Source organism: Rhinolophus ferrumequinum, chromosome 6, assembly GCF_004115265.2.
Source record: "Rhinolophus ferrumequinum isolate MPI-CBG mRhiFer1 chromosome 6, mRhiFer1_v1.p, whole genome shotgun sequence".
Classification (NCBI taxonomy): Eukaryota; Metazoa; Chordata; class Mammalia; order Chiroptera; family Rhinolophidae; genus Rhinolophus; species Rhinolophus ferrumequinum.
In genome coordinates, this window is record NC_046289.1 from 8,592,337 (window position 1) to 8,661,634 (window position 69,298).

At 49.4% G+C, this 69,298-nt stretch overlaps 5 protein-coding genes across 7 annotated transcripts in view; all 5 read right to left on the minus strand.

The window, feature by feature from the left end:
* LOC117022914 (putative serpin A13) overlaps positions 1 to 2,566 on the minus strand; it is a 10,640-nt gene extending 8,074 nt beyond the window's left edge. Inside the window, exon 1 of the mRNA XM_033107136.1 lies at positions 2,286 to 2,566. The gene's annotated coding sequence lies outside the window, so the exon portion shown is untranslated. The remainder of the gene's footprint in view (positions 1 to 2,285) is intronic.
* Positions 2,567 to 6,400: 3,834 nt separating this feature from the next.
* Positions 6,401 to 14,327, minus strand: LOC117024188 (alpha-1-antichymotrypsin). The gene is made up of 5 exons (XM_033109609.1): positions 14,209 to 14,327; positions 11,688 to 12,341; positions 9,712 to 9,985; positions 7,902 to 8,052; positions 6,401 to 6,824 (listed from the first exon to the last, which is right to left on the minus strand). The coding sequence occupies exons 2-5, from the start codon at positions 12,322 to 12,324 to the stop codon at positions 6,621 to 6,623; spliced, it is 1,266 nt and encodes a 421-aa protein (XP_032965500.1). The 5' UTR covers positions 12,325 to 12,341; positions 14,209 to 14,327; the 3' UTR covers positions 6,401 to 6,620.
* An 11,753-nt stretch (positions 14,328 to 26,080) lies between these two features.
* Positions 26,081 to 41,718, minus strand: SERPINA5 (serpin family A member 5). 2 transcript variants are annotated; one of them, XM_033109133.1, is made up of 5 exons: positions 41,600 to 41,718; positions 29,852 to 30,484; positions 28,169 to 28,439; positions 27,663 to 27,810; positions 26,081 to 27,113 (listed from the first exon to the last, which is right to left on the minus strand). In XM_033109133.1, the coding sequence occupies exons 2-5, from the start codon at positions 30,465 to 30,467 to the stop codon at positions 26,925 to 26,927; spliced, it is 1,224 nt and encodes a 407-aa protein (XP_032965024.1). In that variant the 5' UTR covers positions 30,468 to 30,484; positions 41,600 to 41,718; the 3' UTR covers positions 26,081 to 26,924. The 2 variants fall into 2 exon arrangements, with proteins under 2 accessions (XP_032965024.1, XP_032965025.1); XM_033109134.1 differs by having other exon boundaries at positions 41,590 to 41,717.
* Positions 41,719 to 47,947: 6,229 nt separating this feature from the next.
* LOC117024044 (kallistatin-like) lies at positions 47,948 to 59,420 on the minus strand. Of its 2 annotated transcripts, XM_033109400.1 has the most exons (6): positions 59,342 to 59,385; positions 57,869 to 57,995; positions 56,460 to 57,104; positions 50,189 to 50,462; positions 49,188 to 49,347; positions 47,948 to 48,395 (listed from the first exon to the last, which is right to left on the minus strand). In XM_033109400.1, the coding sequence occupies exons 3-6, from the start codon at positions 57,085 to 57,087 to the stop codon at positions 48,195 to 48,197; spliced, it is 1,263 nt and encodes a 420-aa protein (XP_032965291.1). In that variant the 5' UTR covers positions 57,088 to 57,104; positions 57,869 to 57,995; positions 59,342 to 59,385; the 3' UTR covers positions 47,948 to 48,194. The 2 variants fall into 2 exon arrangements, with proteins under 2 accessions (XP_032965291.1, XP_032965290.1); XM_033109399.1 differs by lacking the exon at positions 57,869 to 57,995 and having other exon boundaries at positions 59,342 to 59,420.
* On the minus strand, positions 51,824 to 53,382 carry LOC117024046 (receptor-interacting serine/threonine-protein kinase 2-like). The gene has a single exon (XM_033109401.1). The coding sequence runs from the start codon at positions 53,190 to 53,192 to the stop codon at positions 51,852 to 51,854; it is 1,341 nt and encodes a 446-aa protein (XP_032965292.1). The 5' UTR covers positions 53,193 to 53,382; the 3' UTR covers positions 51,824 to 51,851.
* Positions 59,421 to 69,298: the final 9,878 nt, after the last annotated feature.

The following is a 69,298-nucleotide window of genomic DNA, read 5'->3' on the forward strand; positions in this document are numbered from 1 at the left end:
TCTTGTCTGACAAACTCAGAGCCTCTCCTCCAGCTGACCTTTCTTCACATCCTGCCTGCACCGTGTTCCAGGCCATGACCTTGAGCATTCGCTTAGCCCCCTGAGCCTCATCCCTGCACTTGGACTTGCAGGTGGCTCCTGAGGAGGAAAGGAGCAGGAGGCACCTCCCGGTGCTAGGAGGAGTCCTGGCAACGTGGGCTCAGCTCAGCCTCTGCCACCACATAGGAGCCCAGCGATCCTATCAAGTCACTTTACCTCTTGGGGACTCCGCTTCCTTCCTGTGGCTTGGTGCTGTGAACCCCCATGTCACAGGGTTGTAGAAATTCAAAGTGATTATGCACCAAGCTGACCCTGCTCAGGGCCCGGCATAGGACGGGCCTCCAGGAAACAGCAGACATTACCCGGGCACACTTGACACCTTCCCTCCCGTGATTGCGACTCAGCAGATCTCAGGGGAACCCTAGAATTTGTTTAGTGAGGGCCTAAGCTGACCCTTGGGTCTAAGGGAGCCACTGTGATCCTTTCACAAGGTTAAGATTTAAAGGTTTGTTCACTTTCTGCTCAAGACCTGCAGTGGCTCCCTTCACACCTAGGAGAACCCCCGTACTCCTCACCGCCCCTTAGAGGCCCCACACGACCCGGCCCTTGCCAACCTTCTGACTTCACCTCTGACATTCCTTCCCCTCCCTCTCTCTGCTCTAACCACCCTGGCCTTCTTGCTGTTCTAGAATTTAGTAAGCTCATTCCTGCCTCAGGACCTTTGCACTTGCTGTTGGCTGCCCCGAACAGCCTTTCTCTAGTCCTTTCCGTGGCTCCCTCCCTCACTTCCCTCAGTTCTCTACTCAAAGGTCACCTCCTCAGAGAGGCCAGTCCTCTGTGTTTGCCACTCCACACCCTGCGTCATTTTTCTTATGTCCATCTGGAATGATATCACATATTTGTCTGGCTTCCCCACTAGAAGGTAAGCAAAATGAGGGCAGATGTTATGTCTGTGTTATTCCCTGCTCGATTCCTAGTGCTCAGCACAGAATGGACACTCGGTCCGTGTTTGTTGAAAGGACAAATGCTCCAGGGGCTCCCAGGGCTTCGGCCTGCCCCCTGGAACACAAGCGTGTCCCTTGTCCTCTGGAACTCCCCCCACCACAGGACCATTCCTAGCTCCCCCTGCCACAATCCTCTTGAGCCCATTTGTCTACTCTGGGTTTGGGTAATTATGGACAGAACGAATCCTCATCAGGCCACCCCACCCTGCCTCTGATTTTCCATGTGATCTTGGGCAGTCCTAGACCTTTCTAGACTTCAGGTCTCTCGTCCGTAAAGGGAAGAAGCAACTGACACTCAGCCTTAATGAAAGGCTCATCAGTAAAGGTTTGTTCCATGTTGTTTGTTTATCAGCAGAGAGTGGACACATCTTCATTTCTCTATTTGCCTGGGAATTTGCTTTAGTGACTATCTTGGCTTTCATGAAAAGTTTATGGAAGTTCATTTCCTTATTACATTTAACATCCATTCATTCACTGAACAAGTATTGACAAAAAGTCTGTGTCAGGATTTGAGCTTCATGCTGGGGATACAAGATGGATGAGATCATTGTTCCCTTAGGAGTTTCAGGTTTACTGGGGACAGACATACAGAATTCATGCAGAGCAATACAAGCAGCAGAGCCAAGTCCCCAGTACCATAGCTTTTGAGCTCACAGGAGGCTGTGAACCAATTTGAGCATTGTACAGGTGGGAAAACTGAGGCCCAAAGAGAACCTTGTTCATTCACTTGCTGATTCATTCAACAAACATTCCGCAGTCAGAGCATGAGAAACTGACAGCCTGGGCCCTGTCTGGAAGGAGCTCCCCAACCATTGTGGGAAATGGAAATACAGAGAGCTAATTATAGCGCCCCCGAGCAATGGCAGTCAGAGGTAATTGCTTACACAGCTTGGATGGGAGGCCTGTAGGAGGCAGAGTTCCTGGAAGGCTTCTTGGAGGAGGTGGCCCCTGAGCTGAGACTGGAAAAATGGATCAGGAAGAGCCAGGAAAGGGGTTTCAGCAGAGGGAAGACCATGCTCAAGGTCATGGAAGCAGGGTGAGCCAGTATCACTCCAAACGGTTGTCCGTATGTGCAGCTCTTAGAGCAGGAGGGGTGCATGTGTGTATACATGTGTGTATGCATGCCCCTATGTGTGTGTATGTGCGTGCACATGTGTGTCTCATGGTGAAATAACTAGTGGCAGGTTTACCAAGCTGGCTAGGGGTCCTTAACTCTAGCCCTAGCCACAGCCCCACACTCACCTGAAATCAAATGCTTCCCATGAGTCTTCAACGGAGTTGGGGAGATTCAGCCGGTCTTCATGGCCCTTGGCACAGAAGTTTGTCCCTGCGGGGAGGATTGTGACAGGCTGGACTTCTGGAATTAACACAGACTGCCCTGAGGCTGCCCTTGGCCCAACGTCCACCTTCAGCACAACCAACAGCAAGGAAAACAACCCTCCCCGTCAATTCGGGTTGTGTGAAATCCGTGCATGGAGAAGAAAGAGAGCTGGAGCATGCTGGGACTCTGCCGCTGGGGCTGGTGTCCTGGGGTGTCTCGATTCCACTGCTTTTGCAGACGGACACTCTCCTGGGTCTCAGTTTCCTCCTTTGCCCCCATTACTGCTCAATGTGGCCATGTGGGTTAAAGCTAGTGACGTATATGGACATTCTTTAAAACTAGCGCCGGTAAAAGGCTGAGCTAATTGCAGCAGTGCTCCAGCCTCTCCTGGTTTCGTTCTTTCATCCAACACGCATCTGTGGACACTACTGCCTGTCAGACACTGTGCTCGTCGCAGGAACGCAGCCCAAGTCATAGGTTCTTGCCCCCACGGAGCTTGGGTTATGATTTTAAAATGTCACGATTGCTTATTCATTCTGCATATAGTGTTTTTCGATTGTAATCACTAGTTCTTCAGGAAGGTCAATAGAACTCTCCACTTTGAAGCAGCATAAACAGAAAAGTTAATATGTACTCAACAGAAAGAGTATTTGCAAAACTTTTGCAACTCAGATACCTTCTCTTTCCTGAGTGCCAGCAGGGAAGGCACAAATGTGGCCTACCGATGGAGTGCAGAGACAGAGTTTACATGGGTTAATCGATGTGACCCAGACTTAATTTTCTCCCAGATTTGTGTATTATTACTTTATTTTTACTCTGCTCATCCACTGTCTGGACGTAAACACCCATACAGTCACTTCTTGCTTACGTCTCAGAATCTTCAGTTCTTCTCTTGATGTTCATTCAAGGGAGAATTCAGCAGGGGTCTATCATGAAATTCATTCATTCATTCACTATAATGAAATTCATTCATTCATTCATCCATTCATTCATTCTCTTTGGCATATCCGAATTGATTAAGATGCACGAACTACTGGGGAATAAAGCACAATCCTGCCCTGGGTGATTTTTATTGTTCCAAATTCGGATTATGGAAGAATTCAAACATCTACAAAATAGAGAGAATGATATAATGAACCTCCACATACCCGTCAGCAGCTTCAGTTATTATCAGCAGGAGGTCAGTATCATTTTTTCCACCCCGTCCCTTTCCCCTTTGGATGGCTTTCAAACAAATTCCACACATCATTTAATCTATAAGAAATTTTTTAAAAACCCTAGCCACAAAAGTATGTATCACGCCTTTAAAAAAATCCGTAATTCCTTAGTACCACCAAATTTCAAGTCACAAACATTTCCTTAAATGTTTGTTTACAGTTGATTTGTTTGAGTTAGGATTCAAACAAGGTCTCCACGTGGCATTTTTAATACAGCCGTCCTCTCTTATCCACAGGCGGTATGTCCCGAGACCCTCGGTGGATGCCTGAAACCACAGGTGGCACTGAACCCTACATATATTATGCTTTCTCCTATACATCCACACCTGTGATAAAGCTTGATTGATAAAGTAAGCACAGTAAGAGATTAACAACAATAACTAATAATAAAATAGAACAATTATAACAATATGCTATTATAAAAGTTATGTGAATGTGGTCGGTCTCTCTCTCTCTCTCTCTCTCTCTCTCTCTCTCTCTTTCTCTCTCTCTCTCTCTCTCTCTCTCTCTCTCTCTCTCTCTCTCTCCTTCTCTCTCATTGTCCTGGACTCACCCTTCCCCTTTTTGTGTGATGTGAGATGATACAGGGCTTCTGTGATGAGGTGTTTGCGTTTTGAGGTGTGACCGCAGAACTAGCACACATTTCTTCTTTCCACGTCAGAATTTCACGGATAGAAGATTCATTCTTACCGTCGATCTTAGTAACCTCAGCATGTGATTTTTTTTCCTTATTACAGTTGAGAACTTTCACCTTTTCACTTAAAGGAAGGCCTTCACGGCTTCTCTTTGGTATATCCGAATTGCCAGCATCCCTGTTCTTCCGCTTGAGCGCCGTAATTAAGTGAAATAAGGGTGAACGCAGCTGCTGCGTTACTGTGAGATGCTGCTACATCCCACGGACCCACTCATTCCCTCCTTTCCCCCAAGTCCTCTCCCTGTCCCCTTGGTGACTCTCCTCTTGGTCCTGGGGTGACAACTTTCCTTCGGTTCTCCTCCCTTCTCTCTCTCTCTGGTCACTCTCCTTGCTGAGCTGCCCTTTCTTAGCCAACCCCTTCAATGGAGGATGAGACGTCCCTTCAGACTCCACGGCACTCATTTTGGGGGAAGTCCTCCGCCTCACTCACCCATCTCAGGGGGACAAATCCTGACTGCTCCCCTCCAGCCCAGGTTTCACTCCTGAACAAATCCCTTGGCAGTCTCCCAGGAACAGCAGGGTTTTGGGTGTGTCCAAATCTGAATGAGTCACCCTACCCCTCCCAGCACGAGGGTGTCCTCTCTCAGGGAATTCTTTCTTCATTACCACCAGGAGCTTAACCCAAATGCGGGTTATTCTCTCTTTGTCCCTACACCTGCTCACAAAGTCGCCTCAGTTCTCATAGCCTACGAATCATCCCCATTCTCCACCTCCAGCTGGGATCCATTTTTGCCCTAGTTTCTGCAACAGCCCCCTCAGTGCCCAGCCCCCAGCTTTGTCCTAAACCCCGAATCACTTCTACTCAGCAGCCAGAGTCATTTTTCTAGTATATAAATCTACTTCTATCAATTCTCTGTTTAAACTCCTTTAAAGCTGCCGGTGGCTCTAAGGAACCATTGGAGAATCCTTACTAAGCCTCCAGGCCCTCAGAGATCCAATGGCTCCATCACAGACTGTCCCTCTCTGCAGCCCATCCGTCTCTGCTCCAGGGCTGCCCATCTGCTTTTGGTTTCTTGAAAATGCCTCCGTCACTCTTTCTCCTGCCCAGAACATTCTCCTGTCTGTTCACTTGACCACCTTCTACTCTTCCTCTGATTGCAGCACAGAAGTCACCTCCACTGGGAAGCCTTCCCTGACTTCCCCAACTGAGTTTGGTGCTGTCCTCTCAGCTTCCTTTTTTCATCACCTATCTTGCCCATCAGATTCTAAGTCCTTTCACGGCCATCACTGTGAAAATCTTTCAGGGCAGAATCGCTTTGTGGGTTAGAAAGTTTCTCTGACATTAAGCAGGTTGTGACAATATACTGCTGTCACACCTCAAACCGCAAACGCCTCTCATCCTGTGTGGCCTTGGGGGAAATTACCAAGCCTCTGTTCCTCAGTTTCCTCATCTATATAATGGGACTCATAATAGCATCTATCTCATAGGGCCATCACATCACAAGGACTAAGTGGGTTATTCTGGGTAGAGGTCCCAGCAGCTTGCCTGGCAGAAAGATCTCAACTATGCATTCACTTGTTGACATCGTCATTATTGCCTGTGCTATTCCTGAAGATCACAGTTTCTGATGACAGCGGAATGAATGACTGAGTGATCGCTTTTATTGCCGTTGTGTGTCTATTGCTTGTTTACTCCCAGATCCTCATTCTGGTTGTTCAGGGGACCATCTGTCAGGGGGAAGACTCAGAACTGGGAACCTGGAAAGTAGCCACTCTCCCCAAACTGGAAGTGCTGGGGCGCTGACCCGGGATCTCCTAGAAGGGAGAGGGCCCAGCTCAACCGCAGGAGGGGTCCAGGGACTACGTCAGAAGGAGTCAGGGCCTGGCGCCCCTGCAAGGGTCAGCATGTGTGCAGAACCTGGGGGAAGGAAAGAGTGACACTGGAACTGGGGACCAGAGAGCCCACAGAAGTAGGACTCGGGCAGCAGGTTCCCCTCCCGGTGTTGGGCCTGAGGTCTAGGTGGGCTTGGTCCTGGCCAAGCTACTGAAGATGAAGGCAGGGGCCCAGAGCCTGGGGTGGGGCTGAACCCATGTGGGAGGTCAGGGGCTTAGCGCCCAGCACAGGTGGCTACAGGGCATGGAGTCAGGCAGATCAGGGCAGAAAGACACAAGGAAAACACCTTTCGAAGGAAGATGGTTTATTGGTGTTGGGAGGTCTCAGGGCCTCCGGTTGAACAGTTGACAGGCTTCCTGCACATATGGGAGCCACCAAGCAAAGTCACTGTCACTTTCCCAAAAATGAGGAGGCAAGGCCAGAAACGCCAACTCCTCTGTGCACAGAGGCCAGACTGCACCCAGAGACCTGGGCACCCTTAACAAGGGGTCCCACCGCTCAGTGCGGAGCTCTAGGCTTGATTGGGGTTGACAACTTTGACAAGAAACATAATGCTCTGGGTGTCTTTGGAGAGTATGGATAACAGAAAGGGCCTGTTGAAATTCACAATAGTCATTGGGCCTAGTTTTCCGGACATGAGGGTAACTTTGTTTCCCGTGGCGGCAGCTGCTTCCGTGCCCGTCTCAGCCACTTCAATCAGGGTCTTGTGGACCACCTGTGGGGACACCAGAGCATTACCCACCAGAGACAGGGTGAGCAGGAGAGAAGTAGACTGCCTCGTGCCTCTGAGGGGACTGACATTTATCAAGCATCTACCGCTAACCTGTCACTGTGCTCATCAACTTGTCCAATTTGTCTGTGCCTCCCAACAATCTGTCATCGGTTTTGCACAGTCCTGAGGTGCCGATGTGCACACTGAGGCTCCAGGCTGTGAGTGGCCTGCCCAGGTCACCCTGACCGGGATCCTTCTCTGTCTGAACCCACAGACTATGCTGCCCGCCAAATGCCCGTTGTTGTAGGGGACAGGGGTGGGAGCAAGTCGAGGCATTTTTCCTTCATCTTGAAGTAGCTGATGCAGACACCTCCGTGGATCGCACAGGGTGGGCTGGCACTGCTTTCTGCACCTCTCCTGACCCAACCCAGATGTTCTTGGGGCCCTGGACTACTTTGCATAAGATGTAGCGTCACATTCTTGGACTATACAGGCCCTTCCACACACGCCCTTCCATTGCCACACCCTTTGCAAGGTGGGGTGCAGAGGAGAGTGGACAGCTGCCCTCCTGACTCCCCCCCCCCCCCCACTTTTCAACTGCTCTGTTTCTAGGACTGCTATGCCAGGGCCCCTGGTATTCTCTCATATTCTTGGTGACCTTGATCACAAGCGTCCTATAACCATTGCTATTACCTATAACCTCTTACCCACTCTGCCAGGCCCTGCACACTAGCCAAGACCTAGCACCCCGTTTTACCTATGAAATAATTGACAGGTAGAGGACTTAAATATTTGCCCCATTGGCAGTAAATGTGGAGCCTGGGATGGGGCCCACCGTTAATTCCACTCCAGGCTCTTCCCCAGGACCGGCTCCTGTGTCACATTCTATTGCAGAAAGGTAGGGACCAGCCCCCTGGACGGTTGTTACCTAGATTTCCCGGGCTTGGTGGAGTCCCAGGGAGGGTGATTGGATAATGAGAAATGCAGGTATGCATGCAAATCTAAGATTACCCAATTGTCTGCCTGGCTTTCACCATTCAAATTCCCATACGGAGGGTGAATTGTTCCAACTTGACTCACCTGAGTAACTGCCAGATTCCTGGCCCCTGTGACTCCTGACAGGTCAGCCTGTGTGGTGAACACTTCACTCATGCCCAGCTGGGGGAGTGTGTCTTCCAGATTATAGTCGCTAGAGATGGAAAACTTTGGCAGGTAGAGCTCATCTACTTTTCTAGGAAACGAGAAAAATAAACGTGAGCATCTGCTCGACTCTGCCCACCTATCTCCTGCCTCACAGTGGGGTCCCCCCGGTTTCTCTCCAACCACCTTCTTCTCTCGGGAAGTAAATATTCCTTTCCTCACTTTCTTGAGCCTTCGTCCTTCCTCTTCTTCATTCATTCATTATCTACTCACATTAGCAAGTGCCTACATGTGCCAGGCAGTGTGCCAGGGCTGGGGCTGTGGCTGAGGCGGGGCCCAGGCCCATCCCTGCCCTTCCCCTGGAAGCTTGCAGTGCAGTGAGAAACGCCTTCATGCCAAGAGATGTCACAGCATGCTGGGAGACCATGCTGGGGCAGCTGGCTCCTTGAGTACCAGGAAGGCTTCCTGTGAGAGGTGGCATCAAGCCTGAGTCCCAGAGGAGGGGAAAGAGCTGGCTGGGCAAAAAGAGGGCACGAGGCAGATACATGAACTCACAAGAAGGTAGGAAGAGAAAGAGGGAGCCTCGGCGTCGGGACAAAGGAGAAGTGAGGGGTCGGGCAGAGGCTAGGGGAACGACGTGAAGGGCCTGGGGGCTGTACTTGAAGAGCCTGGAAGATCCTGAAACAGTTGAAGTTCCTCATCTTGCCTCCCCAGTGAGCTTCTTGAGGGCTGGGACTGCTTTTGCTTCTGAGCAGAGCTGGCAGAGAGTTCTTGGAGCAAGAGGTGATATCTCTGGCCTCCAAGTTTCCCTCTCCCTTTGTATATATCTCCCTTAAGACTCTTGTCACAGTGCGCCTGGTCGTACAGTTCCTCAATATAAGGAGGCTGTTTCTCCCATGGGAGCAGACACTGACCTATCAACGCTTCCTCTTACTCACTCTGCTCCAGCCAGTCTGGTCTCACTGATCCTCAAACATACGAGGCTTGTTCCCACCGTACAGGCTTAGCACTGGCTGTTCCCTCTTCCAGGAATGCTGTTCCCCAACATATCCATATGGCTCAGTCCCTTACTTCTGTCATGTTGATGCCGAAAGGTACTTAATAGCCACCCTATTTAAAACCACACACACAAAAAAGAAAAACTACCTCCCCGTCCCGTTTTCTTAATCCTTTTACCCTGCTCTGCTATTTCTCACCCCCTCTCATTTCTCACCCTTGAACGTACCAAATAATTCCTTTCTTTATTATATTTATCTATTGTCTCTCTCTCTCCCAATTACAAAGTAAGCTCCGTGAGACCAGAGGATTTTGCGTTTCATTGACTGATACATCCTCGGGGTCTAAATTAGTGCCCGGCACATAGTAGGTGCTCAGGTAGCCCGCGACTGACCACAATTCCGTCTGCCCCTCTCTACCTGCAAGAGGCTGAGACAAGGAGAGAACAGGCCTGAGTGTTGGGTGTAGTGTTGACGATTCCTATGACTTGTCACAGTCAGAGGCAACCTCAGCCCCTGTCCCAGCTGATGTCATCATAGAAGAAAAGACTGCAAGCCCAAAGCCACACAGGCAGCAACGGGTAAGGTAATCCCACACTCCACCTGCCCCAGTACAGGTTCTCCCACTGCTACACGCCCACCCCTGGACCTTCGTGAGGCCCTGATTTGGGGGGAGATGGGAAGCTGGGAAGAGGGGGGATGGCTGAGAAAGAAGGTGGACCAGCCGACAGCTCCGGGGGCCCGGGGATAGTCACCTCATCTGCAGTGAACCTCTCCACCTCCTCAACGTCTCAGGGAGCAACGTGGCTTCCACCTGTTCCATTTTGCCCTTGTCTGGGAGGATGAAGAGCGCGCTGTCGTTGCTGGTGTACTTGAGCTCCACCACGGTGCAGGAGAGGTCCTCGTCCCGGAAGTAAGGCATGGTCAGGTCCTCAATGCTCATCATGGACACCTTCACCGACTTTCCCTTACCCACAAAGAACTTTGCCTCGAAAGTGTCGTCGGGGTCAAAGGGCGTCTCCCACTTGGCTAGAGGCGGAGGGAGCGGTGGGAGAAGTCTGTGAAGGCCAGCGCTCCCCTGCCTCCACCCCTCTCTGCCCGGGTACCCTGAGCGGTGAAGACCCTCCACACACCAACAGCCACCCCACAGCTCCTCTCAGGGATGGCCCTGCCTTGGTTTGCAAAAATACCTTGGCAGGTGGGGAAGCCAATGGGAGTGGAATGAACCCCATGGGTTTGGATTGCAAAGGGGGGCCGTGATTCAAAGACCTGGTTAATTGTGCTAAATGAGAAACCCACAGGCATTTGGGCATGGGAGGTGCAAAAGAGAGATGGGGGCTAGGGAAGGAGCGGGGAAGGGGCCCGACAGTGCTGTAGGAGGCTGGGCCTGGGGAGAAATGGGGAACCCCAGCTGCTTCAGAGGCGTCACCAGTTGTTCAGCATTGCAGGGATGTGTACATAGACCCACAGCTTGTGAAACAAGCGAAGCAAAGAGAAACCAGGGAACCTGAGGGCAGGGTGAAGGTCAACTGAGGAGAGGGACACAGGTCTCCTCCCCCAGGAGGACTGGAGCACTCAGTGGGGTGGTGGGGACTTCCTGGGGAGATGAGACACCTGGGGGCTTCCTTGGAAATGTGAAGCCCCCTCCACTGCTTTGTGTGCCACCCCTGCTAGAGGAAAATTTGGAGGACACAGTCCTAGGATACGGCAGGCTGTCGGGAAGGGAAAACAAGAGACTCAAAGAACAAACATGACACATCAGGCCTGGATTAGTTTTACAGAAGAATCCGGTTCCACGTTTCAATTTGCAGATGAGAATGCAGGCCCAGGAGGGCTTGCCCGGGCCTCAGCCAGGAGCCATAATTCAGGGATCTCTCCATGTCTCCACACAGCTCATGTGTCTCAGGCACTTCACCCTCCCTCTGACTCAATGGTCACTCTCTGCGTCCCTATCTATTGTTTGTCCCCTTTTGGACTGCTGGCTCCATAAGGCAGAATCTATCTGCTTGCACTCTGCCCCCTCAGAACTTATGGCTGAGGTTTGCATTTGTCATATTCCTGTCTGTGAAATGGGTCGGGCACTGTCCCAAAAGGGTTCTGTCCTGGATATCGCCCTTCCCCGCGGTTCTTCCCCGACGGTGGCCACACCATTCCCTCGAGATTATAGGACAGCACAATCACAGAACCCTGGGATAGCCAGGCTCCTTAGAGGCTGTCTTCCCGTGCAGACGACCACCTGCCCTGCCAGCACCCTCCCAGAGACCGAGTGCCCCTGCTGGGCGAGGACAGAGTCCGGGTCAGAAACGCCAGTGCAGTGTGTAGGCAGAGGGCCTTCCTGGGCAGGCCCAAAAGCGACTCTCCAGGGACGGAGTTCAAGTTCTGACCACCCAGAAGTGATCTGAAAGGGGAGCGTCTTCCTTCTGGGAGCTGGACAAGTTTGAGTCAGAATGAAAAGTGCCACCCTGGCTCAGACAAAGGGTTGATGGGCTCCTCTGCAGTTATGTCCTGGATTGACAAACTAATTTGGAAAACCCCAGGAGAAGACGGTGCCTGTGGGCTGGGTGGGGGCTTGGGGTTCACGCTCACCCCCCCCTCCGCCACCCCATAAGCAGAGGGCCCCTCCTCTGTAGCAGTGTGCCCAGTAACACGGATTGCTGAGCCAGGACAGCAATAGCCCTGAGGGCTCAGAAATAAAGCCTGTTTCCTTCCGGACCCCAAGTCGGGCGCTCACCTTTAAAGAAGATATAATTCACCAGGACCATTGCTGTGTTTGGGTCAAGGTGCTTGACCAAATCCACGATGTTCCCCCGGGTTTTCTCCTTCACGTAGTCATTGATGAGCTCCTTGGCGGCGGTGGGGTCCTGGAAGTTGGTGGCGAAAGCCTCAGAGGCGTACAGTGCCTTGGCATCATCTCGGAACTTGTCCAGCAGCTTCAGCTTCTCGTTGACGAACATGGCATTGCCCAGGCTCAGCTGCAGCAGACTGTTGGGTTGGCTGAGGGAGCGCAGCATGTGCTGAAAGCCCTGGTGGATTTCTGCCTCCGAGGTCTCCGTGAGGTTGAACTTGAGGCCTGTCAGGATCTCCACCAGGGTGGTGCCACGGGCGCCCAGGGACAGGAAGGCCAGGGCCATGGAAACGCTCAGCGGGGAGAAGATGACATTCTTATTGGGGTCCGTCGAAGCCAACTGCTTGTAGAGGCTGAAGGCAAAGTCCGTGTTGCTCGAGGCTAATCTGAGGTTGTCCACAGGTGTCCTGTGGTGTTGGTCCTCCTGGGTCACGTTCTTCTGGCCAAGCATGCCCCCCGGGAGGCCGTGAACATTGTGGTAGAGCCCCGCCATCAGGAGCCCCAGAACCAGGAGGGGTGGCATTCCCTCTGCCGTCAACCCTGGAAAGCAAAGCTCCTTTCAGTCTCAGAGGGCCAGGGCGTGCCCTGCCCACCTCCCACGGCCTCCCACACGGCCTGCGTCCCGGTCTCTGCCTCTGCTAGCTTTGTGATCTCCCAGGGTTAGGTGCTCTCCTGGGCACCCGACGTGCATGATTATGCTCTAATGTGCCTTCTCTCTTTTTCAGGTAAGCACTGTAATTGTTGCCATTCCCCTCCCCCAAGTGGAGAAACTGGGCACAGAGAGGTGAAGGGGCTAGCCCAAAGTCACACAGCAAGCAAGAGGCAGAGCGGGGGTAGAAAGCCAGGTTTGCCTGGCTCCTAGATGGGGAAACTAGTGACGGGTGTGAGGTGCTGTCCAATCAGAACACATCCTCCTCCTCCTCCTGCTTGGTGAGTGGACATCACTCAGAAAGGACTAGAAAGCAGGGCCTCCTTACGCCTTACATCCTTTGTCTGCCCCTCAACTAGAATGCCGGGAAGGAGGCCAGGGCTGAGTCAGAGACCACAGCGCTGCTCCTGGCCTCTGGATGACCAGTTGTGGGCAGACGTTCTCTGTGTGATACCTGGTTGCAGTAAGTGCTCATCAAGAGAGGACACAAAAAGCAAAGCTGTAGCTAGATGGCCCTGCTAAGGGTTGGTGCAAAGACCAAAGGAAGGTAGAATGTTCTTTTTATCCCTGCCAGGTTGACAGCTGGTAGTTGTTTCTACCATAAGCCTGGAAAGGGCTGCTGGTGGGGAGAGAGCAGTGTGGGCTTCAGAGTCTCAGAGACCTGGACTAGGATTTCATTTTGGCCACTTGTGATGGCTGTGTGGTTACAAGCAAGTGACTGAACCTCTCAATACAACATGTTGAGCTCAAATGAGATAAACGACGAAGGTGCTGCCTCTTGATATGTCTTCAGAGATTATCTCCTCCCATGTTCCCCCTCTCTGAAACTATAAGCCAGAGCCAGGATTCCATGGGGACAGGGGATGGAGCTATTGCACTAAAAGAAGACCCGAGAGGTGGAGTTCAAAGCCTGTGGCTGCAGCAAACAGGATCATTCACCTTCAGCCTCAGTCCAGAATTCAGTAGAGAAAAGGGCAGCTGGGGTGGTGGGGAGGGGTGGGGAGGTGAAGTGCAGGGAGAGGGGAGAGGAAGAAGGAGGAGAGGAGGGGACAGGAGAGGAGAGGGAGCCAGGCTGATTCTCACGGGGAAGGCAGTGGAACCACCTTTGGACAAACCCAGGGACACAGGCAGTTCAATTGCCCCAAATGTTTACTCTCTGGCTCACGTAACCATTTATTTGGAAAAAGAGTTAAACTTTTTTATCCCAAAAATTATTTCTGGAGAAAAGGGCTTGTCTGTTTTGGCAAGTTGGAGGCTGGCTCTGTTTCTGAGCGGCCTGTCTTTTCCGTGGTCTGCTTGTCGGCTTGGGCCAGTGGCCTGGAGCCCCAGGACAGCCCCTACTGAGACCCTGTGGCTTCTGTCCAGAGGCACCCAGTGCAGCCATCTGTCCACACCCCGTCTGAGAGCAGCACCTTGTGCCAGGCAAGGGGAAGCGCCTCCTGTCTGTCAGGGGGGTTCTTGCCTTGAGAGTGGATACGCAGCTAAACAGGGCTGCACAGCTGGCTCAAACCAGAATCCAAGTGTCAGGGGCAGAAATGACCCTGGATGCCCTCATGGCACTTCCACCCCTTTGCAGGTGTGAAAACTCAGACCCAGAGAGAGGACTGTCTTCAGAGTGTACAGCATAATTGCCAGCCCTCTGGCACACCTCCTCTTGGCTCCCTCCTGCCACGTAGTCTATTGCTCCAGGGCAAGACCTAGAACCACCCTGGAAAAATGGATTCCTTTGCTCCCAGTACGCGCAGCGTCAAGGATTACCTGCTTCAGATGGCTGAATGTAGTCAGAGGATTCCAAAGCCACAGCCTGCCTGAGTGCTGGATTTTCATGGGTGCTAAGGCTTATTTAACCCTGCAAAGGACTCCTCCCCTTAGTTAGGAAATGCTGGCAGGGAAGACGAGCTGCCCTCTTCCCAGACTGGAAATGGCCAAGTGACCGCTTCTGGGAACATGGACTTATTAATAATCCAGTTACAGGAACAGCTAACGTTTCGTCTCTTAAAAGCAAAACTAAACCAAACCTCCCTGTTAATTTTTTCTTTTCTTTATGATGTACTTGTGGGGGAACCTGTAAATCCAGAAAATATACAAAAGGACATTGAAAAATATCCCTGATGATTGTCCTTTAAAAAAAACACAACAATTCTTGTTAGTGGTTTTTCCTGTTTATGAAATACTCATTGAAAAATGTTCCCCAGAATTTTGTCACCTGGGGAAAACCCCTGCTAGCATTTGTTGTATTTTTAAAGTCATCTTTCTTTGATGTGTGTGTGTGTGTGTGTGTGTGTGTGTGTGTGTGTGTATGTGTGTATGTGATATGAGTCTCCATATAGAAACTCAGATATATTTTTTAAAATGCAGCACTTTTTAGTTTTCTATAGCTCAGGATAGCTGTGTTAACCTGAAGCCCCCGGGCATATGGAGAGCACCAGTGTCGTGGGGGGCCCTGGTCTCCAGCCCCATCTGTCTTTGGGGGCTTTCTCTTCGTCCTGCTGCTCTTCCACGACAAGTTCACCCTAAGAGCTGGTTGGTCCTCATTCCTGACCTCGAGGTCTCTCTCAGAGCTAAAAACAGGCCTTTCTTGAGCTCATGGGTCAAACCTTCCCCTTGGTCCCTAATAATCACAACCCTCCATCTGTGACAAACTTCCGCGAAACCCTTACACAAGGCACAGTTTGGAAACCTCTGGATCAGTGGTGAGGGAATGGCTTTGGCATGAGGTAGACCTGAATATACCACTCACCGACTGAGTGACCTCAAACAATTTACTGGAAATCCCTCAGTCTTAATCTCCTCCTTCTCTAAAATGCAGCTAACATTTCCCTGACAGGGTGATTGCAAAGATTAAGTGACATTATACTACATGTTAGCTGTACTGGGAGAGGATTTTTTTGTTCATTTGTTTTGTGTAGTGCTGCATTTTAGTCCTTAATAAATATTTGTTGACTATAAAGCACTGAAGTGACCAAGAAGAGTTTGGCCCCATCCTCCCTGGGACCCTCTCTTCTCCCAGCTCCTGGACAGGTTGTCAGATTGTCGTTCATTCACCAGACCTATTGCGCTCCACAGACAGAAGGGCTCCATATCTGCTAGGTGGTCAATATCTGATATTGCCAGTACTGAGCTCCTCTCTGTATAGCTCTGGTTCCTGACTATGTTGAAAACAACCTCTGTCCTCCCTTTCATTTTAAGTATAGTCACCAAGTCTTGGGATGGACCAGCCTCCAGGAAGGAGGTTTGGGAGGAAGGAAAAATTCCAACATCTAATCTCATGACTTGCCCGGGACTCCACCAGATGTTAAGTGGTGGAGCCAGGAGAACTTGAGCAAAACCATCCCAATGCTAAATCCAGGTTCTCTCCATGCTGCCATGCTCTCTCTTTAAAAATAAAAAGAGAACAAAAAGAAAAGGAAAGGAAAGAAAAAAGAAAAAGGAAAACATTTTCATCCTTGAACCATGAGATAAAATGACAATGTCAGGAGTAAAATTCTTGTACAGATGTTGGGATCACTGGAGGGTTCTTCCCAGCTTTGGTGGGGTCAGGGCCAAGGTCTCCAGGAGCTTCTTTTTAGAGCTCAGGAAACCCGGCAGTACATGGGAGTGGAGACCAGCACAGGCAAGAAGTGAGTAGGGCCATAGCACCTGCTTCAAAAGTAAGGAAATGACAGGCACACTGAGCAAGCTCAGTCTGGACCCTGGCTAGCAGATGCTCCATCCAAGGGACAGTCACTATCACTGCCCCCAGACACACATGGAGTCCATGGGAACTGAACTGACTTGGACTTTGGAAGCTTGACCAAACTGTTTCCTATTTTTTTTTAGTGGGGGAATATTGGGGAACAGTGTGTTTCTCCAGGGCCCATCAGCTCCAAGACGTGTCCTTCAATCTAGTTGTGGAGGGCGCAGCTCAGCTCCAAGTCCAGTTACTGTTTTCAATCTTAGTTGCAGGGGGCGCAGCCCACCATCCCATGGAGAGCTTGTGCTGTAACCAACTGAGCCATCTGGACTGAGCCATCCGGCCGCCCCTCCGGCAGCTCAGCTGCAGCTCATTGTCTTCAATCAAGTTGTGGAGGGCGCAGCTCACTGGCGCATGGGGGAATCGAACCGGCAACCCTGTTGTTCAGAGCTCGTGCTCTAACCAACTGAGCCATCCGGCCGCCCCTCCAGCAGCTCAACGGCAGCTCCTTGTCTTCCTATTTTCCACAGGGCCTTTGTGTTGCTACTTCTGACCCCTGAATGCTGACCTAGCAGAGATAGTCTTAGGGAAAACCTTAGGACAAGTCCCCACTTGGGCTGGGATTGCAGTGGTCATGAGTGTACTTCCGGGACTCAAGAGGTGTGGACAAACAGCAAGAATCCGAGTAAGAGAGTGTACCACCTCCATGGAAAACGTGAGGCTGAGAGGGAAAGTGCTGGTTCCTTCCAGAGAGGACGGGGAGGAGATGAGGTCCTGGGCGAGGCCTCACTTCTGTGGCACGTGGTTCTGCCACCGTGTACTAGCTGGGTGACTTTAGGCCACTTACTTCACCTCTCTGAACCTCTGCTGTCAATCATAGCACCTTAAGAATTCTTAGGAGGAAGAAATGAGATATTGGCAACTGCCCAAGCCCCAGAGCAGGCCCCGTCTTCTCTCTTACAGGCTGGTGGAGTCTCCGTTGGAAAAGTACAGAGACAGCAGCCTGTTGTTGCTGACACCCACCCCTCTCTCTGGCTGTGTTTGCACTGCTCTGGTTTGTGGTCTTTGGAGAGGTGCTGGCTGCAGACCTGAGGTACCTTTGCAAATTCCCATCAGCACAGCCCATGTGTCCCACGTGGCTTGGGGGGCTCCTGCAGAAGTATTTGGCAGGAGCCAGGAAAATTCCTGTGTCCGTTTTGCATGCTGCTTAGTCATCCATAGCCACTGTGTGTTGTGCCTTGTTTTCCTCTGAGGACTGGTGGCTATTCCGCCGGCCATCATTGGCTGCTATTTCAACACTGCCTTCCTCCCATGTTCCAGGCACACCTGAGAATTCCCTATAAGCCAGGACTGTGGGGGGAAGAGCACCCCCACTCTCCATCTTATTATCTGCCGACCCTACACACACTTCAACTTTCTGAGCCTCAGCCTCTTTTCTGTAAAGTGTGGCAGGAACACTCTTTTCACACACTTCATTCATTCATTCGGTCCATGCATTTTTTTTATTAAGACTCTATTATGAGGATATTTACTCTGCTGGTGTCTGGGATTACAATACTCTGGTCCTTTTAGAGATGTGTCCACAAAAGCTTTGATAATTCTGACTTCAAGAGGCGGAGCTTAATGGTCATCCTCTAGAGTTAGACTGACTTAGTGACTTGTTTCTAATGAAGTGAACAGGGCAAAGAGGTGGGGTATTACCTCTGAGGTACTGGGTTATAAAGTGACCACGGCTGCTCCTGTCTTGCGTTTTCTCTCTCTCTCTCTCTCTCTCTCTCTCTCTCTCTCTCTCTCTCTCTCTCTCTCTCTCTCTCTCACACACACACACACACACACACACACACACCACACACACACATCCCTCGAGAAGGCATGTCTGAACAGCCCTTTGAATAGTTCCACGTGTCGAGGACCTGAGGCCTCTTGCTAACAGCCACATGAGCGAGCTTGGATGTGGAATTCCAGCCCTTGTCAGGTGTTCAGGAAGAGCAGCCCCGGCCCGTGACTTGTCTACCAGCTCACGAGAGACGCTGAGGCAGAACCACCCAGCCCAGCCCGTCAGGAACTATGAGATAATAACTGTTCTCTGGTTCCCAGCTGCTGACTTTTGGAATGACTTACTCTGCAGCCGTAGCTTAAGCCCACGCCACATCCCCTGCCTGCTTGTGGCTCTTAGGATTGGGGAAGACGGTAATCAGGGAAATCTGCATATTGTATAAGAAAGCAGGTCAATTTCACAATACGTCATGGGCCACATGGATGATGTCTTGGTAAATGGGTGTTCCTTCGGCCTTCCTGGTTTTTAAGCAAATGCACCCATTCTTTCTTCATCCACCCATAGGCCCCACTCATAATGATGATGTAATCACAGTTGCACTATTCTTTATGCTGAGAACTCTCACCAATGCCTTCGGAGGCAGGTTCAATTATTCGACTTTACATATGAGGAAACTGAGGACAGAGATGAAGCTAGTTCCCATGGGCTCAGGCGAGGAGTGCCCAGCTGGGACGCTGTGCCAGGCAGGCTGCTGCCTCCGAGCCCACGCTCTCCCCCTCTCCGGGAACACTGTGCCACTCCCTGCTGACTTGTTCTCAGCCCGGCCTTGGAGACACAGTGACCTGAGACATGAGAAACCCAGCAGGAAGGTGGAGGCGTCCTGACTCCGGCCTGAGGCTTTGCCTGTGTTCCCTTCCAGCCTGTGGAAAGAACTCGGCATGCGGTGTGGAAAACCCAGGCTTGTGACCTGGCGGTACCAATTATGAGTCACAAGGACAGGGGCAGGTTTCTGATTTTAGGGATCCAGGGGCAGGAAGGTGACTGCGGGCTGCAGAGCTCTTTGTTAATTAACATGGGTGCTGCCGAAGGGAGGATCTTGCATGTCCCCACTTCCTCCTGTGGGATGGACCCTCCCTCTTCCACATCCTGGAATCCACTCCCTACTCTCCATCTCTGCTGCCCACACTCTGGTCCCAGCACTGTTCCCTGAAGCAGTGACCGCTGAGCTGTCTGCATACCTCACTGCCTTCCACCTTCTCCCCACCCCTTACCAGTCCGTTTTCTTGCCAGTCTCCAGAAAATCTTTAAGAATACAGGTCATTCAGGGCGTTCTCCTGCTTGAAAGCCCCCCTCCCCCACCCCCCCACTGGCATCCTAGTCCTTTCCCTGGTCCAGAAGGGGCACCAGCCCTACAGGGCCCTAAACACATTCCCTACAGCAGAGCTGTCCCCACAGGATCTCTCAACTTGTGCCAGGAGAAGGGAGGGTTTCAACTCCCTTTACAAACAAGGGGATCTCTGGGAACATTCTGTCTCAGGCTTCAGTTTAAGGCAATCACGGATGAATGGTCTTTGTTACACTCAGGGCTGTACAATACGTGACAGGAAGCCTCCCATGGTCCTTGCTGGTGAACAAGACCTTCCTCTTACTGGCCCAGACCTGCCCCCACTCCCCTCCCAACAAGCAGCCTTTGCCTGCTGTCCTCGTGACTGACTTCACCTGCTCTCTGCAGTGAGAACTGTTGGCTTCTGGCCATCGGGATGGCTGCTTCTCACTTATCCTTGTTCCCTACAGATAGAGCTGCCAGATTTGGCAAACAAAAGTACCTCACAATTCCTGGGAGATATATAAGGTGGGACAATTAAGTTTGCGAACTCATCCTAGAAAAAGGGCTACATACATCACTGCTGAATATCACCTTCGAAGTATTCCCCATGGGAAGCTATGCTACAATGACAGCACTTAGTCCACCCTTCAAAGGAGTTTTGGAACCCTTTTTCTGGAATGGCCATCAGAGCTGTCATCGTGTTACCCTTGATGTCCTGAATGTCATCAAAATGTCTTCCTTTCAATATTTCCTTTATCTTCAGATAAAGAAAGAAGTCATTGGGGGCCACATCAGGTAAGTAGGGAGGGTGTTCCAATAGTTATTTGTTTACTGGCTAAAACCTCCCTCACGGACAGTGCCGTGTGAGCTGGTGCATTGTCGTGATGCAAGAGCCATGAATTGTTGGTGAAAAGTTCAGGTTGTCTAACTTTTTCACGCAGCCTTTGCAGCACTTCCAAACAGTAAATTTGGTTAACTGTTTGTCCAGTTGGTACAAATTCATAAGGAATAATCCCTCTGATATCAAAAAAGGTTAGCAACATTGTTGCAACAAGTTCATGAATTTAATTGTCAGACCTCGTACATTGAAAAGTGATCCATTATCTGGAATCCATATTTATCTCGGTATCCTTTATGTTTTCAGCATCCCACCTGCAGGGCGTGCTCAAGCTGTGTATTCTGGGGGTCTAATGCTCAAGGAATAGGGGAGTCTTAGGCAAAGGCCTGAGGACTTGTAGAGGCCTGGAATCTTCTGGAGCCTTCCCTCGCTTAGCCCTTCCATTCATTCATCCACTATTTGTCAAGAGCCCATCTTGGCCAAGGACAGTACTAGGCACTGGGGGTGCAGAGATGATTTGAGTCCTTTGTATACATAGGGGGACCTCTGGCCAGAGAATGAGGAAATGCCTGGGTTGCTGTGTTTGTTGCTTGGCTGTTGCCCTGTGATGATTAGCTGGAAAGATGCCGGAAAGCAAAGAGCATCTGGCCTGTTAGCTCCTGGAGTATGAAGGCCTTCAGTCACTGAAGCTGGGTGGGGGGTCTCTGCAGGGGAGGGGGCATGGCATCCCTGAATCGGATACCCCTGCCATTGCTTGCACTGTGACAGAAGCATGGTGACAGGACTGTGACAGTGGAGAAGCAACAATCTGCTTGTGCGTCTGGATCCCGAGGGTGCTGGTTACAGGCCCGGCCTCCACCATGCTGACTTCTGGGTTGGAAGCGCAGGAATACTAACCAGCTCTCCGGGTGGTACACATCTCTGTTTAAGAAACCCTGTGTAGTGTCAAAGCCTCTTCCCTTGACTGTTTTCCTTACCGCCACTCTACTGTGAGGCCGGAGACAGGGACACGGTGTGTGTCTGCTCACAGCGCCTCGCTGGGCACACCTGGGAGCAGAGGCCCAGACCCATGCTTCCTGGCCCCCAGTTTGTGCTTCTTTACCCCCCCAACCCCCACCCACCCATCCGGTCCCTTCACATTTGTGGAGGAAAATACACAGGCTGATCAAACCCACACATGGTTCCCAGCAGCCTCTCTGAGGGACTGTGGGAGATGTAGGGGCTCAGAGAGGAGAAGATTCTGGATACAGCCCCTGCCCCGCAGGCATACAATGAATGCTCAGCTCCTAGGACTGGAGGCTGTGGCTGTATCAGCGGCTCAGTGGCCATGGCCACCCCCAGAAGGGTGTGTGTGTGTGTGTGTGTGTGTGTGTGTGTGTGTGTGTGTGCAGCCGTGTGGGGGTTCGCAGGAGCATTGTTATTTGTCCTCTGTATGACGTCACGGAAAATCACCATGAGGAAGGGCTTGTGGACTCAGGCTGGGTTCTCCCGACTTCTGTGTCTGTGGCTTTTGCCACCTTAGTGCCATCTCACTCCCACCTCACTTCCTCTGGGAAAGATGCATCTCAGCAGGGAGCTGAAGAGGTTCACTGATGTCACCTGCTTGCTGTCCCCAGCTCCTTTCCACAGGCGCCCCTCGGCCTCTTTGTTCATGGAGATGCTATCTGCCGAGGGCTTAGAGCAGTGTCAGACCTTCAGTAGGTGACATCCCAGTGCCACCTGGCACTGTTACTGCCATCACCGCCCCCTGGACACGCATAGTATAACAGGTGCCAGTAAAGGAGGAGCCTCACAGGACACACTCTTTCCCACCTGGATCTTCACAAATGGGAACAAAATGGGAAGCTCTTAATAAATTGGAAGGTTTAGGTCAGCCCTCTGCATCTATGACTCTGGTACATATTTGTATTTTGTGAGGTACTAACTTGTTTTTAAAGAAAAACCTGGTTGGGTTACTATGGAAGCAACTTGCCTATTCTGTTTCCTGGTATCCTTTGAGCGTTCGCAGTGTTACCAGGCGTTCTTTCACATGAGTACTATTTTAATGACACTATCAAGTTAATTTGAAATTAATATCAAATATGCTAAGAATAGGAAAGCTTTCTGCTGACCCCGAATTTCTTAAGTGTTATCCCAGCTCTTACCATAATCCAGCTCTTCCCTGTACTGTATATGTTCATTCAGGTTTCTCCAGTGCCTAAGAAAGGAAAGACACCTCACCATTTTAAGGCTGGTCAGCCGTTTGTAATAATGTGCTGTCTTTGTCACTTCATAGGCTGAATTCCCCACACCCAAATCCTACTAAAAGTAAAGAGGCAATTTAATCCTAATTTTAGACGATATTAATAAATACTCAAGCATACAAAAATAACAACACTAGGGAATTAATGTCCAGTTCAGTCCTGCTTGTCCCTCAGATTTTGGCTTCAATGCCACCACCTCAAGAGCTCCCTCTGGGCCCCCTGTGCTCCCCGTTCTTATCCATAACTGGCTTCCTGCTTCCGCCTTTGAAACACCCACCTGCTCCCATCCCATCCTCTGCATTTTTTGTTTTAAACACTTTACTAAACACAACTCATTTTTCATTTTGACGCTATTAGGCTGGTGCAAAAGTAATTGCAGTTTTTGCAGTTATTTTTAATCTTTTAAACCACAATTACTTTTGCACCAACCTATTGTTTCAGATTTGCAGAAATGTTGTCACGACAGTGTAGAGTTCCTGTGACATAAACAGCTCATGTCACCATGATTCGTTTATCAAAACTAAGACATGAACATCGGGGCAGCACAGACTTGTTTGGGTTTCACCAGTTTTTCCACTAATGTCCTTTTTCTGTTCCAGGATCCCATCCAAGACACCACATTACATTTAGTTTCCATGTCTCCTTAGTCTCCTCTGTCCTGTGACAGCTTCTCAGGTGTCTTAGCTCAGCTGCTCTAACAAAATACCGCAGACAGGCTGGCTTAGAAACAGCAGAAATTTGTTTGCTCCAGTTTTGGAGGCTGGAGGTCGGAGACTTAGGTGCCAGGATGGTTGGGTGAGGGCACTCTTCTCGGTCACAGGTTTCTGGTTGCGTCCTCACATGGCAGGAAGGGTGGGCACTAATTCTATTGGTGAGGGCTTTTAATGTTCGTACATACAGGTCAATAAGTCCAGCTCTCCCTCCATAGCGCTTGTCATCAACTGACAGGCGATGCCCTTTACTTTTCCCTTTTATTCTTGGTGATGTTTCATTTTATTGTCTCTCCACACTAGAATGTCATTCAGCGGGGCAGGTATTTTTGTTCTTTTGTTCATTTTTCTCCAGCTCCTGGAACAGTGGCCGTTCCACTGTGGACATTCAATAACCAACTGTGGACAAACGATGTCCTTCACCGTGGTTGGTAATTCTCTGTTTGTTTGTTTGTTTGTTTACCTGGCTATTTCCAGGGCCTGTGTCTGCTGGGGTAACCATTAAACCCTTGTACTAGCTCCGTACCTGACTCCCTGCAGGCACCTGAACAATAATGGTGTTTGGATGAATGCAGGTGTTGGATGAGCAGGTGTAGGCTGGGCATGGTTGTTCGGTGGGGTGTGAAGTGTTTCCCCTGGAGACCAAGATCGTTTTCTGGTCTGAGTTCCTGCAGGGAGCGGTGGGGGAAGGAGTCCTGGGACCTGGTGTTTTCCCTCCGTGTGTTGGTGGCCATGGAGGTCACAAAAAGAGGTCCTGAGAGTTCATGTGGTCATAGAGAGAAATAAAAGTGGGTTCCTAAGAACAAGAATGAACTTGGCAATAACTGCAGGAACTCAAAGATGGGGTGACTGTTATGAATTAAAATTTGATGTCCTTCCAAATTCCTATGTTGAAGTCCTAACCCCAGAACCTCAGAATGGGACTATATTAGGAGACAGGGCCTTTAAAGAGGTGATTATGTTCAAATGATGTCACTGGGTGGGTCCTAAACCAACATGACTGGGGGAGATTGGGCGATGAGGAGAAGAGATCCTGATGCAAACAGGAAGACACAGAGAGAAGGCATCCATCTGCAAGCCAAGGAGAGAGGCTTCAGAACAAACCAACCTGCCGACACCTTGATCTTGGACTTCCAGCCTCCAGATCTGCGAGATAAATTTCTGTTGTTAACCTGCCCAGTCTGGGGTACTTTGTTATGGCAGACCTCGTGATCTAATACGGTGGCTAAGAAGGAGGATCCTGAGGGGTACAGTCATGCCTACATGTGCAGGCACCCAACAAACCGTTACCTTTTCATGGAATGGAACGAATGCGGTCAATCAGGGGAGAGGCTGGTGGGTGTTGGAGAAGCAGGAGTGGATGGATGTGGGCGTCCCCTAGGGGGTTGAGTGGAGGTGCCTATTGACGTGCAGATGGGACAGTGAGGGACAAGAAGGGATCCCGGGGATCTTCAGGGTGTGGTGTGGATGGCCAAACCACCCTGAATTCAGGAGGAGAGAGAACAGACAAAACGCCATCATTGTGTTCAGGGGCCCCATCACTGGACTGCAGGCACCGTCCCCATTTCCCCTGCTCTCCTTCACACACCCTACACTGGTCCAGACTGAGGTCTCGGATTTCCTGTACACACCATGGCTCCCCAATATCATGCTCTTCTCAAGCTGTTCCCCCTGCCTTAGAGTCCCATCCGCTTCCAAATCTGCTGTCTGTCGAAGTCCTGCTTATTCTTCGAGACCAGCTCAGTGCCACCTGTTCCACGAAAGCCTTCGTGATCCCTCAGAAGTTAATTCCCTCTCTTTCTCTCTCTGAGCTTCTATACTACCTTGTTCATCTCAGGGTCATGTGACATTGGAGTCACATGGCTCACCAGGACACCCAGCAGGGCACTTCAGTGTGTGACACAGCAGAGGCTCACGAGTCAGGACCCAGAGCCTATCCTGGTCTCACACACAGTAGCTGCTTTGTGACCATTTGATCAGGAAACTTTAGGCAGCGTTGGACCTTGGCCTTACACACAGCACACAGGCAGAGCCTCCCCCTGACCTTGGACTGGCTGGGTAAATAGTGAGAGAAATATTTGCCAAAACAGAGGAGGCATTTCGCAAGGGAAGGCACATAGGAGCGGGTCTGACCCCATGAGGAGGCCCAATCCTTAAAAGCTGTGCGGAGTTCGAATCACAAAAGTGGATAAGCCATCTGGGTTGGGTTGCAGCCTTGCCACCAGCCAACACATGTCATCTGAGTCCCAGAGCCTGGGCCTTGTTCTAATCAGCTGAGGGGCTCTGGGCACGCCCTTATGTACCCCTCTGTAAAATGGGTACAACTGATCTACCATGCAAGGTTGTTGAGGGATTAATGAGATTACAGGTGCAAAGTGTCCCCTCGGGCTGGCACCCAGCAAGTTCTCAGTACTTTGGGGGACGGTCAAAGCTTGGGGTTCCAATCTTGCTAGTTCTAAGGGGCACCCTTCTGTGATATAGTCCAGGCTCAGGGATCAGAGTGGTGGGAGCTGCCCCATGGAAAGCAAGCTAGGGACTTGCAGGTTGGGGTGGGCAGATGTTCAAGGGCTCAGAGTTCGGGGCAGCTAGTTAGGGACAGTCTGAGACTGAGTGCAGGACTCATTTGCTTATTCATTCATTGACTCTTTCAAATGTCTGATTCCCTTCATTTGATGGACAAGGAAATGTGGCAGGTTTTGTAACGGACAGTGAACCCACCTGGATTACAGGGCAGCTTATGGCTGAGATGCACCCGACCAGGGCTTGTTTCCTGGTCATGTCTCTTCTGCATCAGAGCACAGGGCCAGCAGCATGGGCCTGGGCCCCAATCCAGGGTCAAATCCTGCCTCCATCCCTTAGGAGCTGTGTCTGGGTAAGCCGCCCACTCTCCACAAGCCTCACCTTCTTCATCTATAAAATGGGGCTAATCGTGCCTGCTTCCTAAGGGTATTGTGAGGGGTAAATGCAACAATCCAGGTGAAGTGCCTAGCACCTAGCCTGGAGCATAAGCTGCTAATGGGGTTCCATTCCCAGAGCTACTTCCATCAGGACAATGACACCAGTGTTTGCAAAACGCTTTATTGTTATGGCGGACACTAAAATTCACAGGTAGTTGCCAGTGTCTTCAGTTGATAGTCTCCAGGCCTCCATTCGCCCACTGCCAGCCAAGCCCATGAAACTAACTTCGTCTACCGGATGGTACAGTCCTGTGATGGGCCATTTCCACCCTGTTGTCCACTTGCTTTTCTTAAAGGATGAGTGGCACCTGAATATATTAAAATCAACTGTGATTGGCAGGTAACACCCCAACCTTTTTATATGATTTTAAGGATCCTTCAGTCCTTGACCTGATCCTTTCATGTATCTATGGTGGAGTCCAGAGAAGGACAGTATCACCGTGATGTCACACAGCTGGTTAGCTGGGACAGAAGCCCCATTCCAGACTCCCATTCCACTGTTCTTTCCAAACCATGATGAATTTATAGTTGATATTGTGGACAAGTGGGGGACTAGGCTTGGAAATACACTTCCTGGTAGAAATGTCTACAGAACCACCTTCTTGTAGAGCTTTGTGGCACTGGTGTGGGAATCAGAGACCTGGATCCTGGGTTTCTCTATGCCACCAACATGCTGTGTGACCTTGAGCAAGTCAACCAAACTCTCTGGGCCTCGGTGCTCATCTCCACTCATGAAAGGTGAGGGCAAGACTGAATGTCCTCCAAGGTTCTTCAAGGCACCTGTGTCTTACAATTGTGTGAAAGGCAGCAATCATCAGTATAACACTATTACTATGATTATTTGTGAAAGTCTTATTAGTCGACTAAACCTGTACAGATCACTAGCTCTCAGGAGATAGATGGTCGCCATGCTGTGGAGGTCTGTGGCCTTTCGGGAGAAATCCCCACCTCAGGGGTGCATCACTTTGGCAAGGAACAGGATGTTCTCGGCGTTCTCCACAATGACCATCAGAAAGGGCCTGTCGAACACCAACATTGGGGAGCCAAAAGCGACCGACCTAAACATGATGGATACGTCCGTGGCTGCAGCCGCTTTGGTCCCCGACTCATCCACCTCTATCACGGCTTTGTGTACCATCTGCAAGGGAGACACCAGATACCACCACGTCACCAGGGGCTGGGAGATGCCAGCACAGGACATGGCAAAGCTTCTGCCGGTGGCATCACTGCCCGTTTCCGTACAAACGGAACCTCAAAGCAGGCAGCAAATGACATGTGCACATGTCTTTCATTGAAATCTAATGGCATTTCAGTGAGAGTGTGATTCTCCGATTTTGTAGAGGGGGAAGGAGGCTCAGGGAGATCAAGTAATTGTTAGAGGCCATGTAGCGAGTGAATGAAGGAGATGCCGCCTGATTTTCAGTTTTGATTGCCTGACACGGCTCCTTCCCAAGACAGTGACGGATATGGCTTCCCATTGCATAAAGGATACAGAATACAAAGTGAAACGTTTGCTTCTTGAGGAGAAGGAAGGGGAATGGAAAGAGAGAGAGAGAGAGAGAGAGAGAGAGAGAGAGAGAGAGAGAGAATACGAAATGTGAGGATAGAATAGAATAGAATAGAATAGAATAGAATAGAATGGAATGGAAATCTCTGAAAGTAGATACTCAGGACCTTCTGGGCTTACCTCAGACACCTGGATATTGGGTTTGTTGCTGAGTCCGGTCAGGTCAGCGTCGGAGGTAAAGATGTCTGTGATCCCCAGCTTGGGGAGGACTTTATCCAGCTGATAGGAGCCCTCAATGGAGAACTTGGGAAGGTAAAGCTGGAGAGTGCTGGAAAGAGACGAGGACCTTTTGTAGACGCTTCTAGAGCATTGGCTCACTGGAAGCATATTCCTACCGTCTCCCCTCAGCCCCTTGCCTAGAGTAGAGCCCATCCCACTCTGGACTTAGACGTGGGCTGCCCCAGAGGTCACTGTCCACTCTAATGGCACCACCAGGAAAGCAGGCATCCAGCGCTGCTCCCTGCACCTGGGCCAGGCCTTGGGGGCTGGGACTTCCCCTGATGCCTCTGGGCTTGGAGACAGCTCTTGGGCTGTGAGTCCTTCCCACCACTGAGTGGCCCTTGGGGACAGGTGTCTCCCTGGGAGTGTGTAGGGTTAGGCTGGCCCTGGTAGAATCTGAAGAATACCTCTTTGTGAGCATCTTGATCCACTTCCTCAGCGTCTCTTTGTTCAGGCCAGCCTCCAGCTGCCCCATCTTGCCCTCATTGGGGAGAATGAAGAAGGCGGTGGCATTCCCTTGGTAGGGGACCCCCACCACATTGCAGAAGAGGTTTCTGTCCACGAGGTATAAATACTGATCCTCGCGTTTCATCATAGGCACCGGCACCACCCTCTCTGATGTCACATGGAAGTCCTGCTCTTTGGTGCTTTTGGGGTCGAAGTTTGTCTGCCACTTAGCTAAAGATGAACATGGACAGAAATGAGAAATTCTCAGCTGCATGTGAAAAGTACGGAGACAGTAAACTTATCACACAGCAAAATCCCTCCTTAGAGCATTCTCCTTGGCGGCAGTGACTACTGAACCCCTTGAAGCTCTTTACAACTTTGGGGACATGCTTGAACTTTCTGTGGGGCTCTTGTAACATTTGCAAAACGGAGAGGTTGGTTTTCATGTCTTCCGAGGCCCTTCGCCCCGAATGTTGTTTGTTTGATTCTCTGATGTTATTCAAGGTCAAACATCCAAGTGGACTGGGGAAAAATATGCGTGGCTCATAAAGCTACACTATATCTGCGTGAGTTATTCTGCTTTTCACTCTTTTCCAAGTATTACATTTTGACCTAAGTTTGAGAGAGAGGTTTGTAAGGTTCCTGGAAATACATGATGTTTTCCTACCGGGAAGTCTTCAATTTTGCTTTCTATGGGATTTTTTTTTGATCAAAGTAATACAAATAATTACCCATCTTCTTAATAGTTATCAAATGTAGAGCTCCACCCCAGAACCCCTCTTAGCTTATTTGACAGTTGTCCTCTGTATCCTGGTGTAATGGGGAGAGCCCTGGACTAGGGGACAAGAAATCTCAGAATCCAAGCTTGATACTCACCATCTGTGACCATAGGAAGGGGATTTGGTGGTTAACATATAACTGTTTTTCTACTCTTTCTCTCCCTTCCCTTCCCTCCTCTCCGTGCCCTCCCCTTGCCCCCTTTCCTGCCCTCTCTTCCTCTCCTCTCTTCATCCACTCCTCTCATCCTCAGCCAGGCCCCATACAGGGCATCGAGGGGCTCAGCCTCCAGAAGGACAAACAGAAGTGTGAGCTGAGATGAGCAGGGATATTTATGAAAAATGTCAGGGGACTAAAGATGGGGAGATCAGCTCTGGGGAGGGGAGAGAAGACTTTTCAGAGGAACAGGCTCTTGACCCAGGATTTGTTGGGTAAGGAAATAGCCCCTACGATGGTGGGGCTCAGGGGATCAAGGGAACGGGGCCGGGAAATGCCCTCTGAGGTCCTTCTAAGGCCCACAGTCCTGCCCTGAGTAGCCATGGCATCAGTTTCTGAGGTACTGTGGCCACAACAAATTTATACTTCAGAACCTGTGTGGAAGCTGTGACTTCAGGTGTCCCCAGGGGCCTAAGGACAGGAAGCAGCTCTTCCCCAGCGGAAGAAACTGCCTCCGGGCGTATTACCATCACCTTACACAGTAAGAAGGCTCCATCTTACGCATGGCTGCGTCTTGACTTCACTCTATCGACAAGCACCAGAAAAGACAATCCACTCCCACCCCTTTATGTGTGTGAGAGTTGAGTCTTCTTTTGACAAAAGCAGCTGGAAAGAAACAGAAAGTTCAGGTTGCAGCCCAAGGGTCTTACCTTTAAAGAAGATGTAATTCACCAAGACCATGAATCCGTCGCTGTCGAGCTTCTTCACCAAGTCCACGATCCTGCCTTTCGTTTGCTTTGCCACGTAATCATTGATCTGCTTCTTGGCCGCTTCAGGGTCCTTAAAGTCGGTGGGGAAACTGTCGGCCAGGTACAGCGTCCTCATGGCGCTCAGGAAGGTATCCTGGATGTCCACGGTGGGATTGACGAACAGGGCATTGCCGAGGCTCAGCTGAAGGTCCTCTTTGGGCCCGTTGAGCTCCTGCAGCAGCTGATGGAAGGTTTTGTGCAGCAGCTCCTCCGGGTTGCACTGGAAGTCGAAGCACAGGCCCTCCAGGATCTGTGCCTTGGTGTTGGAACGAGCCCCCAGGGAGATCATGCCCAAGGTCATGGCAATGCTCAGAGGGGAGAAGAAGATGTTCTGGTCAGGACCAGCTGCCACTAAGGCCCTGAAGAGCTCGAAGATAAAGTCCCTGTGACCAGGAGGCGCCGGGGTGACGACGGGCAGCTCCCTGACTTTCTTCTTTGCAACCCGGTTACGCAGGTGGTGGCGGCTGACCACCTGTGGGCTGAGGAGCACCAGGCACAAGAGGAGGCAGAGCTGCATGGTGACTGCCCCTGGTTCTGGAAGGGAGAATGGGAAGACGTGCTCAGGAGGGTGTGCAGCCAGCGGGAACGAGGCTTCTCAGAGGAAAGACAGGGTAGAAGCGTGCAAGACTGACATCCCAGAGAGCTGTCCCCAGCAAAGAGAAGGTGCAGCGTCCAAGACAAAGGATGGACCTGTGAGGTTGGGAGTGCAGGTTTGAAGAGGACAGCAGGGGCTTGAGGACAGAGACTTGGGGACATGGACATCTAATGGCAGGGAGAGGAAGTATGCAGAGGGGTGTGGAGCCGAGGTGGGTACTGCCAGGACAAGAATCCTCCCCTCTCTTTTACATCAAGATATACATTACAGGGGTGTGGGATGTGGCGGCGGAGCGTTCTCCCGTGTTCTGCCTGGTCAGCGTTTCTGAGGTTCCGGGGAACCAGCAGCCTGCCTGCATACGTCACCTCTACCCTTACTTTGGCCCTGGGTGCAGTATCTGCAAGGCCTTGAGGTCCTTCTATGAACTTAGACCAAATGTCACCATGGGGCCTGCAGCACTTCTGGATTTGTCCTTGTTCATTCAGCAAATATACACTGAGCATCTATAACACTCAGTGGCAGCAGGGTGCCAGGCTTCTGAAAGTCACCAGTGTACACACGGATGCCAATGAGTCTCCTCCTTCTCCTTCTCCAGGACCAGGGGCGGCTCCAGGACCCTGCAAGGACACCTACGTCCCTCATCAGGGCCACCTTCCCCTCTTAAGGAAATCCTGCCCTCTTAATGTGAGCACCCGGCTTCTGTGATGGGCTGAATTGTGTCCCCCCCCAATTTAAATGTTGAAGTCCTAACCACCAATACCTCAGAATGTGAGGTATTTAGAGTTAAGATCTGTGGAGAGGTGACTCAGTTAAAATGATGTCATGTGGGTGGACCCTAATCCCATCTGACTGGTGTCTTCACAAGAAGCGATTAGGACAGACACACACAGAGTGACGATCAACGCAGGGAGGAGATGGCTATCTGCAAGCCAAGAAGAGAGGCTTCCGAGGACCCAGCCCTGCAGACACCTTGATCTTGGACTTCTAGGTACCAGAAATGTAAGCTATAAATGTCTGTTGTCTGAGGCCCCAGTCTGTGATACTCTGTTACAGCAGGCTGAGCTGACCAAGACATCGCTCCTTGCCATCCCCAGACGAGGAGGCCCTTACCTTTTATCTCTCTATGGCCTCTCAGGTGGACCTTGAGGGGTCTTTGATCGTTCAGGCCTCATCTTCTGCCTTCAGCCCTTTGTCCCCTTCCTCCCTCCTGTCCACCTACCCAGACCCAGTCTCTCCAACCAGAAACCCTTCCCGTGCCTGGGCCTCCCCCAATCCTCCTTCCACTCCCTGTGAATAGCCCAGAGTTTGCAGCCCGATCACTTGGGTCCAAATCTCAGCTCTGCTACTTCCTCCAAGTGTGATCTGGGGCAAGTCAGTTACACCCCGTGCCACCCTCCCCCACCAACGGAGGTAATGATAGTATCCCCACGGGGGGGGGAGGGGTGACTGGGGGCTTTGATGACTCAACGTACGTGAAGCGTTTGTAATAGCGCCTGGCACAGATCTGGTGCTGTAGATGTGTGAGCTGTTGGGGTGGCAGCGTCTGGCCAAGACCCTACCGGGGACCCTCATTTCCTCAGCTATGCTGTGGGGTACATGCTTTCACACACACACTCTCATGTGAGCCTGGCAGCCATCAAGCAACTGATTCCCGTGTCGCTGACGGCCTGACTGACTGCTAATGGAAACTCTTGCTCACGTGGACTCCTTCCATCTCCCTATGATGTCAGGCCCCCCAGCCCCAGGGCAGGTACTGCCACAGAGCACATGACCCATGCAAAACCAAACTCCAAGGGGCGCCAAACAGTGGCATTGGATGGTGCTTGCAGAGTGGCCTTCTGTGGGTGAGGGGGTTGGAGGGCAGAGAGATACCAAAGAGCTTGGGAGTCAGGCAGAACTGGGCTGCAGTTCCATCTTTGAGTGAAAATGAGTGACTCGAACAAGTCACACTCTCCGCCCCGACCTCCAAATTGCACCTGAGCTCACAGAGGAGGCACATTTAGAATGTGCTGTCTGCACACCCTCCAGCTGCCCAGAACCAAACCTAGCAGCCTCAGCAATCACTGTGCCCGTGGGAGGCCCAGGCACAAGGCCCACACCACTGCTAGGTGCCACGTAGTTCTCACATGTGTCAACTCCTTCAGCCACACACCCACCAATGGGGGCAGATTCCAGCACAAGCTCCGTTTTACAGATGGGTTGAGTCACTTGCTAATAGTGGCAAAGACCCAGTTCTGACTTTCAAAGCCCACATTCGAAACCGTTGCACTATTTGCCTTCCCCAGAGCTCTGGTCCTCCATTTCTGTGGCACAGCCTCCCCATTTCATGGTCCAGGTGCCTAATCTGCAGATAATTGGGAAACATGGTCTGGCCTTCCCATGCTGACACTCCCTTTCTGTTCCCAAGAATGGCCTTCAAGAAGGCCTCTACGGGGCAGGGTGGGTGGTTTAATCTGTGTCTTTTAAACTCCTCTGTTGCACAGCACACTACGTCCCTCCTGCCAAGAGTTAGAACCATCAAGGCAGCAGGATGCCGCTGCAGAAACAATTCAGCGCAACCCCTCCCACCCCTGCTGATGGACACTGAGCTGAAAATGACCCTAAAAGAAAGGCTTTCAAAGAAAAGCTAGAGCTGCAGACGGAGTTTCCTCCTTGGATGGAGCCCAGAGGCAGCTGACTAGGGAGCAGGAGTGAGAGTTCTGGCCTCCCACCTTCGCACCCTCCCACCCTCCCAACCTGGTGACTCAAGGCCAAGCCCTTCCTGTCCGTCTCTGGACCTCAGTTTATTCATAAACTGGAGGTCTGTCACATGTTGTAGCCAGCAACCTTCCTCCTCACCACTGTCGCCACAGGGTCTCCCTGAAGAGCCCGTCTCCTTGGACAGGGCCCGGGCTTCACTCAGGCTCCCCTGGGCTGCAGGTTTGGGACCCAGCAAGAAATCTTGCTCCATTTGGGCCCACTCTCTCTCTTTCTGTCTTTTATTACAGCCACTATTTGTTAAGGACGTTAATATTAAGTCAATATAAATATTACTACATTTAATCTTCACCAAAAGTAAGCACGAGGAAGCTCATTTTACATATGAATAAACTGAGGCTCAGCAAACTGGACTTGCTTGTCCCAGCCAGCGAGTGATGGCACTGGATTAAAATCCAGATTCCTCTGGTTGGTGCACACCCTGCCTCTTGGCTCCCTTTATGGCCCTGGGAAATGATACCTCCTTCTTCCTCTGTGGTAGCTCCCGGTGCATATCCCCGGGGTCTCTTGGAAGCTGCTCACCTATATTAGCTCATTTTGGCGTCACCATCATAATTGCACAGAAGAGGAAGCCAGAGGGTCAGAGAGGTCACTTCTGAGAATGTGGAGGCCCCGGGGTACTCATTTCAGGTTTCCTAGTTTCAAAGCCTAAGCTTTACCATGACACTTCTGGGCCTCGGGAGGACACACAGGCTTTGACAGAGTTTTGTGCCCATTTTGAGTCAAGGGTGAGTCTGCCCCAGGCCCTGGTAGCCTGGTACTCAGGAGATCACCCACAGAGCGCCAGCATGAAGCAGGGCCTGGCTGGCACCCCCATAGGAGAGGCCTCCCAGTGTGCCCAGCCCCACCTTTCCTTGACCTACCTGTCCCTGAACAATAGGTCATGTCCCTGAGGGTTGAGCTCAGAATGTCCCCTGTCCCACCCAGTTCCATTTTAGAAAATCACCCTGACACTTACCATTAACACCCTTAGGCTTATTGACCACAATCTCTATGGTCTAGTATTCTTTCCAGGATACTCCCATCATTGTTCCTGGGTTGCTGACCCCACCAGAGAATCACTTGGCCAGAGGGAAGGCTCCATGCAGACCCTCAGAACCATCCCGTAGCTTCTGGAGGAATGCCCAGATTTTCCTTTAAAGACCCGAAGCCAATCTGAGAATGTTAAGGCAGTTTTCGGAGGTGCTAACCTGCTGCCTTCCTAGACCACTGGCGCTCTGGCAATGCTTCTATAGCCCAACTCCGGTGTCAGTCTATTGCTGAGCAGCGCAGGTAGCACGAGCCCCGGAATCGGTTGGCCTCCAGTTTCAGTTTCTAGGGTCTCCACAGGGACAGCCTCGGGGTTCCTCTGGTGAGTTTTGGCTGGCAGAGGGTCTCGGGGGCTGCCTGGGACTGGGCAGATTCCTTGACACAGGACCGACCTCTGGGAGCAGCTGCCAAGCGATTTTGCTTGCTAAGGTGGAGTTTGTGCCAAGGGCCGCCTGTCACAGATGTCTTTTCTGCTCAGTTGGATAGAATAAGCATTTGCTCTGTTTTCCTGCCTCTAGTTACTGGTTCAGAAAGCGGGGTGGCCCCTGCATACGCAGCTGGAGGATTTTGCACTCCCCGTCTGGGGCTCGTCCTTGAGGGCCATTTGGGGGTCATACTGACCCATGGCGCCAATAGGTGAGGCTGCAGAATCCAGCAAGGCATAATACCCTCACCAGTAAGGGGCTCTAGCTGCAAGCTTGCTTTGGTTTTGGAAGCACACTATAGTTGACAACGTTGTTCCCTGGGAAGCGGGGCCATCTGCCACACCGTAAAAGCCACCACATCTGGTTTCAGCCTTTGGATGTCTGGTGGTCTTAAGGCCACATCTGGTTTCTGGTTTTAGCCTACTGGCTGATGGTCTGATGGTCGACGGACCATGTATATGGAGTAAGACGACATGGCATCCAAATCTGGCACCTAGCTAGGTCTGGTTTCTGTATTTGGTGTTCAGATCCGAATCTGGTTTTTCTGGTTTTTGTCTGTCCGATCCAGGGAATACTTGGGTCTGTCTGTCTGTGTAAGCCTGTGTTAAATGTGGCTGTATTTGCTCCAGCTCAACAATGGGAACTAAGGTTTTGATTCTGACCAGGATCCCGCTGGGAAAAATATTAGGCCATTGGCAAAACTATGGCTATGAGCCATTGATCAAAAGGAAATTAATGTTCTACTACAGTACTGCTTGGCCAATGTATATATTAGATTCTGGAGAGTGCTGGTTGCTCAATAGCTCATTGAATTATTATACTATTTTGTGACTGGAATTGTTGTGTTAGAGGTCTGGGAAACAGGATGAAATTTCTTATGTATAATAAGCCTTTATGGTAGACTCCAAAAAGAAGGGAAATAAACTGATAGTTCAGAGAAAAGGGGGAATCTACCCATCTCCTAATCCACTTATAGCTGGGAATGCCTGAGGCTGAGGTAACTGAAGAAAAAAGGCATTTTTAAAAAACAAGCAGCTAATCTCACAAGCCAGATCCCCCACCCTTTGTTCCATCCTCTTTGAAATTGTAGGGGCGATTGTAAGATCTTAGGTCCTCTCTGCAATTATTAATTGTTCTGTTTATGTGGGTATGATCTCTGATATCTGTGTTTGTCTGTTTCATATATAATGTTTTTTGCCTCCGGATGGTATTACCAGATTATATTTGATTACCTTAAAGAAAAAAGATTAAGCACTTATATAAAAAATAATAAATAAGCTAACGCATGTACTTTTCAGGATCGTGTGATCTAAGAAAATATTTGGTACTAAGGCTGGTTTAACTTTTGGTTAAATAGATAAGTCTTTTAAGATTATCACCCTTCAATATGGTATCTTTTGTTTTACCTGGGATTACGAAAATAAATTCATGTTATCTCTGCTACAAAATTTGTCAAGAAAATAGCTTCGGTAATAATTATCTTTGAAATCTCATAGAGTTAAGAAATAATAAAATGTTAACTGAAATAAGGTTTTAGATGAAGTTTTTCAGTAATAACGTAGTGTGGATGCTTGGACATGGTTTCTCATCATCTGTTGGTAACTTAAGATTTCAGTTGTGTTAAATGATAAAAATTAATGAATGTCTAGGTATTTCAAGATAATGATATGCTGAAATATTTATTATTAGATAGGTCTGAGTACATCTATTTTTGGCTTCTTGTCACAGGAAAGCTAAAAGATCAACTAGGATCTGTTAATAAACATATTTTGTATTTTATTACAAAAGCCTATACTTTTGACGGTTGCAAAATACGTTCCTGGATTTGCCACTGGAAATGCTAATTGCTTGCTTTTAGTTGTCAGTAAAAATTAAGGTTCTGATAGTTATGGATTCTAATTAATATGAAAGAAAAAGATGTGTCTTCAAGGAAGGTATGAGGTATGGAAATATATTTTTGAAGAAATTGAAAGAAAGTAGTTTGTTGTAAGGATGGTTATTTCTGAATGAATGAGAGGAGACTAACTAAGAGGGACTGGGGAAGTTATAGTAGGTTTGTGAAGAAAAATCTTGAGAGAATTTTATATACGGTTAAGCTAAATGCGATTAATTAAATAAATTTAAATATCAAAAGTAAGCTGGGACAGAATTAGAGTTAAATTTTCTCTCTGCCAAATAAGACAAAGTTGATTAGACTATTGGTCTACTGCTGATATTATGAAAAAGATTTCTGCCTAAAAAGCAATGGTTATATGTGTCATCAGAATAATTTCTGTTTTATATCGTCTTAATTAGGTCTTTGGTTACTCAAGAAAACTAAATCTAAGAACTAAGTTTTGCTAATAATTATATAAGCTTCTGTATTCTAGGACTGCTAGAGTTCATGTGCCCTCCTTGGTGTCACATATGGGACAAAATAAGGAAGCTTGGCTTGATGTTTTCCCTAACCTAACGGGGTATTACAATATAATGGTTTTGGCTCACTGTTACACCCCTGATAAAGAAGCTCAGATCCTAAAAGAAGGCCGGGGAATTTGTTTAAATATCTTTGACAACCGAGACAGGGAAAATGAGGGAAGAAAGGAACAGTGAGTCTGGAAAGGATGCCAGAAACAGGCCAGGCTTTTGGCCATAGTTATGGACAAACCAGGACTGAAGCCACCTCAGGGTACCCCAGAAACCCCAGAAGGGGAACACCAGGTAAAGGAGACTACTTTGGATGTGTAAGCCCAGACCAGTGGAATAAGGAGTGTCCTAATCCTGCGAAGAAGCCGTGCCACCTGCGCAAACTAAAAGTGTAGTCTTGGAGGGATTGTCCCCTGCTCAGAAAGGAGCAGGGATCAACTCCCGCCCCACAAATGGCTGTGGTTGACTGATGGGCCTGGGGTTCCCAGCAGCAACCCAGAGGAAAGAGGCCATTTTCATCACAGGGGAGGAACTGCGGGTGACCCTTGACAAGGCAGGTAAGCCTGTTCATTTCCTGATTGATATGGAAGCCATTTTTTCTGTCTTGACAGGTCACTCTGGACCTATTTCCTCTGAAACCTGCTCATTTCTGGGGATCCTCCTGTGCCTTACCATTGGTCTATACCTCAGAGGAAATGTAAAACGAGCAAATCAGACTTTAAAAAGGTCTCTGGGAAAATTTTGTCAGGAGACCTGTAAGCCCTGGCTCTAATTGCTGAGATTCAAACCTCAGTGTTGTTATTTCCTATGTTGTTAACTTGGGAGAGGTTCAGCAGGCACTTAGGAAATATGGGGAACTGGCACCTTCCTCAAGCCGACCCCTCTACACATTGTAGCCCCAGAAAGCCAGGGGACCAAGTACTATTAGAAGCCTAGAAGGGGAGGGGTTTCTAACAGACCAGTTAGCTCCTAAATGGAAGGAACGCTTTGCAATTTTTCTGAGCACCCCAACTGTTATCGGGCTTCAGAGGGTCAGCAGGTGGGTCCACTTCCCTCGATTCAAACTGATTTCATTTAGGTCTCCACAGGGCTCCCCCAGAAGGAAGACTGTCACTCCTGGTCCTGTGAGCCAACTGAAGACCGGAAGCTCCTCTTCAAACAGAACTGCTGGGGCTGCTCATTTTTGCCTCTCTACTTGTGCCCCACCGGGGATACCCACTGAACACCTTTTGGCTCTCCTCTTTCCCGGGCTCCTCTAAAGCGAATGAGAAACCAAAATCTTTGCCAAAGTTTCCTGATACAATGGTTCAGTAACCTCTCAGATTGTTGGATATGCTGCCAACAGCCCCCTCCCAGCTATGATAGGTTAGCAAGAAATTCTAGTGCCCATAGCCAGGACATCGCCCATACTATGCAGGTAGCAGCCAAGAACAGTCTTTGTCCCTTCCCCTCACAACTATGCTAATTTTATAAAAATGAATAAAATACCGGGGGGAATTGAAACAAGGCCCGGTTGGCACCCCCATAGTAGATGCCTTTCGGGTGTCCCTGGCCTCACCTTTCCTTGACCTCCCTATAGCTTAACAACGGAACATCCCCCTGATGGTAGAGCTCAGAATGACCCCTGTCCCACCCAGTTCCCTGTTTCATAAAATCACCCTGACACTTACCGTTAACACCCTTAGGCTTATTGACCACAATCTCTATGGTCTAGTATTCTTTCCAGGATACTCCCATCATTGTTCCTGGGTTGCTGACCTCACCAGAGAATCGCCTGGCCAGAGGGAAGGCTCCAAGCAGAACCCCCCACCCCAACCCCCATCACGTAGCTTAACGTCCAGATTTCCCTTGGATACCCCAAGCCAGTCGGAGGATGTTAAGGCAGTTTTTGGATGTGTTAACCCACTGCCTCTTCAGACCACGGGTGCTCTGATAATAAACACTCATTCTTATAGCCAACTCCTGTGTCAGTCTATTGGCTGAGCTGCACAGGCGGCACTCAGTTGGCCTCCCATTTGAAGCAAAGCCTGACTTGGCTGACTCTCTCCTGGGTCCCTAAAGTCAGTGTTTCTGCAGAAATGCCCTCACATGTCAAAGGGAAGGGAGCGGAGCACTCAAGCGGTGCCCTCAGTTGCGTGCATCCTTTGGGCACACTTCCTTTTTCACTGCCTCAAGCACAGAAAGCCCCAGCTGAGCCCAGGGCCCTTGCACATTCTGCTCTCTGCTGGAACCCTCTCTCCACCTTTCTCACCAGGCCAAAGGGACTTGAGTCAGCTGGGGGTGGGCAGGCCCTGGGCAGACCTCCCACTGCTCCCCTAACATCCATGGACCCCAAATCTGCTGTCATTCATTTTAAATGCTAGATAACAAACTCCCATCCAGGTCAATTTTGGACTCAGCTGCCGGAGTTGTGTGGCTGAGGTGGGTGTGTCCACAATCTGCTAATTACAAAAATACATGTAAGATGGAGCCCCGGCAGAGAGACAAAAACCCAACTTCCCTTGGGACCTAAAGAGCCAGGGGCAGAGCTTCCTGCGAGCTGTGGTCTAGGGAACTTTCCTAACCCCGCCATCTTCAGACCATCAGCAAGGCTTGTCAGTTTCTAGCTCCAAAGTGTGTCTTAAATCTGCCTGCTTCTCCCCAGTTTTCCAGCCACTACCTTAATGGAAGCTCCTTCCATCTTTTACCTGGATCGCCCCACTTCTCCTGTCCCCATGAGCCATTCTACAAAGCATCTGAAAGAATCGCCTTCATTCACAAAGTCACAGTGCTCCGCTGCCTAAGAATACTGTTGCTGCCCATTCATTGCAGGGTAAAATCTAACTCTGATTTGTGCAACAACGCACGGAGCCCCATGCCGCCGGGCTCTGCCCAGCTCTCACCAGCCTCAACTTGACCTGCTCTGCCCTCAGTTGTGTGGGTCCTCTGGGCGCACTTCTTTTTTCATTGCCTCAAACACAGCAAGCCCCTGGGCCTTTGCACATGCTGCTGGAACCCTCTCTCCACCTTTCTCACCAGGGCTAGCATCCCTGCAGGCCTCAGGCTGATGCTGGAAAGTTTTCCCCTTGACACCCTCTTCATGCTTGGTCCTCCCTCTCCACTGGCCCCTTCATTGTTTCTTTTATCTTTCAGTCAATTATATAAGCACAATTACATATGCATTTGTTGTTGGCCTCTTTTGTTCCAACTTGTCTCACCCACTAGGATACGTGTTCACAATAGAAAGGCCCCTCATCTGTCCTCCCTGCAGTCAAGGGGTGGTGCTCCGCTACCTTTGTGGAATGAATGAATGAATGAGTGAATGAACCCGTCTCATTCTCTGTAATTCAGAGGTGTCGGACCACATGTTAGAAACACAGCCAGGCGGGGCTTCCAGAGCTGAGCTCCAGCGGCCCTGGGGCTAACTCGACAGGTGACCTTGAATAACTCCCCCTGCTGCTCAGACGCAGTTTCCTGTCTTTTTCTTTTTAAATACCACTTCATTAAAGTAGGATTTCATGTGTACAACCTGATGAGTTTGGAGGTAAGTATACATCCGTGAAACCATCACCACCATAAACGCATCCATCACCTGCCAAACTTCCACTGTGTTGCCTAGTCTTGACTGTGAAGGAGGATATTGGCCAGGGGAGCAGTTTCCCTTTACTGTTGCATTTCTTGCCAAGAGCCTCATCCTTAGAAAAACTAAAAATTCCACTCATTTTATATTTCTGTTTTGTTTACTTAACAAATGGCCAAAAAGCTTCTGGAGCTGGAGCAGCTGCCGAGGAGCACACTGGGTGGCAGGCCCCAGACGGGGTGGCCTTATCTTAGGGAAACATTATCGTTGATCATTTCTCCTGCTCTCTAAAGGATAGCAATTCCAGGCACAGAGAACAACGCAAGCAATGCTTTACGGAGCACCCCGTGTACCAGATATTTGTCCCCACTTCCTTAAGCTTCCTCAGCCTCAGCACTGTTGGCATTTGGAGCTGCATCATTCCCTGTCGTGGGGGTGGCAGTGGACTGTCCTGCTCATTGTAGGATGTTTAGCAGCCTCTCTGGTCTCTACTCACTGGACGCCAACTGGACGCCTCCAGTTGTGACAACTCAAGATCTTTCCAGCCTCGGCCAGATGTGCCGTGGGGATAAAATCATGCCTGGGTGAGAACCATCACCTTACTTAATCTTCAGTCACACCTTGCAGAGGTGCAGTACGTTGCATCTTACCTATAAGGAAACTGAGGCTTAGCTAGGTTTCCTGCTGTGCCCAAGGTCACCTCTGCCGTCTCAGAGGCTGACTCTTTCCTCAGCACTGCGGGGAGTTTTTCCGGCTCACTCTGGGACACCTCCAAAGCTTTCAAGCCCTCCAAACCCCATAACTCCAGAGTCCATTTCTCAGCCCTCCTCACACACACTCATACCCACAGGTCCTCTGTCGGCAGTACCTGTACTTACTCTGTCCCGTGGCCCAGTATGCACACAGTGGAGGCACAATGGTCTGTGGGGCTCTGGAAAGCGCAGCCGGCTGGCTAGAGTGGAGCCAGCTTTTGCCACTGACCACAGCAGGGACCTGACTCCACCCCTCCCTGGCCCCGCCCCAGCCAGCCCTGCCCTGTCCTGTTGTAGCCGGCTTCCAGCCAACAATTAGGCTGTGGGCAAAGCCACCTGAGCTCTGACCAGGGCCACCCGCCCACTGCCCTGCAAGCCCCTGAAGGGGAGCAGAGTTGGCCACCCTAACATATGCCCCTTTGGGGATATTGATTATTCTAAGCTGGTTAATTTTAAGACATGGCAGTCTGGGGAGAAGCCTTGAAACCCACTTAGAAGTTCCCCTTTGTGAAAGGACATTTACACTTGGAACGTACCAGGCCTGATGGAGACGGCCTGGACTGAAACCTGCACAACGACCTGACCCCTGTTTCCTGTGCTTTTCCTGGTCACCGTTCCATAACTGACCCCCCTCCCAACCCCAACATTTTGTTTTGTCTTTAGCTGAAGGTGGTATTTAAGGTGGTGGCTTCAGACACCATTTGCCTGCAGTGGCACAGGAACTCCTGGGAGAAGAGGCTAGACAGGCAACCAGCTGCCAGCATTCCAGACACAGAGAAAGGGACACCCTCTGGCCGACCGCCCTTTCGCCAGGCTGATACCTTTGTTTCCTGCAGTCAATTTGCTGTAGATCTGGGGAGTGGCATATGAATTCAAGCTCCCCACAGGCCTACGTGCTTACTGTGTTCATGGACCCACCAGCCAGATTCTCGTGGAAATTAGAGGGGTCCAGAGAGTCTCACGATGACTGAAAAGAAGGGATCATTGGAACAACCCCCCGTTCTTGCGCCAGCAACTGAACTGAGGCTCAGAATGATGAAGGGATTTTTCAGAGTCCTGCATCAAAGCAGGGATAGAGTGGGGCTGAGTGTCCAAGCTTCCGACTTCAAGGTCAGTGCTCTTTGCTTAAAAAAGGGCTAAGATCTCTGTGGGGTCAGCTCGACTGTCCTTTTCTACCTTGAAAGTGGAGCTCCTGAACTCAGCCCCACACTTTCAAGAGTATTTCCACGATGCTGATGCCGACTCAACCCTTCATTCCTAGGGACTTCCTAATACTGGGGTGCACTGTGTGTAGCCATGATCCAGAAGGTTGTGGGGGTGCAAGTGGGGTGTGCAGTTGGCAGAGGAGACAGAGGACCAGGCATTTCCCAAGGGAAAGGCTCTTGATGCTCAGCAACACAGGGTCTCTCTACAACCTCTGAGACAGTTCCCTTTCTTTCTCCATGATTTTAGGGTCTGTTTATGGCCCATTTTCTCTTTGAATGCTTACAACAATGCTACAAAGGGGATCCTCAGCACTGCCTCAGTCTAGAAACAAACACAGTCCCTACCAGGTATTGAGTGCCTGCTTTGTGTTCACGAGGCCCTGGAAGGTGGGTACTAGCATCCGCACCAAGTCAGTGAGAAGGTGGAAGCTGAGAGTGGTTAGGTAATCAGCCCAACCACTCTAGGTAATCAGCACACAGCTAATGAGGAAAGGCACTAGCAAGGGGGTAGCTGGGTCCCTTCTGCCTAGGTTTTGCTTTGTTGCTATTGTGCCATGTGACATAAGCAAGAATCCTTTATCTCATAACGTAGAGATTCCTAAACTATGTTCTATACCAGGGGTGTCCAAACTTTTTTCAACATTTTTCACCAAGGGCCATATGCGGTAGAATACACAAACAGCCGGGCCACTCACTCGAGGTGAAGTACGTATTGCCTCACCTGGTTTATTTAAGTAAACTAAATATAGTTTTGGAATTTGCTGCGGGCCAATTAACAATGGATTGCGGACCAAAGTTGGCCCGTGGGCCGCAGTTTGGACACCCCTGTTCTATAGGATGGAAATCATTATTACACACCTGTGGTAGAATGGAGACTAGCCCCCACCCCCAAGATGGCCATGTCCTGATATCTGAAACCTGTGAATGCTACTTTATACGACAAAAGGCACTTTGCAGATATAACTAAGTTAAGATCTTGGGGATTATCACAGATTACTCAGGTGGGTCCTAAATGTGATCACAAGCATCCTTATAAGAGAGCGGTGGGAGGTCAGAGCCAGAAGGAAGCAATGTGGTCATGGAAACAGGAGAACAGACAATGTGATGTGAAGCCATGGCCAACGAATGCCTGAAGAAAGCCCTGTCAACTTCTTGATGGTGGCTCTGTGAGACCTATTTTGACTTGTGGCCTCCAGAACTGTAAGAAAATAAATCTGTGTTGTTTGAAGCCACTAACTTCATCATAATTTGTTGCAGCAGCAACAGGAAACCAGAACAATAGCCCAGAATATGTCCCAGCTGAAATACTTGGGGAAGATGGGAGTAACCAAGATACTAAAAGGCTTCTCCAGTCTGTGTGTGCTATTCGTGTCTCCAAGCTTGCATTTTAAGGAATGTCTCAAATTTGGGGGGATGTCTGTAGCAACCCCTGACTCCACATTGCTACTCAGAAAGGGTTCTGAAGGAATGGGGGTGGAGGATGGGTAAATTTTGAAGGGAGAGGTTTGAGGGCTTCTTAGAACATGATGCCCTCGTGCTTTAGTCTGCTAGAGCTGCCATAACAAACTACCACAGACTGGGTGGCTTGTTGAACAAACTCACAAAGAGTCTGGAGGCTTTGGCTAGAAATAAGTGATAAATAATTTTTCAAGGGATTTAGGATTTGCAAACTATAAACGAACACAACTAGGCAATATCCAGAGTGTTCTGAAGAAGAAAGAAAAGCTAAGAGTTCTTATAGAAAAAATTATGTTCTTGAGATGAATCTGTCCTCCACAATGAGCCTCTGGATTGGTCCCAGATGGTCATCCTCCAGAGGACCAGTGGTCTGGGAACTGGATGTCAGGTGGTCTGGGTACTAGATGTCAGGTGGTCTGGGTACTGGATGTCAGGTGGTCTGGGTACTGGATGTCAGGTGGTCTGGGTACTGGATGTCAGGTGGTCTGGGTACTAGATGTCAGGTGGTCTGGGTACTGGATGTCAGGTGGTCTGGGTACTGGATGTCAGGTGGTCTGGGTACTAGATGTCAGGTGTTCTGGGTACTGGATGTTAGGTGGTCTGGGTACTAGATGTCAGGTGGTCTGGGTACTGGATGTCAGGTGGTCTGGGTACTGGATGTCAGGTGGTCTGGGTACTAGATGTCAGTCAGACTGAATACTGGATGTCAGGTGGTCTGGGTACTAGATGTCAGGTGGTCTGGGTACTGGATGTCAGGTGGTCTGGGTACTAGATGTCAGTCAGACTGAATACTGGATGTCAGGTGGTCTGGGTACTGGATGTCAGGTGGTCTGGGTACTAGATGTCAGGTGGTCTGGGTACTAGATGTCAGTCAGACTGAATACTGGATGTCAGGTGGTCTGGGTACTAGATGTCAGGTGGTCTTGGTACTAGATGTCAGGTGGTCTGGGTACTGGATGTCAGGTGGTCTTGATAACTGAGCATTCTTTCCTTAGCCCTTTAGGGAGTCTTCAGAGGGTTATCTGGAGGTCTGATCTATGTCCAGGCACGAATACAGGACTGGAAAGTTCAGATGTTTTTAAGTTCCCAGGCTAGTTAAAAAAAAAAAGAATAGAATCAGTTCCTCATATCTCAATCTACCTGATTTTGGTAATTTGGCAGCTTGACAATAATGTCTCTCTTCAGTCTTTTCTTCAGACTTAGCCAGAGGAATTTATTTCTCATAGTTCTAGAGGCTAGAAGTCCAAGATTAAGGTGATGTCAGCGTTGGTTTCTGGTGAGATCTGTCTTCCTGGGCTATAGATGGACTCTTCTTGCTGTGTCCTCATATGGCCTTTTGTGCACACGGGAAGAGGTGGGGGAGGGGGAGAGAGAGAGAGAGATCGAGCTCTGGGGTCTCGTCCTCTTCTAAGGACACCAGTCCTATGGGATTAGGGCCCCACCCTTATAACCTCATTTAACTTTATTTATTTCCCTAAAGTCCCTGTATCCAAATATAATCTCATTAGGGTTTGGGCTTCAACATATGAATTTTGGGGGGACACAATTCAGTCCATCACAATGGGGATGAGAGCACGGGATGGGCCAGGGGTCAGAATATTAAATGGACCAGATGGGTCATAATCGATTTATTTTTCCACTGATATGAAGAAAAACAAAGCGCACCATCCCCGTAGTGATACATTAGGTGGGATTATCGCTATTTTATAGGTGAGGGAACTGAGGCACAGAGCGGCAGCCCATGGCATCATAATGAAGTTCTAACCCTCAGTGCCTCAGAAGGTGACTTTATTTGGAAACGGGGTCACCGCTGATGTAATTAGTTAAGATGAGGCCGTTGTAGAGAAGGGTGGGCCCTAATCCAGTATGACTGCTGTCCTTATAAAAGGGGAAATCTGGACACAGACACACACTCTGGGAGAACGCCATGTGAGAGGAAGGCAGAGGAGCACTGAAGACTGCCAGCCACACCAGGAGCTGGGGGAGAGCCTGGGGCAGGGGGTCCCTCCCCGTCTCAGAAGGAACCTGTCCTGCCCACTCCGTGATCTTGGACTTCCGGCCTCCAGAGCTGTGAGACATAAATTTCTGCTTGTTATTGTTAAGACAGCCCTAAGAAACTAACACACTCAGTAACTGGTGGTGTTCACATTCGAACTCGGGCATTCTGGCTCTAAAACCCAAGTTCTATACTCAGTTCTCTGAGGCCTCTTGATGTCTCTGGAAGTACTTGTCACCATGCTGTGCTCACCATAGGCGCTCAGAGCACAGGAGCTATTATTCTTCATCTTAGACCTACCCCTTCTTAGAGAAGGGACCTCCAACTTCCTAGGCAGATAGGGATGGAATGGACCCCATTCTGCCTTCGCCACCACATTCAGTCAGAGCCAGGGGCTCCCAGGTCTATACCTCCAGGGGACCCCACGTCCATCCTCCCCTCTCCACTACTGCAGTTGCTCTGAGTACTAAACACTGGTCCCAAAGAAGTGTGCCTCCCAAGTGCCATCACAAGGGCCCCACAAATAACAGACTCCATGGGAGAGCAGCAAACAGGAAGAGAAGGAGGCCCAGGTCTCAGTCTCAGGGGACAAGGTGTCCTGCATGAAGTCTTTTCATTTATTTATTTTTTTAATGTTCCAAAAAGGCCTTTTGAAATCTGAGGAGCGGGACTAAATATTTACCCGATCAATTCCACGGACCTGTCAGGGGTGGTGATGCAAAGCAAATAGCTCAGGGACCTTGCTCCGGACACAGTCTTTTTTATTCATTCATTCACTCATTCATTCACCAAATATTCACTGGGCCTCAGCCACACATCAGATCCTACGATCAGCACTGGTGCCGGGTACTGGGGTAAACAAGGCCCTGCCTTCCGGATGTTCTGTCTAATTGGGGCTTGGGGCCGGGGGGCAGACATTAACATCAGCCCACCATGTTTGATGGTAGGGTGACAGTTTGCCTCAGGGAAGTGATGAGGCATTTGAGGGAGAGCCTGGCCAAATGCAGATTCTCAGAGACGGGAAGGGAGCATTCTGGGGGATAGGGACCTGCAGGAGCAAAGGCCTACGGGTAAGAAGCTGTGGGCATCCTGGGGGAATAGCAAGACGATCCATGACTGATGTCACTGCATACATGAGAGCAAGAAGAGGGACTGAGGCGGGAGAGGCAGGCAGGGACCAGAGCGGGAGTCCCTGCACATGGAGGAGTTTGAACTTCACTTGTAGGCAATAGGAAGCCATTGAGTGCTTTTGAGCAGGAGAGGGATGAGCTTCGTCAGAATACGGAGGCATCACTCTCAAGGCCGAACTGAGGGTGACTGTTCCCCCCTTTCCTCCCCTTCATCGTACCAGGGCCTCACTTCCACACATCAGCCTGGCAGTGCCACTGCCACAGTCACCCTAGGCCGATGCCTTCTTTCTGGCTCGTGTGAGACTCTTGACCATGGCCGTCCACTCTGGGAGAGATACTGGCCACATCTCCATGGCCACGGGGGGGGCAGTGTCTATGTGACCCGGGCGGCTGCCCGCCTCACTGAGCCTCCTCACCAGGTCTCTGTGGCAGCTCTTTGGTTAGTGTTCTCCTTGCCAAGGCCTTCTGAGCGCCCCCACTGGAACAAGGCAGCCACCCTGCCCGGGAGGCTGCTGGTTGTCCACAGCGCTTCCTCCTCCCGCAGACACCTTGCCAACCCATAGGAACTCGGAGCACCTCGCATGTGGACCAGGTATGCTAGGGGAGTGCGGGGCTAACCTCAGAGGGATGGAAGAGGAAGGCATCTATTGAGCATTTGCTATGTACAAGGCACCAAGCCACCTCCTCATGGTCATCAGTTTGTTTACTTCTCACACTTTCTGGGGCAGACACTTATTCAGAGATTCCATGATCTGCCCGAGGTCACACAGACCTGGAGAGCCAAGCGTCCAGTCCACACCCATCCGGTGCCACCACTTCACTCGCCCTCACCAACAGCTTTGGCATCTTCTACACCCCCCACTCCAAAGCAGAGCTGCTCATGGCCAGGCCTCCAGGCCACGCCTTCCTGCAGACCTGCAGCTCTGGGAGGCCTAGGATTTCGTGGGATTGACAACCTTGCCCAGAAAGAGGATGGTGTTGGTATCGGTGGAAAAGATCACCACAAGGAAAGGCCGGTTGAACCAAAGGACTCGGGGATTGAATGAGGCGGACAGAAAGGTGACAGAGACGCTGGTGCCCGCTGCAGCCTCAGTGCCAGCCTCGTCCACGTCCAGGACGGCCTTGTGGAAACTCTGGGAGGGAAATCACAAGCGTTACTTCTGAGAGAACACGACTAGGGGCTTAGGGGGGATTAGGGGACTCGGAGCTCGCTGGAGATCAATACTGAGGTTCATTGCATGCAGAGACCCTTGTTGGGGATCTCACAGCAGGAATTTCTATGCTGGGTGGGTTGTTGAGCTAATGAGCTCATGTTTATACAATAGTGATAGCTACCGTGAATCGAACACTTACTATGTCCCCAGGGCTCTTTCTACTCTTCAAAACCACTCTATGAGGTCAACATATTATGTCTATTTTCTAGACAAGGAAAACACATTCAGAGACTAGGTAGCCCTCTAATGTCATGAGGGGTAGAATTGGAATTCAAACTCTCAATCCCAAGGCTCTGCCCTCTAGGATACTTTTGTCTTACTTAGCTGAAGTCATAGGTCCCTTTCTCTCGTCTAAGAAATCTCTCTGATACACATGCACCCAAGCCAGCTGCATCTGTGTCCTTCCTCTGTTTCGGGCGTTGCATTTGTCACTCTCGGTGGCCACAACCTATGGAGGCACTGTCTCCCCGATGTGACTGGGAGTGCTCTCTGAAGATAGGGACTGGGTGGACATGGCATCCCCAGCACCAATGCCACCCTTAGCACGTGGTGCTTAGTTCGTGGATGTCCATGTCTGTGGATGATTGATTGAACAGACTCAGCCTCTGAGACCTCACATGGTGGCAGGGAAAGCACCCAACACCCAGCAACTCCCGAGGGGCAGAAGTTCCCACTGAAGCGTCTAGGTGTTGATGGCCACTGGTGACTTACCCTGGACACCAGCAGGTCTCGCTCTGTGGTGATGCCGGACAAGTTAGCCTGCCGCGAAAACAGGTCCCTGATGCCCAGCATGGGCAAAATCTGATCTAAGTTATAGGAGCCGGAAATGGAGAACTTTGGGAAATGCAACTCGAGCTTCCTGTAAAATGACCTGAAAGAGGCATTGGGTTAAAACACTGGGCTCCAGAACAAACTAGGGATCACTGCCAGGCTGTGCTCCCCTTGACTGCACTCTCTAGCTGGCTTCATTCCGCCAGGGTTCTATCGCCACAGGTACCCATTTGCTCTTGCCATCCTTCCCATGAGTGTGCCTGGTGGCTTAAGGCCAGGCTGCTTTGTCCCGGGGCCTATTGTCTGCGGGACTACCCTCCCTTGGGTGCTCATGTGCAGCAGGGGTGTTTTCTGTGTGCGTACCAGGTGCCCAGAGAGATGCAAGTCTCTGTTGCAGACCTGAGGTTTTCAATTGTTTGGGACCAGATGACATCTTTGGCTCAAATTCCTGTGCCACAGGAATTGTGTGAATTTTCTATCCTCATGCGGCCCTGAGGGAACCCCAGGGCAATGGGAAACGTCCCTGCTACTTCCTGGGGTGAGTGTATGGAGTTTTCTTAAGCCCCTCCATGCCAGTTTAGTTATCCATCTGGACTGGAGGTCTACCCCTCCATTGTACAGGAGTAGACTCTCAGAGGGCCAATGTCACTTCACCCAAGGCTTGCGCGTACAAGGGCTACATCTAGAACTAGGACTCCTAACTCCTAGTCTGGTTCTCCTTTCACTGATGAGGGTGAAATCATATTTCGGATGCAATAGTAGAGTTCCTTATTTAAGGAAATAAATAATGAATACATAAAAAAATAAATAAGACATGGACGTCTTAGAGCAAATAAGAATTCTTCCATAATCTGGCATTCACTCCCTGTTTTGGGCACTGGTTTTCATTAAAAGGGTCCATTTGAAGGGCAGTGCTGATTCCCACGTGGCCCACTGATTACCTGTTCTGGAGCAACTTGTTCCACCGTGTCAGCATCTCTGGAGTCAAAAACCCTTCCACCTGCTTCATTTTCCCTTGGTCAGGAAGGATGAAAAAGGCCTTTGCATTTCCTTTGTAATCCATCCTCAGCACCGAGCAGGGCAAGTATTTGTCATGAAGGTACCAGTGGTGGTGCTTGTCTTGAAACATCATAGGTACCTTGACTGAAGTACTCTGATCCACATAAAAGTTTTCGAGCTTATTCTTCGAGGGGTTAAATGGTTTCTCCCACCAACCTGAAGGGAAGAAGGAGAGATGGTGTCCGTGGACCTCCAGCCAGGGAATGCCTCCCCGACCGTCACCCAGACGCCATCTGCCCATGTCATCAGTGTGTCTCTTTAGATCACTCACAACCTGATGTGCCCGGGGAGTGGATCTCCAGGGCTCATTGAGATTCGAAATTGAGAGATGCCAGAGGATCCCCGTAAGATTGTCTTATGTCTTCTCTAATTCCTTAAAACCATTGCACTTACATTTTTTTGTTTGTGTGGTGGAAGCTCATTGTGATTTTGAGGTGTACTTTCTTGGTTAAAAATGAGGTCAAGTAACCTTTTGTATGTTTATTGACCAACCAGATGTCGTCTGTTTTTAATTCAGTGCCAGTTCTTTTTTTTTTTTTTTCTATTTGTATTTCTGTAGGGCTATTTCTTAGTGATTTAAGGGGTTCTTTCTGAATACTAGTTATATATCAGTTATGTGTGTTGCAAATACCTTCTCCCTCGCTGACTGGTCTTTTCACTCACATCATGGTGTCTTCTAGTGATTGAAATCCTTGACCATAGCTGTCTTTTCCTTTATGGTTAGGTCTTCCATGTCTTGGTTAGAAAAATTTTCCCTACTTCCAGTTCGTGAAGATAGTCTCCTACATTATCTTCTAGAAGTTTAGTCTTACCTTTTGCATTTTGGACTTGATCTGGAGTAAATACTTATGATTGGTGGGAAGGAGGAATCAAAACTATTTTTTCCCCATATGGGTACCTAGTTGTTTCAGTACCGATTTTTTTTTAATCCATCCTTTCTCCAATGCTCTGTCATGCCGGCTTTGACCAATATCAAATGTTCATTTATTCACGGGCCATTTCTGGGCTCTATTCTGGCCTCTCTCTATTTGTCCCATTGGTTTATTTGTGCCGTATAGTCTAAGTGAACATAGAGTGATAATAAGTACGAGGTGTGATCAAACAATATGGTGCAAGTTTAAATTAAAAAAATATTGCAGTAAAAGACACACTGCCATTAACCCCTCTCAAAATATTCCCCATTGCTTTGAACACACTTATCCCATTGTTCTTGCCCTTTTCTGAAGCAGTTCTGGAAGTCCTCTTTCATGAGTGTCTTCAGTTGCGCTGTCGTAGCTGCTCAATGTCCTGAATCAATTCAAAACATTTAAGTTTCATGGTCATTTTGACTTTGGGGAACAGCCAGAAATCGCACAGTGCCAGATCCAGTGAATAAGGTAGATAAGGAAACACCGTAATGTTTTTTTGTTTTTTTTCAATTAAAGGTTTTTGGGGTGACAATTGTTAGTAAAGTTACATAGATATGTTTTTTTTTTTTTTTTTTTTTTTTTTTTTTTTTTTTTACAAAATACCTTTTAATAAACTGTTCTTCTTGAAAAAGGGTCACTATAGGCTTTTATTTTGAAATAGGGACAGCGGTTGAGAAAGCATCAGCATTTCCGGGTAGGGCTGAAGACCCATCTGCTTGTTGTCTTTCAGCTTGTGTACTATGACTCTGGCGAACTCTTCGCCCTGGATGTCAGTGATGTCCAGTAACTGTCTGACTTTGGCGGTCCTCGTGGGCTTGGTGCTGACGAGTTCATAGTCCTCCTTCATGATCAGGTCCCTGGACAGAAGGGCGTCGAGGGACTGGTTCAGGCAGGCTTCTGTCATCTGGGTGACAATGTCCTCCCTTCTGGTCTGGATCCACTGCTGGGCCAGGCCAGGCTGTGAGCGCTCTGCACAGAGCAGGGCTGGATGCCCCTCGGCTGACAGTGGATTTATGACCGCTAAAGAGTGCGGGGCCGTCCTGTGCTCACAGAGTGTCGTCCTCTGAGCCGCAGACACGCCGCTGTCCCAGCTGTGATTCGCCGGACAGTGGTGCAGCGTGGGCAGGTCCTGGGTTTTCCCGGGTAACAAGCCATTGTCCTGAGGAGCTGACAGGGACTGAGCAGTTCCGGGAGAACCGCTCTCGCTCTGTTTATGGAGCTGAGAAGATCCACACGATTCCTCCTGTGGACCATGACTTAGAGCTATGTTCAGAGGTAACTCCGTTTCCTTCTTGTCACAGAAGTGACTAGTAATCGAAGCACTCTGTAACTTTGTTTTCTTTAGTTGCATAACAGCTTCAAGAAAAGTTATCTCTTCAAATGTTCTCAGAACTGGCTCAAGTTCTATTAAACATTTTAAGAAGGACGGCCTTTCATCGGGGTTTTGTGCCCACCCGCCTTCTATGAGCGAGAGCATCAGTGCTCGGTGAGGTATATCAAATGGCAGACTTTCTTCACTAGTGTCGGGTCGGTGTCCTTGTGACACACTATACATAATCTGCAAAGGATTGGTCACTTCCTCAAAAGGCTGTTTTCTGGATAAGACTTCCCATGTGATAACTGCATAGCTGTATATGTCATGCTTGACGCTGGCCCTGGACTTCTGCCCAGGCTCGTAGTTCTCAGGCGGCATGTAGATAATTGTGCCTCCTTCTGGTGCAGATTTGCTGTTTCGTGACTGGGACAGGGACATCAGGCGCCATTTGGACAACCCAAAATCTGCGATCTTGACATGGAATTCATTATCCAGGAGGATGTTCTGTGTCTTCAGGTCATGATGAAGGAGGGGAGGGGTCATGTTGTGCAGGTAGTTCACGCCCAGCGCGATTTCATGCAGGATGCGGAACCGCAAGGGCCAGGCCACATCCGGGTACTCTGTTTTCTTATGTAGGAGTTCATTTAATGATCCATTTGGCATGTATTCAGTGACTATTCCCAAAAATTCAGGCTCATTGCAAATTCCCAAAATTGGAAGTATGTAACTAAATCTAGCTTTGTGTAAAATTTCAGCTTCTCTTAAGACATCATTTCTTTCACTGTCGAGCAGAGGGGTGTGGATGTGCAGGTGCTTCACGGCCACCTGCACGCGCCAGTCGGCGTGGCGCGCGGACGACACTAGATATGTTTTTATTTGACAGAAATTGCCTTATACCAGAAGCGATGTGTGACACAGAGTGTCGTCATGATGGAGGATGATTTACAGCACACTTTAACACACCTTCTTTCAACCATAGCTCACCCCCGACCGACTGCATCAAACAAGTTGAAACTTGTCACACACTATTACTAAGGTTCACTTCCCATATTGAAGATCCCTGCCTTTCCATTGGATGGCACTTGGCAGCGGCATTCACCATAGTTTTTGGTTGCAACGGAAAGGCTCCGTGTCACACATCACTTCTGGTATATGGCAAATAAAAACATTATGGTGTTTCCTCTTCTACCTTATTCACCAGATCTGGCACCATGCGATTTCTAGATCTTCCCCAAAGTCAAAATGATCAGGAAAGGAAAACATTTTAAATTGATTCAAGACATGGAGGCAGCCACGACAGCACAACTAAAGACACTCACGAAAGCAGACTTCCAGAACAGCTTCAGAAAGTGGCAAGAACAATGGGATAAGTGTGTCTGAAGTGAGGAGGAGTATTTTGAGGAAGATTAATGGCAATGTGTCTTTTATTGTAATAACTTTTTTTAATTTAAACATTCACCGTATTATTTGATCACACCTCGTATTGCTCTCTGGCAGACAAGTTTTCTCATCTTAGCTATACTTGGCCCTTTGCACTCATATGCATTTTAGAATCAGCTTGATAACTGCCACCAAAAAGAAAAAAAATCCTGTCAGAAGTTTGATTGGGATTACATTAAATATTTAGATTAATTGGGAGGGAGAACGGATTTATTACCATTCTCTTCATGAACATAGTTTATTTTTATCACTTAAGTCTACTTTCATGTCTCTCAGTATAATCTTATCCTCAGAGATCCTGCACGTCTTTTGTTTGTATTCTTCTAGGTACTTTTCAGTTCTAAATACAAGCCACAATTATTCCACTGCTCTTATCATGGGACCTACACTGAGGGCTTAGGGCTACAGTTATAGCCCCAGAGTGCTGGTAGCTGTGTCAGAGGGCAGGACATCTCTACCTCCCTTCTGTTTCTGGAGAACCTCTCTTCCTTCTGCCAAGAACACTAACCCAGTTGGAACGAGGTCTCTTTCAGGAAGAGAGCACCACAAATCTTCATTATTTCTGGCCAGAGCTTTGGGTGTGGTGATGGTATATACTATACATTTAAATTCTATTTTAAAAGGAATGGAGTCAGAAGAATATTGTGCAGCCACTAAAGTGAGATCTAAATACAATTTCCCATAGCATCAAATCACACACACACACACACACACACACACACACACACGAGTGCATGCAAAAACTGGTAAAATCTGAATAAAATCTGTAGATCACACCAATGTCAATTTCCTGGTTTTGCTGTTGTGCGACAGTTATGTAAGATGTTATCTAGGAAACCTGGGTGAAAGGTGCATGTGACCACACTGTACTACTTTTGCAACTTCCTAAGAACTTATAGTTATTGCACAATTAAAAAGGTTTTAAAAAAAAGTTTTCAACAGTGCTTGAAAATTCCTCATGTAAAAGGCAGGTGACGACCCGTTTGGCTGGATTGTCAGTCTGGGGCTGTTTCCTAGAATCTGTTCCCTATAGATTCTTTTTTTTTTTTTATTAATTTATTTTTTATTTTTTATTGGGGAAGGGGAACGGGACTTTATTGGGGAACAGTGCGTACTTCCAGGACTTTCTCTTTTTTCCCAAGTCAAGTTATTGTCCTTTCAATCTTAGTTGTGGGATTCAGGTTGATTACAAGTGTGAGATTGAGAGGTAGATGTGAAGCAGCCACTGCTCGCTGAAGGTCTTCACAGGTAGACAGGACACCGGCCTGCCCCAGCGGAGCCCTGCCTGCTCCACCTCGTCCCTGCCATCCTCCAAGTTTGTTGTCCCAATTCTAGTGCTGCTGACAAACAGTGACCCCCCAAACCACCACAAGGTGCCCAGTATGGGCCTCTCTACAAGCTCCCCCTACATGGGACCCTTTGGGTGGCTGGATGAGTCTGGTATATAGATTCCTGATAAGCTCTAACTTGTCCACCTGCGCCAGTGACTTTTCCTCCATCCATCTGCCTCCCTCTTCCTCCAGACCTTCACTCCCCAGCCTTTCCCCCATCATGCAAGGTCTAATTCCTGTAACAATCCCTTTTTCCTTAACATTCCTGGTGGCTTTGTTCCACGGATGGAACCCTGACTGATACACACAGTACAAAATTGTCCCCACACTGTGATTTCAACTGTGTTAACATATGCGTGTAAACAAAAGACTGAAAAGAACTATGCTAAAATGTAAACATTGGTTGCCTCAGGGTGGTAGGAGTATGGGCAATTTCTGTTTTCTCTTTTGTGCATTTATGTATTTTTAAAGGTTTCCAAAATGAGCATTGTTATCATTAGAGTAATTATAGTTACTGTAATTATTTATTGAGTATGTATAATGGGGTTGGGCAAACTTCTTTTGCAAAGGGCCAGAAAGTTAATATTTTAGGGTTTGCAGGTTATTCTGTCTCTATAGCAACTGCTTGCCTCTCTGTGTGTGAAAGCAGCCAGAGGCACTAAATCAATGAGTGGCCAATAAAACTTTATTTACAAAAACAGGTGGCCCAGCAGATTTGGCTGGGGGCTATAGTTTGCCCATTCCCTTAGGTCCTCTTCTAAGGTGTATACATACATGTGACATCATTTGAGCCTCAAAACAAAACCTTGAAGCAGGGACTCTTATTATCCTTACTTCAGGCAAACAACCTGCCCTGTTTACACTGCTGGTAAGTGGTAGAGCTTCCATATGAATCCGGCAGTTCAACTCTTGCTAATTGGATGCAATGTATTTTATAAATTACTGTTATTAAGAAAATATGTCTAAAGATATGAAGAACTGGAAACCTCAATACTACACAATCTTAAGTATCTGACACTCTAGCATTAAATCTACTGAGGGCTGTTTGACCCTATTACGCCCAATGCATCCACTTTTTTTTTTAAATCTTTAATTCGTCAATAAATTGGCAGGCGGGGAGGAGGGAAGATATAGGATCTATCAACGAGGTGACTCTTACCTTTGAAGTAAATATAATTCACCAGCACCATCACTGTATCTGTGCTGAGCCTGCTGACCAAGTTCTGAATCTTCCCTCGAGTTTCCTCCTTGATGTGGTTGTTGATAAGCTGGGTTGTGCCGTCAGAGTCGAGGAAATTGGTGCGGAAGAGTTTGGACTCATAGAAGGTCATGGTGTCATTAAGGAAGCTTGGAAGGAGTTGTACGTCCTGGCTCAGGAAAAGGGCACTGCCCACACGCGTCTCTAGCTTGTCATCGGGGAGGTTGAGAGTGCGCAGGAGATGCTGGAAGCCCAGGTGAATGTCGGACTCGGGTATCTCTGTGAGGTTGAAGCCCAGCCCCTCGAGGATCTGGGTCCAGGTGTGGGAGCGGGCCCCCAAGGACAGCATGGCATAGGCGGTGGAGATACTCAGCGGGGAGAAGAAGATGTTGCTCCCAGGGTTTTGGGCAGCCATCAGGTGGTAGAAGCTGAAGGCAAAGGCGGTGTTGCTCGGGGCGATCTTCAGGCTGGGGGAGCCCTCACCTGTGCCCGGAGCCTCCTGATGGTGGCTGTCGGTCTGACCTTGGCCATCGTGAGAAAGGGCTAGTAGTCCAACCAGGAGGAGGAGCAGGTGGTCGGGAAGATGCATCTTCTGAGCGCTCAGGTCTACTGGAGGAAAGAGAGTACCCAAGAAATGCCCACAGAACACCCAACTCTACAGAGAAGTTGGGCAAGGGGCAGGGCGCCAGGGTGCTAACACCCTCAACTCCTGCAGATGGGCTTCTGACAGACTAGCAGACACCTAGCACCCTCCACGTGTGTGGTGACAGCAACAGTCTCCGGCACGTGCCTTGTGTCTACCATCTTATTTTATTCACCATCTTCGTGAGCTCTGCATGGCACTGGACTCCATTCTCATCACAGAGATGGGGGAACAGAGGCTCTCCAACTGCTTCACCAAGACATCTACCTGGTAAGTATCTGAGCTGGAACACAGGCCTCCCAACTCTCAGCCTGGGAGCCTCCCACAAGGTGAGTTTTTTCCTTAGCCCAGCGACTCATTACACCGACTGCTAAATCACTGAAGGTTATTTCAGCATCTCTTCCACTCACCTCCATGGTGTGAATTACAGTTTACAAAGTTAATGTTATGCCAATTGTTTGACTCCCTTACCCAGGTAGAGGTCAGTAGAACTGGTATTCTTATCACCGTGTACAGATGAGACCACGGAAGTTGAATAAATGATTTGCCCAAAGTCCCAGGGATAGGATTGGTCCCTTTTCCTAATGAAAACAACCTGCCCAAAACAGGATTCCCTGTTTTCTCCACCAAATCTGTTCTGTCCCCTCCAGTGGTCCTACTGTTATCTCATTCTCCAAACCCAGTTGTCATCTCTAACATCTGTCTGGCCTTCCATCCAAACCCCTACCTCCCCCACTTCCATCGATCAGCACGTCCCACAGCTTCTTCCTGCAACCTGTCAGCCCCTCCACTGCTGTGACCCTCGTTCAAGTCTCCAGCGTCTTTCACCCAGAGCAAGGATCAGAAAACTTTTCCTGTAAAGGAAAACAGCTTGCTAGTAAACAGCTTGCGTTTTGTGGACCAAGTAGTCAGTGTTGCATCTACTCAGCTCTGCTGTGCGAGCTGGAAAGTGGCCACAGACAAGGCACGTGTGGACAGTCGTGGCGGTGTTCCAGGAGAATTTTATTTATGGACCCTGAAATTTGAATTTTATACACTTTTGATATGTCACAAAATGCTGTCCTTCTTTGATTTTTTTCCCCAACTGTTTAAAACTTTTATATCTTCCATTCTTAGCTCATGGGCAATACAAGAAAAGCCAGTAGGCCAGATTTGACCCACGGGCTGCAGCTTTTGCACCCCCTGACCTAGACCTCTGTAGTAGCTTCCTAACTGCTCTTTCTTCTCTCTGTCTTCCGCACAGCTGTTGGAGGGTCATTTAAAAACACACATTGAACCACTTCGTTCACCAACTCAACACTGCTCCCCCCAACAAGGCTTCCAAGCAACCGGTAATAACTTCTCCCCTGCCCCCAACTCTCATACACTCTCTGTAGCTTCCCAGCGAGATTCCCCAGCATTCCCCTGGCGGGAGCTCTCCCGAAGCATCTGAAGCAGCAGCTAGAAGACCTGGTTCCAGGCTGTGGGCAGCCTTGGAAGACGCTGTTTTGGGGCCTGGGCACTAGTTCCCCCACCGGTGCAGTGAGGAGGTTGGTGCAATCATGTGTGGGGTCTTTTCAGCCTTAGGATTTGTCACCTCTAGGTAGGGGGACCAATTGTCCTAGTTTTCCCAGGACTTTCCTCATTTTAGCTGTGGATGAAGAAGGGTTCTATAATAAAACTGACAAGTCCAATGACAGAAAGTAACCTCACGGAGTAATTTGACCGTAAATTCCTAACTGTGCAGGTCATGATGGGTAGTCATGCCCCACGCATGTAACTTCTTCAGGAAAACGTTTATCTTGTTGCCTTAAACTAGCCCTGCCCGTTGTTTCTGTGTATCTAGGTTAACAGATCTTTGAAATGCCGCTCTTTGACCCCTCCTTCTAAAGCTTTACCCACCTCAAGGGAGCACATAATCTTTGTTAACTATCTAACAATCCAATCTTCACCTTGCTTCCTCCCACATCCACTTTATCTTCCTTAGTTCTCTCTTAATTCCAAATGCATAAAGGAAACTGCAAACAGTCATTCTCAGAAGCACTTTTCTCAGTCTGTTAAGATTTTGTTCCATAGGTCTGTTTGGCTCAAATAAACGCTAATAAACTCTTATAAAATTTTTCTATAGGTTTGGATGTCCTTACACTGACCTAGCACTGAAAGTCTTATGTCCCAGAACCCCCAGTCCTCCTTTTAGGGTCTCCCTCAGGGGGTTACTCACGGCACAGTCAACCCTGGAGTGGCCCCCGTGCAGCTGCCTGAGCTGTAGAAGTAGCCCAGGAACGTGACTTGGGTTTATTAAGCCCGGAAAGTTGGAGAACCCTCTCAGCACCACCTACTGCCTCCATATTTAGGTAATTATTAATGAAAAGACTAGTAGGTGCAGCGTGGAATCCCTACATAGAGAAAAACCTCACCGTAAGTTGGCTTTCCTCCTCCCAAGGGAAATCCTTCTTCCCTCCCAGGAGACCCCAAGAGGGTTCACCCCTTCTTGTTTCTATTATGCATTGAGGTTTGCCTGCTACTTGCTTCTCCCTGAGGCTCAGGGGGAATCCCTTAGTGGGTCTGGTCCCCTCTCTGGGTTTTCACCTCCCCTTTCCTCCCAATTTTTACCTGCCCTCCCTGCAAAATGAAAAGTTGGACCAGAGCAGGGACAGCAAACTGCAGTGACTTCATGAACCTGGTAAGGCCGCTTCCAGGGTGCCATGGTGGCTAACAGTGAGTAGGTACATGGAACTGGAAAGGCTCAGCTCGCTGCAGCCAGAGGAGACCCATCTGGGGCCTGGAGCCTGCCCAGTACCTCCCGTTTGCAGTTCTGGACTATGTGATTTCTGAGGAGCCTTCCAGCTGTAAAGTTGCACGGTTCTGTGATGAAACTCGCTGACAGGTCATGTGTCGGCCTTCAAGGACAGTGCATCCCAGGGGCAACAGTGGGGTGGGGTGGGCCCAGACCCCTCCTTGGGCCAGGACTCCGATTGCACATTTCCTCTTTAACTGTGGAGCTTGAAGCTGCTCCTTCTCCCATAAACAATGAGCCTCAGCTTCCGTGGACAATTCTGGGGCAGCTGGATGTGTGGGTGACATCTCGCTGTTTCCCAAGGCATTTGGGGAAGGACCACAGGAAGTGATGTTGCCCTCGGTGTCACATCGGATGTGAATGAGATGCCCTTGACATTCAAGCTTGCTCTAGGATGCTTTTCTAAATGCGTCTTCAGATAGTTGGGGCCTTAGCTTGAGTGGAATATGCACTACTGAGCAGCAAAATCAGGCTAGGACCCTTGAACTGGACAGAGCACAGAGTGGTAGAATAGATCCAAGCACAGACCTGGACGCAGCTGGCCTGGGGCTCAATGAGGAACAGGTATGGACAAAAAAGGGGTTCTATGGAAAGTAACCTCACAGGGTGACCTGATCAGACATCCCTAACTGGGCAGGTCACGGTGGGTCAGCGCCAGGCCTACATCTTCTTTAGTAACAGGTTTATCTTTGCCTGAAGTAAGCTCTCTCCACTGTTTCTGTGCATCGAGGTTAACAGACCTTTGAAATGTCTCTTTTTAGACCCTTTCTTCTAAAGTGTGACCCCCTCCCCCAAGAGAGCACATGATTTTTGTTAACTAAATCCAATCCCCTCTTCGCTTCCTTCCATTTATCTCAGTCTATTGAGAACTTGCTTCCAGGCGTATCCTCTCTGACTCAGATAAATTGTTATAAAAATTCTCTACAGGTTTGGACGTTCTTATGGTGACAAATGGCATGTCCAAATTCACAGGACAAAAACGTATCAACACCAGGAAAAGAGTGGAACTTGATGTGTCACATAAGAGTAAGAAATATTATGTCACTTAATTCTCTCTCTCTCTCTCTCTCTCTCTCTCTCTCTCTCTCTCTCTCTCACACACACACACACACACACACACACACACGCATGTACCATCCTTATCCCATTTACAGATGAGAAAACTAAAGCCCAGAGAAGTGGTTAGTTCAGATTTCAGAGTCAGGGTTTGCACCCTGGACTATCCTTTCTCCACATGGGCAAACCCGTCACTCCAGTAGAATATCAGCTCCACTTTTGGCCACCGCTGTGAACCAGGCACTAGAACCGGGTGTGGTAGACAACAGGTCCTCCAGCAATATTCACTGAGTGAAAGAATGAAAGAAAGACGGTTGTTGAATTTTGGTCTCATGAATGCAAAAATAAATGATTCCTTTTACAGTAGTCTACAATTTGCGTTTTTGCTTCCTTGGTCTGGCTTCTGCAGTGACTTCGAGGCTGATGCAACGCATTCTAAGGTTCAAAATATGCTTAGCTACACCTGGAAGCACAGGTGGCCTGACCCTCCTTTGAGTACACTGTCACTGCCCTTTGGTTCCTGGCACCTGCCCCTGCGATGCTGTGGACAGAGTTTAAACTTTGGAATCAGACAGGATCTGCCACTGCTGAGCTGTGTGACCTTGGGCAAGTCACTCCATGTCTCTGAACCTCACTGTTCTCATTTGTCAAATTAGGAGCATTTGCTAATCAGAAAGGCTGATATGAGGGGAACAGGGGTTGCATCCTTCACGTGTCCAGTTCTATGTCAGGCTCAAGGGGTATTTCCTTCTTCCCTCCTGGCTTCCTGCTGTGAGGGATCAGGGACTTAGGGTCCACACTGCCCGCGTTGAATCCTGGCACACCACCAGTGAAGTTATTTGCTTGACTCTGTCCTCGTCTATAAACTATGAGTAATAATTGTTCCTATATAACATGGCTGTCATGAGAAGTCAGTAAATTCAAGTCCATAAAGTGCTTAGAATAGGTTTGGCAAGAGTAAGTGCAATCTAAGTGTGAGATATTCCGTTGCAGTATTCTAGACGGTTTACACTCTTCATTGATCCCCAACTGTGTAAATATGGCTGAAACAGGGTTTTCAAACTTCTTTGCATTGTGGCCCCAATAGATTATCTCAAGGAAGCTTTGGACCCTCCCTGAAATATGCACGTGCAGACCATTTTCCAATTTAGGGAGATTTGAATCCCATGAAGTCCAGGATGTCCCTGTGTGTCAAGGCAGCCATTTTGTCCCACAGAAAGTAGTCCATGTAATGGAAAGATGGAAATGACCTTCAGAGCTTTAGAGGGAGTCACTGCCTGAGAGTGTGCAGGAATGGGGGGCTGACGGCCATCAGCATGGGTGACAGGCTAGGTACAGCCACTGTTTTGGAGCTCACTCCCACCCAGCACCTGGCTGTTCCTTATCCTAAGGCCTCTGGGAGGACTTAAGGACTGTGAAAACCTTGCACATTACATCCTGAAATGTCATGAGTTTCTCATTAATCATCCGTGAGATCCAAGCACGCAACAAACCATGTCACAGGCCTGTCTGTCTTTCTTTATCAGAACAGGCCTTGCCTAGAGAAGATGCCTAATGAAAGTTGGTGAGTGAATGAATGAATGAATGAATGAAGAGACACCAGAGGCTCTACTCAAGCTTGGGCAGTGGCGTGCTCCAGAAAACTGTAGTGATCTCAGCAAGTACCAGTTTAAAGGCTAGAGGAAAGCTATCTGACCTAGAAGTCCAAGCTGGAAGTAGACAAGTGCAGGGCGTGACTATTTCTCTTGCCCTCTACCACACCACACCCCCCAAATGCCAGTGGAAACGCTGCTGTTCCAGGTGAGGCTGCGACGGAGGCAAGACTGAGGTCCTTGGGGGAGCTGCTTTTCCCAGCCTCTGAGGAGGAGCCTGAGCTGTACCATAGTCATGAACCCCACTCCCTCGGGACCCTCCCTCTGTCCCGTTGCAGCTGGAGGCCCAGGCCTTTCTCTGTGGATGTTCTGGCCTCCAAAGCCAGCACAGCGGTACTGCGTAAGCTGTCCTCCACCTAACCACTCCCAACCCCCTTCACTCTCCCTGGATTTCAGATGGAGCCTTAAAAAGACTCTCATTGTTTTTAATTTGATTGCCAATGTAATAATGGTTGCTACGAAAAATTTGGGAAGATACAAAGTCTAAAGAAGAAAATAAAATCGTTTGCATACCTGTGATTTAGATACAACCAAATTTAATTTATTTCCTTCTAGTCTTTAAAAAAAAATAGATAAATGCCATACAGAATGTCAATCCGTCTTGGTTTTGATGAACTCACAAAGACAATAGATGTTATAGTCCGAAGAGACTCCCATGCAAACATTTCAGAGAAGATGGTCAAGAACTGGTCTCCTGACTCTTAAATGTTTTATCAATAAAAGAGGATTTAAAAGTGGTGAAAGAAGAATTACAAAGAGGAGGAAGGGGAGTGCTGGCAAGAATGGGGGTGTCTTAGTCCCTTTGGGCTGCAGTAACGAGATACCACAGACTGGATGGCTTATAAACAATAGAAACATATTTCTCACAGTCCTGGAGGCCGCATAGTGTGAGATCAGGGTACCAGCGAGGTTGCATTCTGGGGAAGGCCCTCTTCCTGTTTCATAGCCTCCACGACACCCACTTTCCCCTCAAAGGGGATTGGGCTTTTTAAACTGGTTTATGATGGAAGACTGAGAGACCCCGAGGGAGGGGTTATGTGTGACTCTGACTTGGATATTCCTGAGGCTACACTTAGGTCGCAGGACTCGAATGACTGGCCCATAAGACGGTCTCACCATGTCCACACATGGGGACTGGGCAAAGGAGCTCTCTGGAACCCATTTTTCAGGACACTAATCCCACTTATGAGGCCCCCACCCTCATGACTTAAATATCCCTCAAAGACCACACCTCCTAGTACCATCATCTTCGAGGACCAGGGTTTCAACATATGAATTTGAGGGGACACAGAAATTCAGACCGTAGCAAGGGCGTTCAACAGGGGCACTCATACAGCATAATGTGCACCCCTATATTTAGAGGGGACAGTGAACTGGGCCTGATACTTGTCTGGAAAATCTAAAAGGCAGAGGTGGGCTGGTTAGACTTCCCGGGAACGCCTTGAACCAATTTTCCTGTCCCTCTGTTTAATACATCACTTTTTATCTGGCTTTGGGAAACACCTGTGTCCCAATTACCTACTGCTGGGCAACACCCCCCTCCCCGAATTCCATGGCATAAGACAGAAGTCATTTTGTATTAGTATCTCTCACAGTTCTGGGCGTGACCGGGCTTAGTTGTCACCGTGGTACTCACTCAGGGTCTCTCCTGCAGTTCAGCGGGACAGTGGCTGGGACCGTCATCATCCTGAAGACAGACAAGCTTCAAACCACCGCATCTGATGTCTCCACTAGATGCTGGGCTCTCTGAAAGCAGGAACGGCACTTCATTCATTTTTCTCCCTCTGTTTTCCCCTCTCCCTCTAACTTTCATTGCTTCGTACAGAACAAGCCCCGAGTAAGGGTCTATTAAAACGTAATAATAACTACAACAATATCAGCTCCCATTGCTGTGTTTTCACCACGGGCCGGGTCTTGTACTTGGTGACTTGACCACATTATCTCATCCTAGGAGGCCTCAGAGGTATGTATGCTTTATCCTCATTAAAGAGAAATTAAATATCTTGCTTGAAATCACACAGCTAGTAAATGGGAGAGCTGGGATTTGAACCTGGGAGTCTCTAGTTCCAAAGCCTAAGGTCCTAACCTCCACTTTTGACTATTAACATTAGAATGGGGGGGATTTAACCTCAGCCTGTTGGCCAACCTGCCAGTGGCCTCCACGACACCCACTTTCCCCTCAAAGGGGATTGGGCTTTTTAAACTGGTTTATGATGGAAGACTGAGAGACCCCGAGGGAGGGGTTATGTGTGACTCTGACTTGGATATTCCTGAGGCTACACTTAGGTCGCAGGACTCGAATGACTGGCCCATAAGACGGCAGAGGCGGCTGGGGAACCAAAGGATTCGGTTGCCTTTTCTCAAAATGTGATCCTGGGGTGTTTCATAAACGGGTATTTGTTAAAAGCGAAAATTCAAAGTCTTTCCCCAAGTTTCTTGACTCCGAGTCGTGGAAGTGGGATAGGTTGGGTCTGGGAACCTGGGCTTTAATCAGCTCCCCAAAAGGGTCTTACAAATCACCCACCGACCGCCTCACAGCAAACGCTTTGCGGGACCCGGTCGCTGCAGTTTACCATTTCACCAGCAGAGGGAGGGCCACCACTTCTTATCGACGCCGGCATCTCTGCCACTGTCACGAATTCCTAAAATCTTTTTCCTGGGGCTTGGAGTGAAAAGGGTGGGTTTTGTGTTTGAGGAAGCACACCTCCCCCTCTGCGATTCTGAGAGAGTTAAAGACAGCTCATCTAGCCAAATGTGTCCTCTTACAAAGAGGGACAAAACTTGCCAAGGACAGTTCATGGCAGACCGGAGCTCAGAAAGATGGCACAGTTCTGTCCACTCTGACAGTCCCCTTTCCCTCCGAGCTCAGACTTGACTATAGGTTGGAGCGGAAATAGAAAACACCCAGTGGCTAGGGAGGAGAAGACTCTGGCTGGTCTCTGCATTCATTCATTCATTCATTCATTCATTCATTCATCCCCAACTATTCAATCAGTTCCTGCTACTGTGAGCAACATGAACACATTCTCATGGGTGGGGGACGGGCGCAGTAAGCACACACTCACCTGTAGCCACACACTGTAGTATGTGGTTCTGAAAGGCAAGTGCAGGAGTCAGGGTTAACTGAACAGGGACTAACCTTGACCAGGGATCCGGGTTGGGAGGTAGGAAGGGTTTACTGAGGAAGGGACTCGTAAGCTGAGCAGGATGAGGCAAGCTAAAGGAGCGGAGTTAGAGCAGGGAACAGTGTTGCACACAGGGAACACCCTGTACGATGTCCTGCGGAAGAATGAATCATGGAATGATGATGGGTACAAAGATGACAGTGTGCGTGGGGAGTCGAGCTGTGAAGGGCAGGGTGCTGGGAGAGGGTGGGGAGAGGGGGGCATTGGGGACACCAGACATAACCTTGACCTTAGCGGGGCAGGAGATAAGGTTTGAACACAGGCAGCATCAACATGAGGCAGCCCCAGGAAGGCCATACGTCATAGAGCAAGGGATTGGGAGGGGAAGACAGGGTGGGCTTCATGGAGGAGGTGACTTTTGGTTGATTCACAGCTTGGTTTGATTCAAGGGTATTAGGCTCCTCTCCCTGACTATGCAAAGCAAGTATCCTCTTAGCCATGTGGATTTTCTTTTTGATCCTAAGCAGATTATTCCAGAAGGTAAAAATCATTTTGACCTCAGAGGTCAGAGATGAGGATTTCTGTTCTTTAAAGTCCAGGTCGGTCCTCCAAACTCTGTGTCTCTCCCTACTATGGCTTCAGCCCACCCCTGGCTCTTTTGTGCACGCTGCCGGTTCTGTACAGCTCCAACCAGAGGCAGGCCAAACACACAGTCTAGGATGGAGCCCTCTGCGTATGACCCTCTGCATCTCTCAGCTCAGAGCCACCTGGATCTCAACACTCCCGAGTTGCTGAAGATTATGGGATAACAGGGAGGAATGTTTTAAACATGTGCAGATACAAGGGGCGGAGAGCTGGCCCGTGTAACAGCGTCTGACTCCATTTTTTGATATTTCACTGCTGACAGCTTCTTAGCCGTATCCTTCCCTCTCCTGTTTCCTCCCCTCAGGCACCTGAGTTCTCACATGAGCACCACCCTCAGCCACCGTAAAACCCCCAAGCCACCTGCAGTCCTTGTTTTCTCCAGCCATTTTTGGACCATCTTGGGAGCCCACTCTGCTCTCCCCAGAAAGCCTCACTGTGTGAGCAATAAACCTTTCTATGCCCTCTGGGTGCACATGGGGTGTCATCAGTGTTGACACCCAAACCGAATTTTAGGTGAGGCTCCGTTATTGTGTGCCCCCCAAATTATTTGTTAAAATCTTACCCCCAATATCTGAGAATGTGACGGTATTTGGAGGCGGGGTCTCAGATGAGATGATTAAGTTAACATGACGTCATTTGGGTGGGTCTGAATCCAGTATGACTGGCGTCCTTATCAGGAAGGATTAGAAACAGACACGGACAGAGGGAAAACATGCGAAGACGCAGGGAGAAGGCGGCCACCTACAAGCCAAGGAGAGAGACCTGGAGCCAATCCATGCCTCCCAGCCCCCAGAAAGAATCAACCCTGCCAACACCTTGATCTTGGACTTCCAGCCTCCAGAACCATGAGACAACAATGTCTGTTGTTTGAGCCACCTCGTCTGTGGTCTCTGGTTATGGCCGCCCCAGTGGACTGAGACAGAATCCATCCCGCCTTTCTTCTCAACAACCTCCCATCTCTGGGGTCTGTCCGACATCCTGGACAATCTCCCCAGCCATGCTCAGGCCTGGGACTCTGTCCCGCAGTCTGGAGCTGGTGGCAAAACTGAATGATGGGTCACTGAGCCTGTCTCTTGGAAGTGGAGAAACAGGGACAGAGAATCTTCAGAGCTGGGTCGCAGTTGTGGCAGAGCCTAGAAAGGTAGTCATGAACCCCTGTGGCTGAGGCCTGGGGTGGTCCCTCTCGTGGTCCAGTCATCTTCCCTCCAGCTCCATGATGTTCTCTGGCAAACTCCCAGTCCTCCCGATAAATTCTCTCTCTTTCTTTTGTTTGTTTAAGCAATCCAAAATGTCCTAAGTCTCTTTGCAATCCAAAGGAGAGTAACTAGCACAGTTCTTAACGTATTTTTACAAAGAATGAGATGATATTCTCTTAAGATGTTCTCTGATATTCTCCTTCAATTTGGCCCTGAGTGTGAGTTGGGTCAGTAAGCCCATGCTTTATTGCTTAGCCCATCATTTGGCATAGTCTTCATGTGAATAATGATAATCCTCATGTTAGTGGTGCTGGGTGAGACCCTACCCCGTGTCCCAGGAATATACATTCCTTTATCCAGGTCCTTTAAGCAGGGCCTGGGAAGGGATGGTCACATCTGGCTGCCAAGTCTTGGCTGCCCTTCCCATCAGGAGGTAGCATCTATTTCCCACCCCCTCCCTTTGAGTCAGGGCTTCCTTTGTGACTTGTCTTAATAATATGGGGCAGAAGCGACGCTGTGTAAATGCTTGAGGCTGAGCTGTGAGATGGACAGCTCTGTTTTCACAGGCTGGAATGTTCCCTTTTGGAAGCCTGCTGCCAGGTAAGAAGTCTGACTCCCTTGGGTGGCTGTACTGGGAGGAAACCCAAACTAACCAAACAGAGAGAGGTCACGTGGAGAAGCACCAAGGCACCAGACACGGGAGTGAAGCTTTTGAGGCCCTCCAGCCCAGCCCAGCCCAGCCACAGTCTGAGTGAGTGACCCTGGCCACCACCACATAGATCGGAAGCCCCGCCTGGCCAACCTCACCTCAGTTCTCCATGCACAGAATCCCAAGCAGAGTGGTCATTGTTTACAGCCATTGAAGTTTGGGGGTATTTGTTCTGTTAGCAACAAATATTGCAAGATGTGGGGACACAGTCCCGGAGAGCAGTTTCCAGGCTCTCGGCCACACGTGGAAAGGTGCTGGCTCGGGTAGTAGATGGCCGTCAGCTGTGACTAGTTGGCCGTCAGCTGTAACCAGTTAGTCATTAGGGACTGATATAATTGCCGTGGCTACGCTGGGGGGTTGGTTGGTTGGTTGGTTGGTTGGTTGGTTGGTTGGCAGAGAAATGGAGGGCAGGATGCGGATCGTGTGGCTCTTGCTTCCTGTGTCTCCAACCCAGCAGCCAGTGAGAATATAGTGGTATGAACCCCCTATCTATGGCTCCGTGGGTGTTCCTTTTTGGCTTCGCCATATCCTGCGTTCTTGTGCGGGGAGCGGGACTAAAGACCCTGCATGACCCAAGGCTTTTCTGTTCCTTTGAGTTTTGAAGAACTCCGAAGCACATTTACCTGACAGACCTGAGGAATCCAACACTGCACCAGACAGATGATGAGGACCCTGAGACCGGGAGAGGAGGCAGAGGTCCATGTGTAGAGTTGTCGTCAGTCACTTATGGAGCACCTGCTATGTGGCAGGCACTGTGCAAGGCTTGAGGGATGGAGCGTTGAACAGGACAACGTCCCCACCCTCAGGGAACTTATGTTCAAGTCAGGGTGATGGATGGTAAACAAATGAACAAAAGAATTTCAGTTTGTGATTAGCGCCAGAAAGAGTACAGAGGGGGAAGAAGAGATAAAGACTGATTGGGGGTGGGTGCTCAGGAAGTCCACTCTGAGGAGGTGGCCTCTGAGCCAAGACCTGCGTGGAGGGAAGGGACAAGCCAT

Coding starts and splice junctions, on each gene's coding strand:
- LOC117024188 (XM_033109609.1), bottom strand. CDS start 12,324: ATGCCACCCCTCCTGGTTCTGGGGCTCCTGATGGCGGGGCTCTACCAC. Junction 9,986..11,687: donor GAATTATATCTTCTTTAAAG/GTGAGCGCCCGA, acceptor CTCCGCCTCTAG/CCAAGTGGGAGACGCCCTTT. Junction 8,053..9,711: donor AGAGGTTCACTGCAGATGAG/GTGACTATCCCC, acceptor CTCGTTTCCTAG/AAAAGTAGATGAGCTCTACC.
- SERPINA5 (XM_033109133.1), bottom strand. CDS start 30,467: ATGCAGCTCTGCCTCCTCTTGTGCCTGGTGCTCCTCAGCCCACAGGTG. Junction 28,440..29,851: donor GAATTACATCTTCTTTAAAG/GTAAGACCCTTG, acceptor GTTCATCTTTAG/CTAAGTGGCAGACAAACTTC. Junction 27,811..28,168: donor ATCAAGATGCTCACAAAGAG/GTATTCTTCAGA, acceptor GTCTCTTTCCAG/CACTCTCCAGCTTTACCTTC.
- LOC117024046 (XM_033109401.1), bottom strand. CDS start 53,192: ATGCCAAATGGATCATTAAATGAACTCCTACATAAGAAAACAGAGTAC.
- LOC117024044 (XM_033109399.1), bottom strand. CDS start 57,087: ATGCATCTTCCCGACCACCTGCTCCTCCTCCTGGTTGGACTACTAGCC. Junction 50,463..56,459: donor GAATTATATTTACTTCAAAG/GTAAGAGTCACC, acceptor TCTTCCCTTCAG/GTTGGTGGGAGAAACCATTT. Junction 49,348..50,188: donor AACAAGTTGCTCCAGAACAG/GTAATCAGTGGG, acceptor TGCCTCTTTCAG/GTCATTTTACAGGAAGCTCG.